The following is a 72,089-nucleotide window of genomic DNA, read 5'->3' on the forward strand; positions in this document are numbered from 1 at the left end:
GCTCCTTTACAAAATATTGGTGCCCTAAGGGCCCAATCTCATAATCCAAAGTTGGATTATATAAGGTGAGCAATACATTAGAGTTGTTCCAATGTGGGACAACTTTTCCTCCAATTTATTTCAACAAATTCAAATTTTTCAACACTTGGACAAGCGTTTCAAGCTCATTTCAAGTCATTTATTCCAACAATTCATTCAATATTTTTCCCACAATCCCCCACATGAATGAATTTCACGTATATTAGCTTTCTCACTAGAAAGTCTTTTTGAGTTAATGGTACATCAGGATAGGTAGCTTGTGGCTTTGAACCTACCTTAGTAAAATACTATCGGATTTACTCGTTGCATAGTGACGCGATGTCTTGAACTAGTCAACCGTTTTTGTAAACCAAGTCAATAGTATTTACATAACAATACTCTAACATATTTTGTTCTCACGTTGTGTCCATTTCGGCTCTGGACCATATCTTAGATTCATAAGTTTTTCAATCAAAGCGATCAATACTTTGCACTTATATAAGTGATTTCCTATAAAGAGTATCCTACGTTACTCTACCTTATAGTATAAGAATCATTAACAAAAAACTTAACCTCACCACATTTTGCAGGTCAATTTTACTTGGATGTTCTAGGAATGAGTGAGTAAAGATACAAAGTACTCAAACTAATATTTATAACTTAGTTGTCCCATTGAACCAAGGTTTTGGGATCTTCAATTCTCAAGGTTGGGTTACCGCTATAAATATTTTAATTTGTGGATTTTAAACTCATTCCTCTAAGTAGTTTGTACATTTGATCTCTATTTATACTTTTTGTAAGCGGATCCGCAAGGTTTTCCTTTGACTTCACATAGTCAACCGAAATAACCTCATTCGAGATCAATTGTCTAATGGTATTGTGTCTCCGACAAATATGTCGAGATTTACTATTGTACATACTACTTTGTGCTCTTCCTATTGCTGACTGATTGTCACAATGAATCGTAATGGAAGACACCAGTTTATTCCAACATGAAATATCTTCTAGAAAGTTTCGAAGCCACTCGGCTTCTTCACCAACTTTATCTAAAGCAATGAACTCAAACTCCATAGTCGACCGAGCTATACAAGTGTGTTTAGAAGATCTCCATGGCACCGCTTCTCCACCAATTATGAACACATATCCACTTGTAGACTTTGAGTCTTTCGTGTCAGAAATCCAATTTGCATCTTAATATCCTTCTAGGACCGCAGGATAATTTGTATATACTATTCCATAGCTTGAAGTGTATTTCAAATATCCAAGCACTCTCATTAGTACTTTCCAATGATCCTCACTTGGATTACTTGTTAATCGACTTAGCTTATTTACAGTATATGCAAGATCAGGACGGATACAGTTAGTTAAGTACATTAAACTTCCTATCACCCTTGCATATTCCATTTGTGAAACAGGTTATCCTCTATTTTTGGCTAAATGTATACCCAATTCCATAGGTGTTCTAGCCGAAGGACGATTTGTGGCATTAAATCATTCAAGAACCTTTTCTACATAATGGGTTTGTGATAAAATAATTCCAGCAGATGTTCTAGAGACTTTAATTCCTAGAATAATATCACACAATCCCAAATCCTTCATATCAAAATGTTGTCTTAACATATTTTTCGTTTTCACAATCAATTCATGTTTGCTTCCCATGATTAATATGTCATCTACATAAAGGCAAACAATTACATATGCATTTGTAGTACCTTTAATGTAGACACATTTATCACATTCATTTATTGTGAAACCATTTGACAACATTGCAGTGTCAAACTTTTGATGCCACTGCTTAGGTGCTTGTTTGAGTCCATACAACGACTTGACAAGTTTACACATATTTTCTTCTTTTTCGGGTACAATAAACCCTTTTGGTTGTTTTATATATATTTTTTCTCCAACTCTCCATTCAAAAATGCATTTTTAACATCCATTTGGTGGATCTCAAGATCATGCAATGCAGCAATAGCTATGAGAACACGAATGGATGTTATTCTAGAAACTGGAGAGTAGGTATCGAAGAAATCATATCCTTTTTTTTGTCGAAAACCTTGAACCACTAGTCGAGCTTTATATTTATCTATAGATCCATCTTCTTTGTATTTCCTTTTAAGAATCCACTTGGATCCCAAAGATTTACATCCCGGAGGGATATCAACCAACTCACATGTATGATTATGCATGATGGAATCTATTTCATTTTGTATGGCTTTCTTCCAAAAAGGAGCCTCAAGATTTGATAAAGCCTCTTGAAGAGTTTTTGGTTCATTATCTAACATGTATGTTAGAAAATCAGGACCAAACAACTTTTCAAATCTTACACGCTTGCTGCGTCGTGGTTCCTCGTTGTTTTGTGGAGTTTCAGTTGTGTTTTCATGAGTTTGCTTGTTCGAACTTATTTTTTTCCTTTCTTTACATGAAAACATATTTTCAAAGAATACAATATTCCTTGACTCCATTATTGTGCCTTCTTTTACATCATAAATCATTGGCTTATGCACTAAAAATCGATATGCACTACTATTGTATGCATAACCAATAAATATGCAATCAACCGTTTTAGGACAAATTTTTATTTGTTTTGGCTTAAGTACTTCGATTTTAGCCAAACACCCCCATACTTTGAGGTATTGGTAAGAAGGTTTACGACATTTCCACTGTTCATATGGTGTTTCATCTTTTTCTTTGATTGGAATCTTGTTTAGAATGTGAGTTGCCGAGAGAATCGCTTCACCCCACATATTTTGAGGTAAGCCAGAATTTATTAACAACACTTTCATCATTTCCTTTAATGTTCGATTCTTGCGTTCTGCAACGCCATTAGATTGAGGTGAGTATGAGGCTGTCGTTTGATGAATGATGCCCGAATTTGAGCAAAATTCTTCAAAAGAAGCCACATATTCTCCACCGCGATCACTTCGAATCATTTTAATCTTTGAACTTCGTTGATTTTCAATCTCAGTCTTATATTTCTTGAAAGCTTCGATTGCTTCATCTTTGCTTTTCAATAAATATACATAACAAAATCTGGTGCAATCATCAATGAATGTTATAAAGTACTTATTTCCACCTCGTGTTTGTACCATTTTTAAATCACATACATCAGTATGTATTAATTCAAGTGGCATAGTACTTCTCGTAACAGTATGAAATGGAGCTTTAACCATTTTCGCATCAACACAAATCTCACACTTATGTTGTGAATTTCTTTTTAAACATTGGTATTACAATTAAATTTTCAAGTCTTTGCAACGTGTTGAAGTTAATATGTCCTAATCGTTCATGTCATATATCATAACTTTCAGTCAAGTAAGCAGAACTAATAATTTTATTCTTCGCCTCAAGACGGGAAACATTCATTACATTCAATTTAAAGAGACCACTATCTTAGTACCCTTTACCAACAAAGACACCAAATTTGTTTAATACAAATTTATCAGATTCAAAAACCATTCTAAATTCTGTCTTGCTCAAAAGAGAACCCGAAACTAAGTTCTTTCGAATGTCTGGCATATGCAGCACATTATTGAGCGTTACCTCTTTGCACGAGGTCATTTTCAACATCACGTTTCCAACAACTTCAGACGTTGCGGAGTTTCCCATGAACAATTTTCGATCCCCAACGGTGGCATAGGTGGAATACATATCTTTTTCGACACAAATGTGGCTCGTAGAGCCGGTATCGATCCACCATCCTCTTGGATCATCCATGTTGGTCTCACGAATAACGACACTTAAAAAAATATCAAAAATTTCTAAAGGTACATACCTTTGTTCAACCATGTTTGATTGCTTTAGTTTCTGATTTGTGTTGTTTTTCTTTGAAATTCGGCAGTCCCTTGCCATATAATTCGGTTTGCCACAGTTGTAGAAACTTTCCTGGAATTTCTTCCTCTTGTGACTCGTACTAGATTCCACCAGATTTGCTTTGGCCTCGGTTTCCAACATCTTTTTATGTGACTTGGCCTAGGTATTCCTGTTGTCCTCCTCGATGCGAAATCTCACAATCAGATCTTCAAGTTTCAACTCCTTATGTTTGTGCTTAAGGTAGTTTTTGAAATCTTTCAACATCGGAGGCAACTTCTCAATGATAGACGCGACTTGGAATGGTTCATTGATTTTCATCCCTTTGGCCAATAAGTCATGCAAGATGATCTGTATCTCTTGCATTTAACTCATCACAATTTTTGAGTCTATCATCTTAAAACCCAGAAATTTGCCAACCACGAACTTCTTTATGCCGCCATCTTCAGTTTTGTATTTCTTTTCCAAGTAATCCCAGAGTTCCTTGGCCGTTTTGACAGAGGATTAGACACTATAGAGAGTGTTATCAAGGCCATTCAAGCTGTATTTTCTGCACAAGAAATCGATGTGATTTCATGCATCAACAGCGGTCCTCCTTTGGGTGTCAGAATCGCCTTCAACGACGACAGGGGGATCCTCCTTCCTGAATCTAGACAGATTGAGTGTTGTCAGATAAAACAGCATCTTTTGTTGCCAACGCTTGAAGTCGGCACCAGAAAACTTTGGTGGCTTTTCTCCATGTGCGGGGGCTGAAGCGAGCGGAGTGAATGAAACGGTAGACATATTCAGAATCCAAGAAATATAAAATTTCGTCTTGCGATTGTTATAAGGATGTATTCCGAATTCTGAAAACTTGTACGACAAAAGTAACAAAAGCAGCAGCAACAATGAATCAAGTCGAGGCGAGCGAATCTCTCTATCTGCAAGACGAAATTGCCCGTTAACAGTGCTTAAACGTTGGCGGCAATCGTCTCTAAGATACAATGACTTTACAATTGAGATATAGCAGCACAACAAATATCTCGATCTTCGTCGAACAAAAATATGTGTCAACTTGACTTTTGTGAGAGAGAGGGAAAAATTTGCATAGAAATCTGATGTATCACGTTATCAGATGTTACAGATTCATCTCTCTGCATTATAACAGTCATATATATATATACTATGACTCCAAAGAATACGTTTTATGGCCTAAGGATGCAACCCATGACAGAAAAAGCCCAGAAAGAGTCGTGACTTTTTGGACTGTAGGCAGCGCGCTCGAGCGGTAAAATTTTACCGCTCGGGCGGCCAACTTTATCCAACTTTCTGTCTCGCACTTTTGGTGTTGCGCCCGAGCGGTAATATTTGACCGCTCGGGCAGCCAACTTTTGGCCAACCTTACCCGAGCAGCCAACTTTTGGCCAACATTCTGTCCGCATGTAGGGTGCTGCGCTCGAGCGGCAATATTTTATCGCTCGGGCGCAATAAAATAATATTAAATATTATTTTAAACTAAATTTTATCCAAAAAAAATAATCGGATCATAAGACCTCGCCTCGCCGCGCGCGCGTGTGTGTTTATTGCATCGATTAACGTCTTGTCCCTTTATACAACATCGGTGCCCTAAGGGCCCAATCCCATAATCCAAAGTTTGATTATATAAGGTAAGCAATAAATTGGAGTTGTTCCAATGTGGGACAACTTTCCCTCCAATTTATTTCACCAAATTCAAAATTTTCAACACTTGGGACAAGCATTTCAAGCCATTTATTTCAACAATTCATTCAATATTTTTTTCAACACTTACGGTGTTTGGCAATTGTAATGCCCCAAATTTATCTTAATTGACTTTATTTGAGATAATCAGCGATGGCCGATTTTTTAGGGTCTATTTTGCAAATTTCGGATTTTTAGGGACTAAAATGCAAATATCGAGTTTATTAGATATTTAAAGGAGTTTGACTTGTTCTTTGCACTCCATCTCCTCCCCCATCTCGCCATTCCTCCATTGAAGAACCAACGTGAGCTTCCAAGCTTCCAGATTTCTTCCAGAGCTCGATTCGTCCGTTAGAATTTATTTCTGAATGCAGATTAGCGATTACGGGAGCGAGAGCTTCGTTCTATCGTAAGTTTTTCTTCGATCGAATACTTTTTATTTTTGGGATATTGTTAGAATCGATTGAGTTTCAGTTATGTTGTTCTTGACAGAGTTCTTATCATTTATTCTCAGTCGATTTTGAGATAGAGCATCATTCAGAATTGTTATAATTTTTGAAGTGATTTTCGAAAATGTGGATTTTGAGATTTGATGGGTTTGAGTTATTTTTGTTGTATTGGTATTGATTTGAGTTGGTATTGATATTATACTGCTGTCTGTGATTTCGGATTGATCAGAATATAGTCGTTATGCCGTCAATTTGAGTTAAGGGCTATAGTTTGGTTTGAGTTGATTTGAGTCGTTTTTAGTCGAGTTTGAATGTCGATTTTGATCTCGGGCCTTTATTAATTATTTTTCAGATTCGTTCGAAGGCCGTTGAGTTGCGAGGTTGCAGGAGTTGAATCGTTTTGAAGATTGAAGCTGGTATAGTAACGACTTTTTTATTATCGATATAGGATATTAGAATGAATCGTGATTGAGGAATCATTGTTGTTTCCAGGTTTAGAGCATCAACGTATTGAGAAGAGGTATAAGATGACTTAGACTTGAATGGAATGATTAACTCGAATCCGACTTGATTCGAGTGTTTTGGACAAATCACATACTTGCATGTTATTTTATTACTTGGATTATTGAATGAGTTATGCTTTGCACTTGCATTCATATTGAGCCATTTGAATTCATTCATTTTGATTTAGAAGATTTGAGAATTATAGTAGGGGGCATTGGCAGGCGAATTACTGCAATGACCGACTTAACCGTCTATAGTTACTCCAGAGTCTAGAGGATTGAATTATACACTATCCACCCCGAGTGGAGGGTCGGTGCGATTTGTGTGATAGTTCATCCTCGGGATCCCAATAAAGGAAGAGAAGAGCTGATTACCTTTTGATTATCCAGACTTGATAATCCCATATTTTAAAGTCATGCATTTCATTTTAGATTCCTTCTTAAAGTACATGACTGAGATTGTTGTATCATGCTTGAGATTATATATCATTAGTTGATATATTGAATGATATTGCATGTTTGTCTCTTTTACTGAGAATATTATTCTCATCGGATTATCCGGCTGTTGTCTTATTTTTGTATGTGTGCTTGGCAACAGGTGGGGCAGGATCGAGTCAGAGAAGACTTGGTTAGCATCGAGATCAAGGGATAGAAGTGAGACTCGGTTTAGAAGTCGAATTAGCATGTCAATCTAGTTTATGTTTTGCAAGCATGTTTAGAATTTGAACTTATTGTATTTTGTATTGTAAGTGAGAATAGATGCATGTACTACCGAATCGAATGTATTTCTTCACTAGACTCTTCATGTATTGTTATTGGCTTGTCGGATATTTTAAATGCATGTGATTAGGTTTGGTTTGGTTTTGTTTCGATGGATTGGCATTTCGGAGCGAGGGGACGGCGCAGGCGCATGGCTTCTTGCAAGGAGCAAGCGGGCGGGCGCGCTTGTTTTTAGGCGAGGCACGGACGCGGGCGCGGGAGCGCCTGGTTCAGCGCGGGCGCGCGGTCGTTTTGTTTTGTTTTTTAAAAAAAAAACCTTTTGTGGCTTCATGCCATGGCTTGTTGTTGCTTGATAGTTTAATCCTTGTTTAGATGTTTAGAATTGAGGTCTCACATTAAGTGGTATTAGAGAGATAAGTTCTTGGTTGAACTAGAATGAGCGGGGTAGTTCGAGTCCACTTGAATTGGCTCTTCGCATATGATTGAGTTATTTATTGATTATTTAAATCTCATGCGAGCATGATTTATTATTGAGAACTATTTGAATTACCTGATTATGTGATTTAATTTATAAAGCATGAATTACTTGAGATATGAATTGTTTTGTTTTTGAATTCCATTCGAGTACTTTTGAGACTGAACGAGCTCGTCGAAAGGAATGATTGGGCACCGAATTGTTTTGAATTGAGGTATTTGTGTCCTGACCCCTTTGGTATCAGATATGGCTCCTAAACGAGGTTTGAACAGAGGACGACCGGTAATTACTCCTCCGAACGAGCAAGATAGTACCGAAATTGATCAGATGGATGCCACAGCGATGCCTATGGAAACCTTGCTGAAGAAGTTTCAGTCATTTAATCCGCCTTTGTTGCTGGGTACAGAGAATCCCGTTGACTGTGAGAGCTGGTTGGACGACATTGATCAGTTGTTAGATTCCCTTGACTATTCTGATGATCGCAGAACCAAGTTGGTTATTTATCAGCTTCGAGGTGTTGCTAAGAACTGGTGGATCATGACAAAGAGGGTCATGGAAAATCGAGGTACAACTATTAATTGGAATCTTTTCAAATCGGAGTTTTATAAGAAGCTTTTCCCAGTTTCGTACCAAAGGACAAGGGAGCCGAGTTTGCCAATCTGAGGCAGGGGAATCTGAATATTGAGGATTATGTAGCTAAGTTTGATAGTTTGCTAAGATTTGCACCGCACATTGCCGACAACGAAGAAGCAAAAGCTGATCAGTTCATTAATGGTTTGAACCCGGATATCTTCACGTTGGTCAACACTGCTAGGACTGATAATTTTTCGGATGCCATGAATCATGCGAAAGGAGCTAAAGCAGGTTTGTGGAGACAGTGAGGAGCTCCAGTTGTGCCTCAGCAGCCTAGTCAGTCTCAGAACCAACCATATCATTTCCAGAATCAATCTTTTCAATTTCAGAATCAACCACCGAGTTCTGAGGGTGGTAGCAGTGGAGGTAATAGGAAGGATTACTATCATCCGAATGGGAAGCAGTTCTTCGAGCTCTAGTGGCTCGAGGAAGTTCGGATCGGGACAGAGTTCGAGTCAGTCAGGCATGTCTTGTGCCAATTGCGGAGGTCGTCACTCCAGTGACCAGTGTAGAGGTATTTTTGGAAGCTGCTATATCTGTAACCAGGCGGGGCACTTTGCTAAATTGTGTCCTCAGCGGAGCTCTGAGCAAGCACAGAGTGGAAATTCTTTGAGACAGACAGCTCAGCCTCAACGGCAAGCATCTACAGTCCACTTTTTCCAACCTCAGTAGCAGAATAGACAGGAAGGTAACTAGCATGCGAACCAAACTCCCAGACAGCAGACACGAGTCTTTGCTCTGACCGAGGATCAGACTCAGTTTTCACCCGATAATGACATATCAGGTAAACGTTCAATTTGGGTTTTTCTGCTCTTTTTGGACTGATATATACTGGTGAGTCTATTTCCTTCTTATTGAAGAATCTGTTTAATGTTTATCGTGCCTCTAACTTTTGTTGAGTCGTTCGAATTGACGAACACTCCTGTAGTGTTGTTAATTTTTCTATTAATCGGATCTTTCAGAGGTATTAGTTGAAACTAGAAATTCTTATCGATGATTTGCTTGTCTTTTTAGAATGACAATTGTACGGATCTTTCAGAGCTTGTGAGAATCGTATTTCAGATTTTGGCGCCAAGAAGTTGTATGCTATTCTTCGATGTCTAAATCCTGATTGGATCGAGTTAAAATTTCCTCTATTGTATGATCTGGCGATGGAATTTTGTTGATCAGCACTTCAGTATTCTTGAATTTGGTAAGGATGATCTTTCAGTTCTCGATTTTTTTTCTTATCAATATTTTGGATAAACTCTTATTCAGAGGAATCACGCTCTAATCTAGACTTCGAGGCAGCTGAAGAGGCTCGAGACTCAAGGTTTGATTCTGGACTTGGGCTCGCAGCGATCTTACTGATTGGAAGATTGACATCGTTTCTTTACGAAGAGATTTCCGCAATCTTTTATAATCTTAGAAGTCAAAGGATTGTTCTTATTTTATCTACTATCTCTTATGATTGACCGATTGATGAATCTGCTACCGTATTACCTACAGAATGATCCTCATACATGATCAGATGTTAGATTTGCTGTCAGAAATTTTGTCAGATTGTATGATTTGTCGAAGTCTGTCAGTTAGACAGAGATCCTCGATGCGCTCGTTCTTTCGGCATAGACTTCAAAGAGACATTTGTTGTTTGATAACAACGTATTTTATTTCAATATCCTCAGAATGACGGACAGTCAGATCAGACGAGACAAACGTTAGAGGAGGTGCCATGAGTTGTAGTGCTCGACTTAGCACTAGTTGGCAGAATCCTTGAATTCTTGTGGAGACTTCGTACTATGACACCTATTTGATAAACTATTGAGGGAACTTTTCAAGAGTTGTACGAGAAGAGGGGGAGATCCCCGTTATTAGAGATGACTTTCTGTGTCGCATGAGTTGGAACCAGAGATGATTCGATTTGTGACTGAGTATAGAAGGATTTTCTGATGAGTATGAGACGACTTTCGATAGATGGACGGAGTATTACTGAATTAACCAAGCAGAATTTCTGGACTTATTTATGAAGAGTGAATCCTTATTGACGTCTTTTGATTCTATCTCGTCTTATGTGATTGACTCTTTTTGATTTCGAGGACGAAATCTATTCTTAGAGAGAGAGAGAGGGGGGGGGGGGGAGGAATTGTAACGCCCCAAATTTATCTTAATTGACTTTATTTGAGATAATCAGAGATTATAGAAGCCGAGGGCCAATTTGTTTTTGATCAGGGTCTATTTTTCAAATTTCGGATTTTTCAGGGACTAAAATGCAAATATCGAGTTTATTAGATATTTAAAGGAGTTTGACTTGTTCTATGCACTCCATCTCCTCCCCCATCTTGCCATTCCTCCATTGAAGAACCAACGTGAGCTTCCAAGCTTCCAGATTTCTTTCCGAGCTCGATCCGTCCGTTAGAATTTATTTCTGAATGCAGATTAGCGATCCCGGCAGCGAGAGATTTGTTCTATCGTAAGTTTTTCTTTGATCGGATACTTTATATTTTTGTGATGTTGTTAGAATCGATTGAGTTTCAGTTATGTTGTTCTTGACAGAGTTCTTATCGTTTATTCTCAGTCGGTTTTGAGATAGAGCGTCATTCGGAATTGTTATAATTTTTGAAGTGATTTTCGAAAATGTGGATTTTGAGATTTGATGGGTTTGAGTTCTTTTTGCTGTATTGGTATTGATTTGAGTTGGTATCGATATCATACTGTTGTCTGTGATTTCGGATTGATCATAATATAACCGTTATGCCGCTGGTTTGAGTTAAGGGCTATAGTTTGGTTTGAGTTGATTTGAGCCGTTTTCAGTCGAGTTTGAATGTCGATTTTGATCTCGGACCTTTATTAATTATTTATCAGATTCGTTCGAAGGCCGTTGAGTTGCGAGGTTGCAGGAGTTGAATCGTTTTGAAGATTGAAGCTGGTATAGTAACGACTTTCTTATTATCGATATAGGATATTAAAATGAATCGTGATTGAGGAATCGTTGTTGTTTCCAGGTTTGGAGCATCGACGTATTGAGAAGAGGTATAAGACGACTTAGACTTGAATGAAACGATTAACTCGAATCCGACTTGATTCGAGTGTTCCGGAGAAATCACATACTTGCATGTTATTTGATTACTTGGATCATTGAATGAGTTATGCTTTGCACTTGGATTCATATTGAGCCATTTGAATTCATTCATTTTGATTTAGACAATCTGAGAATTATAGTAGGGGGCATTGGCAGGCGAATTACTACAATGAACGACTTAACCCTCTATAGTTGCTCCAGAGTCTAGAGGATTGAATTATACACTATCCACCCCGAGTGGAGGGTCGATGCGATTTGTGTGATAGTTCATCCTCGGGATCCCAATAGAGGAAGAGAAGAGCTGATTACCTTTTGATTATCCAGACTTGATAATCCCAGATTTTAAAGTCATGCATTTCATTTTAGATTCCTTCTTGAAGTACATGATTGAGATTGGTGTATCATGCTTGAGATTATATGTCATTAGTTGATATATTGAATGATATTGCATGTTTGTATCTTTTACTGGGAATATTATTCTCACCGAATTATCCGGTTGTTGTCTTATCTTTGTATGTGTGCTTGGCAATAGGTGGGGCATGATCGAGTCAGAGAAGACTTGGTTAGAATCGAGATCAAGGGATAGAATTGAGACTCGGTTTAGAAGTCGAATCAGCATGTCAATCTAGTTTATGTTTTGCGAGCATGTTTAGAATTCGAACTTATTGTATTTTGTATTGTAAGTGAGAATAGATGCACGTACTACCGAATCGAATGTATTTCTTCACTAGAATCTTCATGTATTGTTATTGGCTTGTCGAATATTTTAAATGCATGTGATTAGGTTTGGTTTGGTTTCGTTTCGGTGGATTGGCATTTTGGAGCGAGGGGACGGCGCGGGCGCACGACTGGTGGCGCTGGTGCGTGCTCTGAGCGTGCGGGCGCTCTTGTTTTTAGGCGAGGCACGGGCGCGCCTGGTTCAGCGTGGGCGCGCGGTCGTCTCGTTTAAAAAAAATCCTTTTGTGGCTTCATGACATGGCTTGTTGTTGCTTGATAGTTTAATCCTTGTTTAGATGTTTAGAACCGAGGTCTCACAACAATCTTCTTCCAAGATACAACAACTCCTACTTATGATCACAACACTGTAAATCACAAGTTTCTTAACCAAAAATATTTATGAACTCTCTTTTGTAGAAAGAAGAAGAAGAAGAAGAAAAAAAATATATGCAGAATGTTTCTGATGATTTCTGATAAGTATGTTGTGTGTTTTTTCATCAGATAGAGGACTATTATATATATACAATGTAGTGACCCGCGTCGTGATCACCTAATAATCAAAAACTTAAGCATGCATTTAACTTAAATAACAAATCATCAGAAATAACAACGCAAAAGCATAAATAAATCCCCAAATAAAATAATTATGATACAACCATATCGAATATCCAAATGAATTAACCCAAATACATTAGAAACAAAAGCATAGACAAAGCCCTGCTGGTCATCAATCGCCTAAGCTCTCCTGGAACCACCCGCCTCATCCAGCCGCAGACCTGCCCCATGAAATAGGGTGTCCAAATACAAAAAGTACGGGATGTGAGCATGATAAGCTCAGTACGAGAGTATGAGTATACGGTATTATATGTGCATGTATGCAAGTGAATTGGGTACCAAGACACGAGGTCAAGAATATCTGATCAAGAACAAACTTGGGTCCTGATATGTGCCACGCTGAGCCGTCGCTACAAGAGGTGACCAATATACTCAGAAGCCCTGATGGTAACCTAACCCAAGTACACATGTCCAACCAAATATCAGTGACCTAACACGAGATCTGTGTCCAACTGATATTGGTGACCTAACAAGTGTCTCTGTGTCCAACCATCTACTGACAGGATATCATAATACCTGATATCTCAAGGATAAAGGCTCAATATGCTCATGTATGCAACATACAGTCGTGACATGCTGTATATATAAAGGCATATAAAACAGGCAATCATATAATCCATGCAAACACATAATACATGCATACTCAATCTGGATATCTCGAATAATACTTCCGTACCTCATAAACTAGGCAAGCTAGACCAGCTCTATGTCCAAGCCTATAATCCGCACTACAATGCAAAGTACTCATGCATTATAATCTTATTCTAAAAGTCTTAACTACTCTATAGTATACTCCCTATTTACTATAAGGATCCAGAGCTATACCTGCGTCCGTCGTCAGCCCACTGATGATGATTGCCCCAGAACTTGAGCACCGCTCCGCAGCAACCCTGGAGCACCTCGCCAACCTCCGAACCAAGCCTAGGAAGGCTGGAAACCACCTAAAACACCTAGACTACACCTAAAACGAGAGGAAATAAGTGAGATTGGTGTGAAATTGTGGCCCTCGGAACCCTTATTTATAGGCCACGATCGGAAGCTCCGATCTATGCATGCAGCTACGTGTTCAACCCTCGAAGACACCTGGCACTGGACGGGGATCGGAAGCTCCGAACGGAGATCGGAAGCTCCGAACATGTTTGGAAGCTCCGATCGCACCGCTTCTTCTGAACTGTTTTGGGGTGCTTCCGAACTGGTTTTGGACCTCCGGGACCTACCCGACCATTTTCGGACGTTCCAGATCTGATTTTCCACTTATTTTCACCAAATAATGACTCCTTAAACATGTTTTGACACTTTTAAAATTATATGTCATTTTTTAACATGTTTAAAATCACTTAATCTTGTAAAATGAAAACGGGCTACTACATACAACCACAGGTTTGGGACCAAGGAATGTGTCCTTTCCGGGGGCATTATTGATTGGAAATTGAAATGATAAAGAAACGACTATTCTTGATGATTCTTTTTGTGGTAATTGCGTTGATGAGGACTAGGGATGACAATTTTCCCCGTGGGTTCGGATCCCCGTGGGGAAAACCCGAAGTGGAGTGGGGGCGGGTATGAGGATGCTATCCCCATCCCCGAACTTGCTCCGATATCCCCGAAAATAAATAAATAAATAAATAATAATAATAATAATAATAATAATAATAATAATAATAATAATAATAATAATAATAATAATAAAGACACACACTCATCATATATAATAAATTTTTCTTGAATTTACTTAGAATTTTCAGCGTATATATGTTAAAAATATTTGAATCACTAAGTTGAATTATTTGATATTTGGGACTTGAAATGTCTCAAAATTTTTATATAAATCTAGAATTTATGAATATTTATCAAAATTTTATAGTTTGAGTTTGAGCATTTTCTAAGTCAGTACACAAAAATGTAATACTAATGATTTTTGAAATGTAAAAAGATAATTGTTGGAAAATTGAATATTTTAAGCTTGATGTCTACGGGGATGGGTTTGGGGATTTCCCCACGGGTTTGGGGATCCACCCCATCACAATATCATTTTCATCTCTATAATGGGTTCGGGTTCGGGGATGCGGGTTCGGTCCCCACGGGTTCAGGGACGGGGATTCCCCGAATATGTAGAACCGGGGACGGGGACGGGGATGGGGATGGCAAACCCGTCCCCTCCCCGCCCCGTTGCCATCCCTAATGAGGACGATGATGATTATGTGTTTGTCATGTAGCAGTGGAGGAGGAGGACCATGATGATTATGACGATGAGGAGGACCATGATGATGGATGACTAGTACTATGATGTCAACGGGGGACGAGGAGGATGACGAGGAGGAGGACCATGATGATGACGGGGAGGACGACTACTACTATGATGTCAACGGGGATGAGGGCGATGCTAATTTTGAAGAATTTGATGCACAATATGAAGTCAAAAAGGATCCAGAAGTTCTACTCGACTATGGATCGATATTTGGTAATGGTTTTCCACCAAAGGAGTTGTCGGATCTATTAGAATCATTTCTTATTAGTGATGCAGTTTTGTTATGCGAAAAAGTGAACGCTCATTTTCATGGAAGCGATCCTTTGATGTTGGTACGTATGCTTTGAATTTGGTACTTAATATGATATATGTTAATATATATTTTTATGATATAAAGATGCCGGACGATTGGGATGAGATAGAAAGGAATTTGAGAATCCTAGTTTCAATCAGCAGTTTTCTGTTGGAGATAAGAGCTATATTTTGACCTATGACGGAGAAGGTGTTATCGCGACCAAAAGTCGTCATTTTGTGGAGGAGAAGCCGATTGCAGTTGAGAGAAAGCGGGCAAGGAAAGATGATGCATGACATGACTCATTTTTACGTGTTTTATTGCATTGTTTTGCATTTGTTTTGCATGATTTTGCATTGTTAAGGCCATTCATGTTAATTTATTGCATATTTGTTTCATTCGGATCACTCCACATGATTTTTGGTTGGTTTTTGGCAAAATATGAAGAAAAGGAAGAGTTTGAGCACGGAGAAGTGTCGCAATTAGGAATCACAAAGTATTAATGGCCCAAATACTCTAAAATTCATGGGAAAATGCAGATGAAACCGATTGCTGCGGAAGGCAAATAAAACACAGAGTCTTACATTAATATCATTGCCAACTGAGCTAAATTCCTTGTTCGATTTCTGGCCCAACCCAACCAATACGAACCAACCTTGTTCAAGATTTGATCCTTTGAAAGATACCAAAAATCAATTTCTATATAATTCTTGGGGGTGAAATTATTTCACCCCTCTCTCCCCTTGAGCCCCTGAAACATTCACACGCAACAAAAAAAAGGATGAGGCAACTGAAGGATCTCAAAAAACCTCAACACGAAAGAGACACGATCTAAGTGAAACCAAAAAACCATCAAATAATGTTCAAAAACCTAAACACAAAATAATGTTCAGAAATAATTAATCTAAAAAATCGGTGACCCTAAACAAGAACAAGAGGGGCCAGAGAACACCAAAAAAGTTGGAAAACAAGAAAAAAAACTGGAACAAAAACAACGAAAGAGAACAAACTCTTTCAATCTCAAGAAGAAGCGATAGCTTCGACTACTTGTTTCTTTTGACGCGTGGTTTTTACAGTCAAGAAACTGACCCATTTTGCATTATAGGCCATAATTTTTTTAAATTAGAATTGGGCTAAAGTTTATTTTAAAAATTTTTAAAAGCCCATTTTTCATTCTAAGACACAATGTTTTTAAATTAGAATCGGGCTAAAGTTTATTTAAATTTTTTTAAAAACCCATGTCCAATTCCCAAAGGTGGGATGTTCTTATTCTTCTTTATTTTACTTTTTCTGATATTAAACATCAAAGAAATGTATTGAAATTGTATTGCACATCATTTACACGAAAGAAAGTACCTGAAACAGTATTGTGTTTTCACCAACACCAGGATCACCACCCACTAACACTAGAGAACCTGATGCCAAAACACTAAAAGATTTAAAATATACCAGAAATTTTCTGAATAGAATCATAGGAGCAGAGACAAGGTTGGAACAAATACTATAAGTTAGAGATAGAATGTGAACTGAGAAAGAAGCATGACAGTGGCTTATTGTTGTGCTATAACTTTTCTGTGGGTTCTTAATTATTCCTTTGGCCTTGCAACCACCTAAGTTTAGTTTTTGCACTCAAAGAAGATTTATATGAGGCAATGCATGGGTCATATAAAATAGCAACTATATCCTTTTACATATGATGGAGAAAGAAGCACAGAATCTCTAGCTCCAAAAATGTATGAGTTTAAATGCAATATCACCAAAGCTGTTTTGGAACTGCTGAAGTTGTTTAAATGTCAAGGTCATGCTGCCACAAAAATGGTGTTGACTCCTTACAAACTAATTGTTGATTCAAGCTAACCTTGAAGAACACGTTAAAAGGAAAGAAAAAAAACAGGAATACCTTGAACACATTAAAAGGAAAGAAAAAAAACAGGGCGATGCTAATTCTAAAGAATTTGATGCACAATACGAAGTCAAAAAGGATCCAGAAGTTCTACTCGACTATGGATCGATATTTGGTAATGGTTTTCCACCAAAGGAGTTGTCGGATCTATTAGAATCGTTGCTTATTAGTGATGCAGTTTTGTTATGTGAAAAAGTGAACGCTCATTTTCATGGCAGCGATCCTTTGATTTTGGTACGTATGCTTTGAATTTGGTACTTAATATGATATATGTTTATATATATATTTATGATATAAAGATGCCGGACGATTGGGATGAGATAGAAAGGAATTTGAGAAATCCTAGTTTCAATCAGCAGTTTTCTGTTGGAGATAAGAGCTATATTTTGACCTATGACGGAGAAGGTGTTATCGCGGCCAAAAGTCGTCATTTTGTGGAGGAGAAGCCGATTGCAGTTGAGAGAAAGCGGACAAGAAAAGATGATGCATGACATGACTCATTTTTACGTGTTTTATTGCATTGTTTTGCATTTGTTTTGCATGATTTTGCATTGTTAAGGCCATTCATGTTAATTTATTGCATATTTGTTTCATTCGGATCACTCCACATGATTTTTGGTTGGTTTTTGGCAAAATATGGAGAAAAGGAAGAGTTTGAGCACGGAGAAGTGTCGCAATTAGGAATCACAAAGTATTATTGGTTCAAAATTTATTTTTGATTCTAGATTGATCTAAATCAAATCTCCACCATTCAGATTGTAGTTTAGGATGTTTTAAAGCTGCTGTCAAAATTTCAGCTCAATCCGACGGTTAAAACTCAAGTTATGAATTTTACAAAATTATTGCGCGTTGCGACAAAATAGGGACACGCCCGAGCGGCCATTTCTTACCACTCGGGCGCACCTGCAAAGAAATTTCACCCTGGGACAGAATTTCATGGCGCTTGGGCGGCCATTTTTTTCCGCCCGATCGGTCTCTCGATTTTGGAAAATTGTATTTCTCAGGTGTTTTGAAAGGAAAGAAGTCTTGGGCCACATAAATAGAAGAAAGACTGACGTTTTGAGGGTTCCACACATTAGAAACGCTTGAGAGGAGGCGTGTTAGAAAACGGTGTTCAGATCAATTAGAATTGATACCTGGTGCAGCGGAAGTTTAAAATTTATTTTTATTAATATGGAACGATTCCATATCTGGGTATCAAAACTTTTACGATTAAATTCACACAAGTAAAACAAATAATCACAATTAATGTTTTACCTTAAATCTCGAAACGAGATAATGGACTCCAACAGAATTTAATCTGCTCTTCTTGTAAATCCCGGGAACTGATGGCGTCACGATCAATCACCGGAATAAGGTCCACGAACAGAAAACAGAAACCCTCTGATTGACTGCACTAGAAATCAATCAGAAGTTTTGCGTAGAGAATAAACAGATATGATCTGTTAATTCAGAATTGTAATTTTTCACAAAAATCACAATCCGAATTTTCTCAAAAAGGAGCAAGGATTTTCGAAAAACCCTTAGAAAATAATATGCAGTGTTCGAAAATTAAGACTGAATTGCATGTAATTTTCGAACCCACTACATGTATTTATAGATAATTTCTAGACTAGGTTAAGTTATAATTATGTTAGGACTCTAACTCCTTAAAGCCCACAATCCATAACTTAAGCCCAACAAGCCAAGCCCGTTGTTCTAAAAATTAATATAAAATTCATCGTGACTCCGATTGATAAACTGATTTTACCAATGTGCACAGAAACCATTTCTGCATCTTTTAAAGTCAAGATAATTTTTCTGAATCCGAATTCAGTGATTTCCAAAAATGCACATCCCTATGTCATTTTAGGAAATCTCACTCCCTTTAGTTAAGAAGTCCAACTTCTCTTTCATTAAATTTAACTCTTTAAATTTAACTATCTCTACGGGGTTTTAGTAATCCATTACTTGTGTAACCCTCAATGGTTCAGGAATACAGCTAGCCGTGGGCTCACAACTCCTTGTGACTCGGAACAAAAATTTCCGACTTACCCATCGAATCATGGTAAGAGCGCCTAGCAACATCGCCCCATGATTCCCTAGGTATTACTGATAGTGCCTGCAAGAACCAGTAGATTTTGGTTAGCGTACAGTACGGTCCCTTCATCCATATATCCCGATCGAATCAACAACCATTGGTATATCGAGAGTTGTTCGAGATTTGACAACTATGCATTACATCTTGGAGATCAAATAGTGACATCGCATGTGTTACTAGGATAACCAATTAACCTAAAACATCTCATGTACTCTGGCCAGAGATTCGTCACACTAATATCTCCTCAGATCGCATAGGATATCCACACTCACAAGTATGTGATGAATCCTTGACAACAAAGCATCGACTCCTATATGTGTCGTAACTGTACCCAATCCCGACACCTGATGACCCCAATAGAGTCGGTAAACGAGTCAAAGTACAGTACTAGCATATAGAGTCTCAATGATGTTTCAAGTAATAAGGACTAATGGTGTACAACCAAAACCGCGGACTTTATCCACTCGATAAGTGATAACCACTTGAAAAGTTCGAATAGGATAGTTCGATCATTCATCATATGAATATCCATTTGCATGCTTTGAACATCTCTATGTTCCATACCAATGAAACGTGGTACTCGGCATCGCAAATGCTAGTCTCAATCTCGAGCGATCCTTATCCTTATTTGCGGACGGCTCAATTGACTAGGAACAGTTTAGAATATACAGTGACTATAAGATGTGTTTCATGATAGCCATCCCCATGTGCTACCACATCTTACATACACTATAGTATATTCAAGGTCTTTATCAAAACAACAATAGTATATCATAATATAACAATATGAAGAAAGATAAAGTCAATGCCATTATAAAAGTGTAAATTATATTAAACAAAAGATTATTTTACATAGAGTCATCAAAGCCCTTAGCCACAAGTTGGCTAACCGGGCACCCACTCTTTCAATCTCCCACTTACCCTAAAGCCAACTAGTCATACTACGTAATCCCATTGCTTCGCGATGTTTGTCAAACAATGGTCCTGGCAAGGGCTTAGTAAGCGGATCAGCGATATTGTCTGTAGAGGCCACTCTCTCGACACTGATGTCTCCTCTTTCCACAATCTCCCGGATGATGTGGTATTTTCTTAGTACGTGTTTGGACTTCTGATGAGACCTTGGCTCCTTTGCCTGAGCAACGGCACCCGTGTTGTCACAGTACACCGGGACTGGACCAACAGCTTCAGGAATTACACCCAACTCTTGGATGAATTTTCTTATCCAAACCGCCTCTTTAGCAGCAGCTGATGCTGCAATGTATTCTGCCTCAGTGGTGGAATCCGCTGTGGTGGCTTGCTTGGAACTCTTCCAAGAGACAGCACCGCCATTGAGCACGAATACAAATCCAGATGTTGATTTCGAGTCATCCACGTCACATTGGAAGCTAGAGTCGGTGTAGCCTTCCAACTTCAATTCTCTTCCTCCATAAACCATGAATATATTCTTAGTCCTTCGCAAGTACTTAAGAATATCCTTCACGGCTTTCCAATGCATTTGACCGGGATTGGCTTGATATCTGCTCGTGACGCTCAGAGCAAATGCTACATCCGGTCTGGTAGATGTCATCCCATACATGATACTACCTATAGCTGACGCATATGGTACATGTGTCATTTTCTCTATCTCTTCATCCGTCTTGGGACACATAGACTTGGATAGAGAAACTCCATGACACATGGGTAGATGTCCTCTCTTGGACCCATCCATTGAAAACCGTTTCAATATGGTGTCGATGTAGGTTGATTGAGTGAGTCCTATCATTCTCTTAGATCTATCTCTATAGATCTGTATCCCTAGAATATAGGATGCCTCACCCAAATCCTTCATCGAGAATCTACCTGATAACCATATCTTTGTTGACTGCAACATCCCTACATCATTCCCAATGAGTAGGATGTCATCAACATAAAGTACTAAGAATGTCACAGCATCCTTAACTACTTTCTTGTACACGCATGGTTCCTCCGGGTTCTTGATGAAACCAAAATCCTTTATTGTTTCATCAAATTTCTGGTTCCAACTTCTTGATGCTTGTTTTAGACCATAAATTGATCTCTGAAGCTTGCATACCTTATGCTCGCTTCCCATGGATGTGTATCCCTCAGGCTGCATCATATAGATCTCTTCCTTAATGTTTCCATTAAGAAAAGCAGTCTTTACATCCATTTGCCATATCTCATAGTCATACCATGCTGCTATGGCAATAAGAATTCTTATGGACTTGAACATTGCGACTGGTGAAAAGGTTTCATCATAGTCAACTCCTTGTCTTTGAGTATAACCTTTTGCCATCAATCGTGCCTTGTAGGTCAATACCTTTCCATCAGACCCAAGCTTTCTCTTGTAGATCCATTTGCACCCAATTGGAACAATTCCATCGGGAGGATCTACTAAAGACCAAACTTGGTTAGAATGCATCGAATCTATTTCCGATTGCATAGCTTCAAGCCATAAATTTGAATCCGCATCAAAAATTGCTTCCTTGAAGTTTCTTGGATCACATCCAATGTCGGGTTCACTTTGATCCCCTTCAAGAAGAAGACCATATCTAATCGGAGGCCTAGAAGTCCTCTCGGATCTCCTAGTAGTAGGCGTGTCTTGTGATGATTCTTGAGGTGTAGGATCGCTATTTTGTATCTCGGGTTCTTCTCGAATTTCTTCGAGTTCCATCATCTTGCCTTTCTTATCCAATAAGAACTCCTTCTCCAAGAAGGTGGCATTCTTTGAAACAAACACTTTTGTTTCATTAGGATGATAGAAATAATATCCGATTGAATTCTTCGGATACCCCACAAAATAACATAAGGAGGATCGACTATCCAACTTATCTCCCACTGTCTGCTTCACGTAAGCAGGACATCCCCAAATCCTCAAGTACGAATACTTAGGAGTTTTGCCATTCCATAACTCGTATGGTGTTTTATTTACTGCTTTAGTGTGGACGTTGTTTAACAACAATAGCGCCGTTTCAAGCGCGTAGCCCCAAAACGAAGGTGGGAGCTCAGTGAAGCTCATCATGGATCGAACCATGTCTAACAAAGTTCGATTGCGACGCTCCGAAACACCATTAAGCTGAGGTGTCATAGGAGGAGTCCACTGAGAGAGAATCCCATTCTCTTTTAGATAGTCCAAAAACTCGGTATTTAAGTATTCTCCACCTCGATCCGATCGAAGTGCCTTAATACTTTTACCTAGTTTGTTTTCTACTTCAGCCTTGAATTCTTTGAACCTTTCAAATGCTTCAGACTTATATTTCATTAAATATAAATACCCATACCTAGAATGATCATCAGTAAAGGTAATAAAATAGGTGTTGCCGCATTTAGTACCGATCCTAAATGGACCGCAAACATCTGTATGGATCAAATCCAACATATTTTGACTACGCTCAGGTTTCCCTTTGAAAGGAGATTTAGTCATTTTTCTATTTAGGCAGGACTCACAAGTAGGTAGAGAGTTAATATCAGACATATCAAACATGCCCTCTCCCACTAGCTTGTTCATCCTCCTTGAGGAAATATGATCTAGCCTAGCATGCCAAAGGTTTGCCGGGTTTTGACTATCGTCCTTCCTTTTAATTGTTGTTACCGGTTTATCAACATAATTAATTGGAACGTCTTTTAATTTTAAGCTATATAGATCGTTTTCAAGTTGTCCATTTCCAATCAAACATTCATTCTTGTAAATATTGCAAATCCCATTTACAAAATTGCAAGAAAAACCATCTCTATCAAGCATAGAAATAGATATAATGTTTTTGACCAAATCCGGAACATATAAAACATTTCTCAAAAATAACTTAAAATTGTTCTGCAAAACTAAATAAATGTCTCCTATAGCTTTGGCTTCGACTCTAGAACCATTGCCGAGCCTTAGCTGGGTCTCACCCATCCTTAGCTTACGACTTCTTGTCATTACCTGCAAATCATTGCAAATATGAGATCCACATCCGGTATCCAATACCCAAGAAGAAGTATTAAGCGAAACATTTATTTCAATGTAAAACATACCCTTTGCAGTTCGCAACTGTTCAAGGTATTCCTTGCAGTTACGTTTCCAATGACCGGATTTCTTGCAGTAATGACAAACGTTTTCATCTTTTATCTCAATTGAAGCCTTGGCATTTCCCTTCTTATTTGGTACAATCTTCTTGGGCGGGGCAGAACGTTTCTTACCCTTTCCACTTGGTCCTTTCTTAGAGTTAGAAGAGGAGCCAACCAAGAGTACCGGTTTATCCTTCTTTAGTGTGGCTTCATAAGTCACAAGCATATTGACCATCTCTTCAAGGGTGGCCTCTATCTTGTTCATATTGAAGTTCATCACAAAGCCGTCAAACGACGAAGGAAGTGAAAGAAGTAACAAGTCCACATTGAGTTCATGCTCTAATGTCAGTTCGAGTTTTACCAACTTTTCAATGAGCCCAATCATGTGTACCCCATGCTCACGGACCGAAGTCCCATCTCGCATGCGGAAAGTCATGAGCTCTTTGACAGTCGCAAATTTCTCGGCCCTTGACTGAGCTCCAAAAAGTTCCTTGAGTGCGCTGTGAATGTCAGCAGCATTCACCGCATCCTCAAATCGCCTCTGGAGTTCATCAGACATTGATTCTAGCATATAACTCTTTGCCTTGACATCATGGTCCCACCAATCGTCAAGCTTTTTCAACTCTTTCGGACTAGTATTAGCCGGGGCTTCCTTCGAAGGACGCTTCTCTAACACGTAGAAAGCCTTCTCCGAATTTAGAATGATTTTTAACTTACGGAACCATTCCGTATAGTTAGCGCCAGTCAACTTGTTTTGATCGAGAATTGAGAGTAGTGGATTACGCGAATTCATAGTAATGAAATACTGAAAAGGAAACAGACAATAATCAGTGATTTGTTCAATTAATTTACTAAGACATAAAATATGGCGAATTTTATTTTATGAATTACACTCCCACTATTTTGACGATTTCACTACCCTCTAGTGAAAACGAGAAACATTTTCTTTAGTGGGAACATGGAGTCCAATTGACAAACTATGGTCCCGAATAATATCAGCCAACTATAATTTTCAAAAGGTAGAGTCCAATTGCTTCCAAAGCAACCTCCATGTTTTTACCTCATGTCCAATAAGAGCCCAATAATATGACGCCGTTTATTGTGACATGTCAAGATGACCCATCAATATTAAGTTGTGATGGACGGTCGTCATGTGGATCCCCAATAATATGAGCCAATCCCATGGGAGTTCCACCCAACTCATAACATGTGTCGATCCAATGTACAGCTTTCCGACGAACGGGCCCCCCCAATAATATGAGCCGGACCATATCCGTGGGTAGCATCACATACATTGATCGTTGATGGAAGGTAGGAATATTTAAACAATATTTAAAATTCTCTTTTGTTTATCTTGATATCAATTTTAAATCATATTTAAAATGAGGGATTTTATTTTGAAAATTTGTCTCATCATGCAATTTATGTATGCTTGCGGGATTCATACAATTTATGTCTAAATATGCATACATCAATAATATCATATATTATTTAAGGATGATCGATCTCATTTATTAATCGACCCGTGGTTGCCAATCACGAGTCTAAGTCCAATCCTAGGTGATATGCAAGTATGCAATGCAATCCTATTACATTGAGCTTCCAATTTACATTTTTTCGTCTTCATTGTCTGCTGGGCCCACCATTTCTTCAAAACATTATCTCTCACTAAGTCTAATAAATTTACAATAAATTTCAATGACAAAAATGGGATACATTTTAGGGGTGGGAACGGGCCATAAACCAGGCCCACTTTTATTACATATGACAATCATGTTGGGCTATAAACCAAGCCCATTAATAAACACCAACAACAATAGGACAAATGTAAATCACCTAACATACACCTAAAATATTGGTCATGGCAATCGATCATCCTTTTATCCAATAATTAATTCAATAATTAAAATAATTGGATAAACATGCAATGACATCATAATTAAAAGATAAAATCATATTTTATCTTATCCATCCATAAGATCATATCTTATCATCAATTGTACCAAAATAATTAATTTTATAAAATTTAATTTAACGGATAAAATTTATAAATTTTCCAAAAATTCAAATTTATCCAAAAATCAATTTTAAAAATTTCGGACTCGAACAATTCGATCCGATGCCTCGTGATCTAATCAAAAACACTTTTCGATCGGATCAAACACTCGAATTTCAAAAATTCAAAATTTTTTAAAAAATTAAAATTTTAATTTTCCGGGCTGCCCGGGACAATCCCGGGCAGCCCGTGCCCCGACCGGGGCTCGGGCTGGGCAGCGACGATCGCTGCCCGTGTTTTGCCCGTCAAAAATTTAATTTTAAAAATTTGTTTTGTTTCAAAAACCGAGGCTTAAAAATTTTGTACAATCGATTAATTTAATCGTTTGATCTGAGCAATCTGGCTCTGATACCACTGTTGGAAAACGGTGTTCAGATCAATTAGAATTGATACCCGGTGCAGCGGAAGTTTAAAATTTATTTTTATTAATATGGAACGATTCCATATCTGGGTATCAAAACTTTTACGATTAAATTCACACAAGTAAAACAAATAATCACAATTAATGTTTTACCTTAAATCTCGAAACGAGATAATGGACTCCAACAGAATTTAATCTGCTCTTCTTGTAAATCCCGGGAACTGATGGCGTCACGATCAATCACCGGAATAAGGTCCACGAACAGAAAACAGAAACCCTCTGATTGACTGCACTAGAAATCAATCAGAAGTTTTGCATAGAGAATAAACAGATATGATCTGTTAATTCAGAATTGTAATTTTTCACAAAAATCACAATCCGAATTTTCTCAAAAAGGAGCAAGGATTTTCGAAAAACCCTTAGAAAATAATATGCAGTGTTCGAAAATTAAGACTGAATTGCATGTAATTTTCGAACCCACTACATGTATTTATAGATAATTTCTAGACTAGGTTAAGTTATAATTATGTTAGGACTCTAACTCCTTAAAGCCCACAATTCATAACTTAAGCCCAACAAGCCAAGCCCGTTGTTCTAAAAATTAATATAAAATTCATCGTGACTCCGATTGATAAACTGATTTTACCAATGTGCACAGAAACCATTTCTGCATCTTTTAAAGTCAAGATAATTTTTCTGAATCCGAATTCAGTGATTTCCAAAAATGCACATCCCTATGTCATTTTAGGAAATCTCACTCCCTTTAGTTAAGAAGTCCAACTTCTCTTTCATTAAATTTAACTCTTTAAATTTAACTATCTCTACGGGGTTTTAGTAATCCATTACTTGTGTAACCCTCAATGGTTCAGGAATACAGCTAGCCGTGGGCTCACAACTCCTTGTGACTCGGAACAACAATTTCCGACTTACCCATCGAATCATGGTAAGAGCACCTAGCAACATCGCCCCATGATTCCCTAGGTATTACTGATAGTGCCTGCAAGAACCAGTAGATTTTGGTTAGCGTACAGTACGGTCCCTTCATCCATATATCCCGATCGAATCAACAACCATTGGTATATCGAGAGTCGTTCGAGATTCGACAACTATGCATTACATCTTGGAGATCAAATAGTGACATCGCATGTGTTACTAGGATAACCAATTAACCTAAAACACATCATGTACTCTGGCCAGAGATTCGTCACACTAATATCTCCTCAGATTGCATAGGATATCCACACTCACAAGTATGTGGTGAATCCTTGACAACAAAGCATCGACTCCTATATGTGTCGTAACTGTACCCAATCCCGACACCTGATGACTCCAATAGAGTCGGTAAATGAGTCAAAGTACAGTACTAGCATATAGAGTCTCAATGATGTTTCAAGTAATAAGGACTAATGGTGTACAACCAAAACCGCGGACTTTATTCACTCGATAAGTGATAACCACTTGGAAAGTTCGAATAGGGTAGTTCGATCATTCATCATATGAATATCCATTTGCATGCTTTGAACATCTCTATGTTCCATACCAATGAAACGTGGTACTCGGCATCGGAAATGCTAGTCTCAATCTCGAGCGATCCTTATCCTTATTTGCGGACGGCTCAATTGACTAGGAACAGTTTAGAATATACAGTGACTATAAGATGTGTTTCATGATAGCCATCCCCATGTGCTACCACATCTTACATACACTATAGTATATTCAAGGTCTTTATCAAAACAACAATAGTATATCATAATATAACAATATGAAGAAAGATAAAGTCAATACCATTATAAAAGTGTAAATTATATTAAACAAAAGATTGTTTTACATAGAGTCATCAAAGCCCTTAGCCACAAGTTGGCTAACCGGGCACCCACTCTTTCAAGGCGGCCATCCAAGGAGAAGAAAGAAAAGAGGGAGAAAACTTGAAGAACTCAAGAACCGCACAAACTAGTTTTCTCTTTTTTTTTTATTTTATTTGTTGGGATTTAGGGGATTTTACCCCCAAAACTATGTTTTGATTTATTCTTGAAGATTGAATTTGGTTCTTAAACATTCTTGATTATATTATTGTGTTTATTATAATTTTAGAGTTTGATCAACTTCTTATTGATTTTATGTGTTATAATTGATACCGAGAGGAGATTTTATGACATTAAAATGTAATATAATCCATAGATCTACAACTTGCATAGAGATATGAGGTTGGATACATGTTGATAGTCATAGTCCACCAGGTCGAAAGCTAGAGGATTCCATTAATCGTTAATGCAATTGAAAATGTTAAATAACACAAGGATACTTGGTTATTACAATTTGTTAATTAGATTAATAAAACTCGAGAGAGTATATTGATAGATTAGGAAATTCCGTAAATAACATGACTTGAGAAATAAAATTCAATCATTAGAGAAAAAAAGAGGTAGGTGAACCGAGATCCTAACAATCGTTTATTTATTTTCTGAAGTTATTTTATTTATTCTCTTTTGTTTCATCCTTTTATTTTAGTTTATTAATTTATTCTCCATCTCTCGTTATAATTAATTAAAGAATCATACTTGATGTAATTTTGTCGTAAATCAATCTCTGTGGGATGATACTCGTACTTATGTACACTATATTATTACTTGACTTGTGCACTTGTGATTTATTCGAGCTTAATTTATAGACATATATGAGTTGATTTTCTGTGGTAGTATTTGCTCGATCAATGCACTTGGGCTTGAGGGGAAGAGTGATAAGAGCTTTGAAGTCCGGAAGCAAGTTGCAGTTGTGGCTGGGTGCACAGCTGTACAGACGAACCATGCCATCGTTTTTGACATTTTTAATTCACCTACATCCCTAAGTGATTGTTTTTATGGTATGAAGAAATTAAGAGTTCAAATGATGAATATGAGTTATTAGTTTCGATGATTTTATAATAAGTGTTGTGAGTATGGATTATTAGTTTTGATGTTTTTATAATAATATGCAGGATGATGTTATGTAATAGAAATTTTGAGTTGATTATAATTTTAATGTTAAATGCAATAATTTGTTGTGTTTCTTAGTATTATTATTTCTTAAGTATGAGTATGGATTATTAGTTTTGATGTTTTTATAATAATATGTGCTATAATTTTTAGTAGATTACAATTTTAATATTAATTTGTTTCCAAACTTATAAACTATCATTATTTTAAAAGTTGAAAAAACTTAGAGCAAATTAATTAATTAAAATATATAAATATTTTTAAAATTATGTAAATTCTTTTATTTATAATTATTATTTTTTATACTAAAATATAATTTATCACATGCCCCAAATATTGAATACTGTTAAATTAACATATTATTAAGTAATACTTTTAATATAAACACTAATATTTTTTTAAAAAAATTAAAATAATATTTTTATTATAAAAAATAACTTTTTTTTTTAATCTCTACTATTTTATAATAGTTTTTTTTTTTTTGAGAAAGAACAATTCATTAAAGAGACAAATCCAAAGTAGCTACATCCATCAACCAAGATGGGTAAGATCCTTCAACCCAAGACATAGGTGAAGAATGAAACAAAGCAAAGTTTGCTAAACTATGAGCTACCGAGTTCGCACTTCGACGAATACTACTAAATTTCTTGAATCTACCGGAACGAAGGAGCTCGGAAATGTTCAAGATGATCAACCCATCGTGAGCCAGTGATTCAAAAAAGTCATTAATTGCTTGAACCACATTCAAGGAATCCGAAAATACCCACACGTTACTAAAATCGCCTTGCAACACTAACATCAATCCAAAATGAACAACTACAAGTTCTGCCGCCACGACCGTGCCTGGATTACGAATACCCCGAGAAGCTGCAACACAGATGTTACCAAGGTGGTCTCGAATAACTGCCCCCACGCTATAGAGACCTAGCTGCTCATTAAAATCGGCATCAACATCAAGTCTGAGCTGTCTTAAAGGTGGTTTCTTCCACTTGCTCTCCAAGGACAGTTGCATTCTATCTGGATTTGGCAAGCACGAGCGCTTAGCTCTCCGATATTCCTCAAGAAAAGAATGCACCCATTGAACCTTAATTACATGTTGTTTCGGATTTGGTCCATGTCTCACCTTACATATCTCTTTCCAAATAGCCCAAGTGAACAGGACAAAAAATTCAAACAAAGATTTAGAGACATGGTCCCTTATATAAATCCCACAAGAAATAAATGGCATGTGACCACACTTTTTCAAAACATACCAGAACTTCGAGTTTTTCCATATCTCACAAATTTTAGCACAGATACTATTTTATAATAGTTAAGAGCATTAGAAAAATTGTTTTTGGTGTGGCATAGACAAACCAAAAATTCTTTCCAATTTTGCCCTTCTCTTAGTTTTTTTTGTGAAAAGTTTTTTAAATAAATTTATACAAAACTTCTCCACTAAAAAAAGACTCAACAACCGTAAGAAAATAAAAAAATACATAATTATATTATAAAATTGGATTTTTGATCCACAAATAATATATATATATATATATATATATATTATGTTACACACGCAACACGTGTGCTGCGGTGTGACTAGTATGATAGATAAGTTGGAAGTAAAAATAACATTTTTTATAAATACTAATGCTCTGTTTGGACGTGTTATTAGAAAATGTTTTTAATGTTTTATAAGTATAAAAATTTTAAAATTTGTGTTTGGATAAAATTTTTAAAACAATCTTGAAAAATATTTTTCCTTTTCTAAAAACAAAGGTGCTTTTTTTTTTTTTGTTTTAAACAAAAGAAGAACGCGGGTCAACCATAATCGCTTTCTCTCGCGTAACCCTAATTATTTCTCCATTTCCGCCGCTTCCATCTCGTCCAAATCAACCATGTGATGCAAAGCAGTAAGGAATCGTTGTTTGTCATTTTTAGATGAATTTCTTTTGTTTCATTTTCCGATTTTATTATTTGATTCCGTCTGTTCATTCTTCATTTGGGGTTGTTTAGATGAATTTCTTTTGTTTCATTTTCCGATTCTTTTATTTGATTTCGTCTGTTCATTCTTCATTTGGGGTTGTTTGTGTTTCTGAAGATAAAAAATTGGTGGGCATCAGGAAGCTACGAGATTCTATTCCAATAGTAAGGTTTTCAGAAAAATTTGATTTCTTGTTGATCTCGGTTTTAGATGAATCTGTTCATAATTTTTTTTGCCTGGTTATAAATTATTGAGTTGGGATTGTGATGAAAGACAGTCTGAAATGGCGGGCTCATGCTGTTGCTAATGCAGTCAGATAATTAATTAAGAGACTCTGGTTCATGATATGTTCCTTGTTTTCTTTTTCCCTTTTTCTAGGTTCATTTGTGAGTATGATTTTAGTTGACTTGTAAATTACGTACATATTAAGCTTGATAAACTTCTGTGTTTTTTTTAAAGGATATTGAATTTGGATCTTACGTACTGATCATATGTTGGTGTCTTTATTCATTCTTTCATTCTCTGTGATGTATTGTTGAAATTTTTTCATTAGATACAGTTTAGTTGAATTTTAAATTTCAAGTTAGGCAGTGTCCTCTTTTAAAAAATATGTAAATAATTTACAGCAAAGTAATTATAATCTCAATAGAACGTCAAACTTAACGAGGAACTTTCTTGCTATTCCTTTTTTATTTTTGCCCAATATAAGTGATACTGGTCCATGAGAACTGCAGGAATCAAGAGTCATTCACAAACGATCAATTATGCATTAGAAATGGCCAAGGGATGCCAATAATCTGATTAACCTCAGCTCCCAACACCTATATATATAAAAGCATGTTTAAAGTTTGGGATTTTGTGAATGTCTTTATGATTGATGTATGTACATATATGTTAGCATCACAAGATGATTCTTTCAATGGCGTCGATCTTTGATTCTGTTTAATGTCACAATTGCTAGCTCGTTTATGTGTTGTTGAAATAACTATTACTTTGAAAAAATGCCTTACTAAGTACTTTTTCTGGGAACCGAACTTGTAACTCTTGATAGCACAATGCCAAGGAATTTGCATGAGTTCCTGATAGCTTAGACTACTATAATTTCTTTACTGTCACTCATAGATGTTGTTAAACCCATTTGATTTGCATGTACAATTTTTCCTAGAACTAAACAGTTGATGCTATGTACTTGAATTTTCCAAATCCCGTCCACCTGTATCACTCCTTGATATGAATAATGAAGTCTCCTGAAATTAGGCTCTCAGAAATTAAACAGAAACTAGGAACTTTATGTTCATAGTGTTTAATAATCATGAAATGTACTGGCTTATGTCTCATAAAAAAAAATGTACGGGCTTATCTAAGTTTACGCAGCATTTTCCTTCAATAAGTTGATTAGCATTTGTGGTGCTAGTAACTTGCCTAGTTTTCACAACACACAAGCTCTGCTATTCAAAAACAAAACTAATTTACTGTTTTGTGTTGCAGATTATATATTTAAAAACAGAAATAATTTTATGTTGATAGAGTGTGCCAGTGTGGGGTATGCATTTATATATTTGGCTTCTAGTATGTGAAGATACAAGTGACTTTTGTAAGTAAGTTTCAAATTAACGATAATAAGAAAAAAAATTATCGATAAGGAAAAATTACCAGCAAGTACCAAATTGTTTTAGGTAAAAAAAAAAAAGAAAAAGAAGAGAGCACAAGTGTAAATTCATTTTGAACTTAATCAAATTAATTGAAAGTTATGTACTGCATGGTCAGATTTTTAATTAAGTGATGATGATGATGGTAAAATTAAGGTAAACAAAATCTATGTTAATCTTGGTTTAATTGAAATAGCTAATAGAATTGATTTAAATTGAAAATTCGGTTCGATTAAATTGGTGGTTAGTTTTTTTTCCAAGATATTGATTAGTTCGATTTAATGGGTTTCGTTTTCGGTTTTGAACTTCAGAAATCAGTTCTCTGTTTTTGTTTTTCTTGTAAGTTAAGATTGTTTGGTGGATTTAAGCTTGTATGCTTTAGTAAATTTCTTTAAGTTATGATTTTTCGATGGCTTTAAACTTCTAGTATAAGCATACATCTTCTTTAAAAAATCTTATTTAGTATGACCTTTCTAATCTTCCAAAACATGTTATTATTGTGAACACTAGGGCCTGAACAGAGCAATGATAATCCAAGGAAAGCTCAAACAAGGACGATATGTGGGAGATTCTGGAATGGAATTAGCACATAATGTCGAGGATCTGATGGTCGAAATCCATCAGAAATTCTACTACGTTTACCTTCAAAATCTCTGATGCGATTCAAATCTGTGTGCAAAAGTTGGGGTGCTCTGATAATGAACATATATTTTTGTTCACTTTGGCGGCAGGGTCCGGGGATTCTACTGATAACTTATCAACAGCAGCGCTCCTTCCCTCACTCAGCAGGCACTCCCCACAGGAGATACCTGTCGACGACTACATATTGCAATCGTGTAATGGATTTATACTTCATGTGATGTATGATACTGATTCTCCTGCCTAAAATTATTGGGTCTACAATCCAGCCACTTCAGAAGTCGTCCTTCTTCCGCCACCGAGGTTGGATGGTTGTAAGATACATCCTCGGAGTTGTAGTTGTATCATTATAGATCCTGTTATGGTTTTTAACTCCCACCCTCGCAGAAGAGTGGTTGCTCTTGCAAGACACGTAAGTTGAAGTTCGTGTGTGAACATGTATCAAGTTTGTGTGACCGAAAACCAAGGGCCATGGAGAAGTACTTCGTTCAGGTCGTGGCACCGGATGCATGTTGGGGTGCATTGGCGCAATTTTGTCGTCTGGAAAAAATGGAATAAGATATTGTTTTACGATGTAAGGGGACAGGCGTGGCGAGTCGGCGACTCACCTTGTTTTGGCGACTCACCTTGTTTTGGGGGATCCTACTTATGTCACCTTGGGGAATCCAGAGGGCATTTACATTCAATTCAGGCCCAGGGAAGCCGTCTATTCATCAAGGAAATGAAGCACGACTTATCGGAATGGTTCGTGAAACACAACGTCGAGTTGAGTGACATCAAAACATCGCTTTTCCGGTCAATAGGTTGGGGTAATGACACTGATCATAAGTTTATGATTAATCTATTTGTGGTGGAAGATAAAAAAGATTCAAAGTTGATGTTGCGATGCATTAATGATGTGGTTTTGTATAGAATCCAAGACCACAGGTCGTGGAAGCTGTGTGAATGGGAGACGCATTCCCCTCGTCCTTATTTTCATAAGTTCGTGCATGAGCATGTTGAGACTATATCTCGGTTCTATAATCAGTTTAAAAATTGTATTTAATGATTAAACTCAATTTATTAATAATGTTATTACAACATTGTGTCTGATCCTGAATTGGGAAATTTTTGTTTTTGTGTGATAAGGGGTATTTTCTGTTTTAAATAAATTATTTGGAATAGCAACTCTTTTAATACTAGTACTAGCATCAAAATATATTACACTGAAAAAGCTGTCTATATATATATATATATATATATATATATATCAACATTTCCGGTGTCAAAAGGAATTAAATGGGGTGTTTAGAAAATTTTATTAACACTAAGTAGACCTCATGGTAAATTAAACTTTAAAGTAAGGTTTTTTTATTATTTATTTTAACCGATTAACCCATCAACAATATATTTTTATTTAAAAATAAATAAAAATATATAGAAATTTATTTTAAAATAGGGCCTTGGGATAGATTTTAAATTTTTGGCAATGGGCTGTGTTGAATCCTGACTTTTGGTGATAACAAAACACTACATCGTTGTTTTAGATCGGCCGCCATTTACTTGTATACACAGGTAATCTACCGACGTCAAGACATCAGCTGACCAAGAGATATCAACTGAAATTAACAGTATCAGCTGATCAAAGCATGTCAACCGCTACTTGGCAACCGAGCAAGACATATCTACCGGCTAAGATATCTACTGAACTTCGAAGGCGTTAAGATACACGCCACATTCAAAAGTCACAAATTCTCAGTTCTCGAAAAGTTGACAAGACAACTTAAAAGCAAAGGAAGAAGCATTTAAGGAGCCGTCTGATAAAGTGAAAATGCCATAAAATGTGAAGACACATTGAATAGATAATTAAAGGCGCTCCTAGTACAAGATATTCAGAAGATATTATCACTGCCTACTTATCACAGATTGACATCTGACATCTTAGACGTCTTCCTACCGTTGAAACAGAAGAGAAAGGCGTTGAAGAAAATTGATATAAATATCAAAGTCTCTCTACAAAGAATGTGTGCCACGATTACAAAGAATTTGCATACTTGAGCTCTTGAATCTACTTTGAATACTCGACCGCTCATTCAACCCTTAGCTAAAAAGCATATCCGATCTACAAGGAGATCTTTTCAAGGGTTACTGAAATCCAGCTGTTGTTTGAAGAACACTATCTGCTACAAGGATTTGAGAGTCTAAGTCTTCAAGAAACTTAGACGTTTATCATCACCAACTGAAGAAAAGTTTTGATAAGAGCTTTAAATCTTATCACTGTGAATCTACGAGTTCCATCTTGGGCATTCGATAAGTCCTAACTTGGATCAGGTGTATTGCAGATGTTGTAATAACCAAAGTCTTCTAGTGAATCCTTTTGAGATGGAAGAAGGGGTGACATAGGAGATTGAACTCCGAAGATCTAGAAACATATCTGTGTTTATTTACGTTACTGCATTACAATATTCCATTACTATCATCTAGCATATTAAGAGCTGTTTCAGCACTATCATAAGTAGCTCTTATACTTCTAGCAAGCTAACAGAAAATAGGTTGAGTAAACTAACATTTGCTCAATCACATTGCATTAGAATTAAAGATTATCATTAGTGTAACGCCCTCAACCGATGAAGATGTTACCAAACTAACATGACCATAAAACACTGTGCGGAAAAGAAAATTTTTGAACGATGTATGCATACATCAAACCTTACTTAAAAATATTTCAAAATAGTTTACAAACCAAATCATAACAATTTGAAACAATTAAAGCGTATTTTCTTCAATCAACCTAACAACATTTAGTTCATTAACTTGACACAAACATACTCAGTACGTAACACACTCATCACATAACACACTCATGCATCGCCCGCCGGTCCGACTCCTTGCTCTTCTTCATGTCCGGCATTGAACTCGTCGACATATGCATAAATGTCTTCCTCATTACCTGCACCATTCAAGTATAGTGAATCTAAAGACTCAGCAAGAGTATGCAGTAAAAATCATGCGATTTCAATTATCAATTAAACGTAACATAACATAACATAACATAACATAACATAACATAAACTTATCATTTGGTGACGAATTATGCGAAATTGTGGCAACCGTCATAATGGGCACATTCATCTTTTCTTGTTGATCAACAATCATATGGAATTACGCCTCGTAACATTCTTTCATTTTCGGAGGCCCCTCCGGAGCTCATCCCGGAGGACCTAACCCGTACATTGAGCCATATTTGGAAAGGTCCCTCCGGAGCCCAAACCGGAGTACCAGTCCCGTATTGCCACCACAAAGACACATAAAACATCAAAATATTTTCATGCATCAACATATCATATCTTCATGCTTCATCATAAAATTATTCATTCATGCTTCATCATCTTTCATTTCATCATCATATCATTATAACATATCATTTTCTTATGAAGCATCATCATATCATCGTAATTTCTGTCATAACTTTCATTTCATTAACATTAAACTTTACTCGATAACTTCATGCACGTCATAAGTGATAAAAATCATACTTTCATATTGAACATAGGTTTCATGAATGAAACATAGACATGTACATGCGTCACATAACGTAATCAATCCACGTAAGTCGTTCTTGACTTAAAACTTGAAACTTTTTGCATAAGAATTCTTAAATATACTTTATAAGCCTTTAAAGATCATAACCATGAATTTAGGACCCCAAAATAACATAAATAAAGCTTCAAATCAGAAGGCCATGCGCGGGGGTGCTACTTTTCGGGCGCGGGCGCGCATACCCTGCTGATGGGTCTGCTTGTTCATTCTTAAACTCTATTTTGCATTCGGAATTCGGAAACGTGGTAAACAGGAAATTTTTAGCCCTTGATCTTGGATTTCTAATGCCGAAAACCTCACCTTAATTGGAATTTGAATTAAAAAGTTATGCTCATTCTCCCCAGATGTATCACTGCCGGGAAATCAAAATACTCGACACACTTTGGGATGATTTTGACAATCTTCCAAAATGATTTTGACAAAACTCAAAACATGAAAGTTGTAGATAAATAAGTTTTTTTTCAAATACAATTGGCCTCATATCATTTGGATCACTACACTAATTTTGATCTTCAAAATAGTAACAAGTGCCGCTAATCCGGAACAATCCAACATAAGTAACATTTCAAAACTTTCACTCAAACTAATTCAATAATTCAAAATATGATATTTTCTACTCCTCCAGCTATATCCTTTAAATAAAACATCCCTTGAAACTTCAAGAACACATAAAAACTTTGATGAAACATGTATCTCTTGAATCAATTCAAGAACATGACAAGAACGACTTATGCTTCATGATTTCATACCATCACATAACATGCTCTTCAAACCCTTAAAATCAAAACTTCATGATCTTGTAATTCTTGAAAATCATGCATACATATCTTAACATACATCTTTTCATATCAAAATAAATATATTTTGAATGGTGGTTTCAAAACCTTTAAAATTTGTACTTGCCTTGTTATTTGAAAAACGGAACTATCTTGGATCTTGGTAGAGATATAACCTTACACAAACGGAATCGAGACATGATAAAAAGGTAACCAAAGGAAGATGAAATCCAAGAGGTTGTTAAGCTGTTCCTAAGATTAAATAACACTTTTATAATATGGTGAGAATACACCAAGAATCAAAGACAAAATACAAGAAGAAAAGGGAATAGAAAATCTGTGCAGAAATGTCTTACAAAATGGCTTCGATCTAGGCTGAAACGACCACCAAAAATAGCGATTCATAGCTCAAATCGAAGATACGGATGTAAGGAAGATGACCCTTCAAACGGAATGAATTTTGGACACCGGATGAAGGAGTTATGAGCAATATACGACAGCTGCTCATAGGATGGCGAGTTGGAGAGTTGGAGATTGAGAAGATTCGGAACCTTGACAACGGACTAACCTTAGTACAACCGGAATTTGGAAGCTAAACTCACCTTGGATATACATGACCGAGGGAGGAGGAAGAAGCATGGAAATGAAAGGAAATTAAGAATTGTAGGAGAAACTAAAAGAAGAAGGAAGAAATGTAAAAGGGAAGAGAACCGTGTGATTGATTGAGAGAGGGGGGGGGGGGGAAACAAAGACAAGAATTATAATTAAGATGGGGTAGGAATCATAAAGTGAGAGGTGGTGGTTAGGAAGACTACATCAAATGTATTTTGTCCAAAACACATCAAACTCGACTAATAAAATTTTCTCCTCCCGATGGTTAAAATAAAATCATAGCAATATTATACTCAAAACACTCGTAGAATTATTTTCTACGATATCGTTCGTAGGCTAGACTTGTATTCTCAGTCCAGAATCAATTTTAATAAAATCATTTAATACAACAACTAAATACATATTTTAATACATGAAACATAAATTTTTAAATCATTTACATAACACATAATATTTAATTAAGAATAACGTTTAAATTATAAATAATCAAATGAAATAACTTAAAATAATTAAAATTTATTGTAATAAATCATGAATAGATTTATGGATTTTTCAGATATTACAATAAGTGTGTATTCACCCCTCTCTACGCACGTATTCGATCCCCAACAAGTGGTATTAGAGAGGGTTTTTCTATTAGCTACTGATATTCATCATGACTTCTTTAAATAAAATTTCTATGTTCTCTAAAGAAGATTATGATGACTGGAAAATTCGTATGCAGGCACATCTTTCTGCTCGAGATGATGACATGTGGTACGTCATCACTGATGGACCCATGAAGATTCTAAAAATCAACACTACTGCATCCATTTCAGGAGGCAAACCGCAGATGGTTGAAAAGCCCAGAGCAGAATGGACTAATGAAGACAAGAAGAAAACAAATCTTGATAACGTGGCCAAGGACATACTGTACAAAGCGCTGGATAAAAACATGTTTAGCAAGATCAAGACATGCTCATCTGCCAAAGAAATTTGGGAAAAACTTACTCAACTATGCGAAGGAAACGATCAAACCAAGGAAAACAAACTCACTATAGCCATTCAAATGTTTGACAATGCCAAAATGAAATCAGGAGAAACCATGACTGAGTTTGATGAAATATTTAGCAATATTATTTGTGAATTGATTGCTCTCGGAAAAATATACACTAATCGTGAAATTGCTTTGAAGGTTATGCGAGCATTACCCAGAGAATGGGATGTCAAGACCATATCCATGAGAGAATCAAAGGATCTAAACAAACTAGAGCTTCATGATTTATTTGCGGATCTTAAAGCGTACGAGTTTGAACTCGGAATCAGAACAGAGTAATAACCATCAGTCTCAAACCCCACCAAGGCATTGACGTCAACCATCTCACCTCAACCAATCGAGGAAGCATCAGCAAAGAAGACAACTGAGCAGATGAGTGGCAAAGCAATGTCTCTTTATCAAAAGGTTTGGAAAATTTATGCGTAATAATAAAACAAAGTTTAAACCTTATTATAAACAAGACCATACAGAGGATGGTCCTGCGTGTTTTAACTGTGGCAAGCAAGACCACTTCATTGCAGATTGCACTAAGCCCAAGAACGAAGAAAGAAAGAAGAATTATGAGAAAAAGAAAGGCAAAGAAGGAAGAAGAAAGTTCCGAAATAAGAAGGAACAAAGAGTGCTAGTTGCAGACAAAGGTAAAAGCAAATGGGCAGAAATAGAGTCCAACTCATCCGATACAGATAGCTCATCCGAAGAAAGTGAGGAAGAGCAAGTTCAATGTCTTATGGCTAACTCACAACATGAAGAAGACGACACTGAGGTATTTGACTTTAACTCGTCTAATTTTACACAAGAAGAACTCATTCAAGCACTTAATGAGATGGTCACCGAGTATAAGAAGATTTCTACATCATTAGAGGAAGCAAAAACAGAAAAAGCATGTCTCATGGATAAGTCAAGGGAATCTAGCTGTTTACAACAAAAAGAACTTGATGGTCTAAGGGCTAAGCTAAACCTGTTAGCAGCTGAGAATGATGATATGAAACGAGTATTCCAAGCCACTTTGTATGAAAATCAAAAGTTGCTTAAAACAATCAACTCTTGGAATAATGCTTCTACCTCACTGGATAAGATACATGAGAACAAAAAACAAGCACGAGATAGAACCGGTCTTGGATATGGCTCAAATGAATGTACTCTTCCGAAGGAAAATACTCAATCGTATTCTAGTGGGAACGATCCTAATGTAATAATATTTGTTCGATCTAGTACGATATATGAACATGCTGAACCAAAGATCTATGATGAACAGTCAAAACGCTATGCGAGCAAAAGTAAGCATAAAGGACTGGGATATGTGGAGCCTAAGATTCCAAGGAAAGGAGAGACATGGATTAAACCTAGATTGAATGAACAAAGAATGGGAAACCAATCTGAGTTCAAGCAGTCGAGGTTTGAACCAAGTCAACCCAAGTACAGGAATCATCAGGTGACACAGAACCGGCACTTTAATTGCTCTCCTATTCAAAAACGATATAGACTGGACAACAAAGATCAAAAGTTCAAACAATACACTGTAAGATCCAGACCACACACAAGTACACATCGCACACCTCAAACGACTCAATTTATAGATGCATTGGTAAAATTGTTAAAGCAATTCAGGTGTGGGTCCCGAAAGGTCTAATCCAGTTCGAACCCAAATAGATAAGGGTACCATGGTTATATATTCTTTTTGCAGGTACTATCGGTAAAATAAGTCGAGAAGAATAGTCCAATGGAAAAGACAACGTGGTATCTAGACAGCGGATGCTCTAGACACATGACTGGAAATAAAGATCTATTATCCGAAATCATACGATACAAAGGGCCTAAAATTATTTTTGGTGATAATTCAAAGGGTAAGACCGTGGGTAAGGGTAAGCTCACGGTAACATTATTATTAATGACGTATTGCTTGTTGATAACCTATGTTATAATCTGATCAACATTAGTCAACTATGTGATAATGGTTACACTGTTGAATTTCACAAGCACACATGCATGATCAAATCTAGTAATGGTGATATTATGTTAACCGGACGAAGAGAACAAAACACTTATAGGCTAAATTGGCAAAGTAAACAACCGTCAGTTCCTACTTGTTTTGTTGCTCAAAATGATAAGCAGTGGTTATGGCATAAACGGCTCAATCATTTAAATTTTAAGTCCATTGAACATCTGAGTAAACATGAATTGGTTTTTGGCCTGCCGAAAGGTGTTTTTAAAAAGAATAGAGTTTGTTCGGCTTGTCAGCAGGGCAAACAAGTGAGAGCTACTTTTAAAACCAAAGGGTGTATATCTTCTTCTAAATGCTTAGACCTGTTACACATGGATCTATTTGGTCCTATACCGATCAGGAGCTTAGGGGGAATGAGATATACCTTAGTGATTGTGGACGATTACTCTCGTTTTACCTGGGTAATTTTCTTATCGTCCAAAGATCAAACAGATACTCACCTGATAAAGATTTTTAAACGTTTTCAAAATGAGAAACGTACTAGGATAGATCGGATAGGGAGTGATAGAGGCACTGAATTGTTAAACAAAACTCTTGAATCCTATCTAGATGACCAGGGAATCAAGCATGAGTTATCTGCTGCTCGGACCCCACAACAAAATGGTGTTGCTGAAAGAAGAAATCGAACACTCAAAGAAGCAGCTAAAACTATGATTGCTGATTCTAATGTATCTCAGAAACTCTGGGCAGAGGCAATTAACACAGCGTGCTACACTCAAAACAGATCTATGATTAACAAAAAACACAACAAAACACCATATGAGATCTGGAATGGCACAAAACCTGATGTTTTTTATTTTAAAGTATTTGGTTGTACTTGTTTCATTCATGATAATGGAAAACACCGCTTAACAGCCTTTGATGCTAAAGCAGAAGAAGGAATATTTGTCGGATATTTCTCTGTCAGTAGAACTTATCGAGTGTTCAACAAAAATTCACTGACAGTAGAGGAATCCATTCATGTTATTTTTGATGAAACTACTATATGTGCAGATAAGTCCCTAACCGATATCAAAGATCTAACAAATAGGCTGGAATCAACTGTTCTAGATGATGAAAGTGATAGTGATTGTGAGACCTCGATTCTAAACATCTAATCTCGAATTAAACAATAATTAATCATGCAAGATCCAAGATTAAAAACAATAAAAGGAAATTTTTTTTAAAGGCCACCCGCTCGATCGGTTGAACTCAACCGATCGAGCGCGGCAAAAATCCGAGCTCACTGTCTCCGAAGAAACAAGGCTCCCGCTCGATCGGTTGAACTCAGCCGATCGAGCGGCAGCCAAATTCCAACACTCTGCCTTTGAATAAATGAGGCTTGCACTCTATCGGTTGAACTCACCCGATCGAGCGCGCCCCTCTGTACAAAAAAATCTAGAATTTTATCTAAGGCATGCAATCCCCCATTCAACAATCTCAACATGCATACTCAATCAAAATCGACATTCAGAATACAATACATGGCAGTTCTAGAGATTATACAATTCCTCAAAAGTAGAACATGCATCAGTTCTAGCTATTACAGATCCAAATACAACACAAGTTTGAACTACACACTCGACTTCTACAATACCAAGGCCTCACTCTATCAACTCGACCACCTAGCCATGCGATCTTTGACTCGGTCCTGCCCCACCTGTCGCCAAGCACACATACAAAACAAGACAACAGCCGGATAAACCAGTGAGAATAATATTTCCAGTGTAAGAAACAAACATGCAATATCAATCAATACATCAACTCATGATATACAAATAACAACAATGCAATTCAAGAGGAATCTAAAATGAAGTGCATGTCTTTAAAGTCTGGGATTATCAAGTTTAGATAATCAAAAAGGTACTCCGGTTATTCTCTTCCTCTAATGGGATCCCGAGGATGAAATATCACACAAATCACGCCGACTCTCCCTTCGAGGTGGATAGTGCATATTTCAATCCTCTAGACTCTGAAGCAATTATAGAGAGTTAAGTCGGTCATTGTAGTAAATCGCCTACCAATGCCCTCTACTATAATTCTCAGAACTTCTAATTCAAAATGAAATGAATCAATTGGCTCAATATTAATGCAAGTGCAAATCGTAACTCATTCAATAAATTCAAGTAATTCAATTAACATGCAAGTATGTGATTTCTCCGGAACACTCGAATCAAGTCGGATTCGAGTCACTCGTTCCATTCCAGTCTAAGTCGTCTTATACCTCTTTTGATGCTTCACAAGCTTCAAATCTGTAAAACAACAAATTACTCATTCAAAATTCATTCAAACTTCCTCAATCGATAATAAGAAATCGATACTATACCTGCTTCAATCTTCAAAATGATTCAACTCCTGCAACCTCGCAACTCAATGGCCTTCGAACGAATCTGTAAAAGAAGTAATAAAGGCTCGAGATCAATATCGACATTCAAACTCGACTGAATACGGCTCAAATCAGCGCAAACCAGCTATAGCCCTCAACTCAAACCGGTGGCATAACGACTATATTATGATCAAACCAGAAACACAGACAATAGTATTATATCGATACCAACTCAAATCAATACCAATATAACAATAAAGACTCAAACCCATCAAATCTCAAAACTCCAATTCTTGAAAATCACAAGAAAATTAATAACAAATCCGAACGACGCTCTATATCAAAACCGACTGACAATAAATGATAAGAACTAGTTCAAGAACATCATATCCAAAATTCAGTCGATTCTAACAATATCTGGAATATGAAGTATAACTGATCGGAGAAATACTTACTATAAAACGAAGCTCTCGCAGCCGGGATCACTAATCTGCATTTAGAAATAAATTCTAACGGACGGATTGACCGAAAACTAAAATCACAAAGCTTGTAGAAGCTTGGGAGGCGTATCTAATGGAGGAGGAGGCAATGGGGAGGAAGGATAATAAGCCAAAGCCTTCTTAAATATCTAAAAAATTCCAATTTTGCATTTCAGTCCCTGAAAAATCCAAAAATTGCAAAATAGACCCTGATCAAAATCAAGTCGGCTCTTGAACTCTGCAATCTCCGATTATCTCAAATAAACTCAATTAAGATAATTTTGGGGAGTTACAATTTTCCCCCTCTAAGAATAGATTTCTTCCTCGAAATCAATACGGTTTCAGTCACAAAGACGAGATAGAATCAAAAGACTACAATAATAATTCACTCCTCATAAATAAGTCAAGAAATTTTTCTCCAATTAGAACTCTATCTCTCAAATACTCCTTCAAGTCCGAAACACCATCACTGCACTTATCAAAAACTGAATTTGGTTAGGCTCGAAGCTGCTTCTAATTCTGGTCGAAACTCTGAATCATTTGTCTCAAGCAATTCGGCATCTCAACAATTAAAGAACATAAGAAACTCTGGTTGGTTAATTTAGCAATACTCCGTCCGTCTATTGAAAGTCGTCTCATTCTCGTCAGAAAATCCTTCTATGCTTAGTCAAAAATCGAATCATCTCTGGTTCCAACTCTTGTGACAAAGGAAATCATCTCTAATTAACGGGGATTTTCCTCTATTCTCGTACAACTCTTGAAAAGTGCCTTCAATAATTCATCAAATAGTTGTCGTTGTACGAAGTCTCCACAAGAATCAAGGATTCTGCCAACTAGTGCTAAGTCGAGCACTACAACTCATGGCATCTCCTCTAACATTTGTCTCGTCTGATATGGCTGTCCGTAGTTCTGAGGATATTGAAATAAATATGTTATAATCAAACAACAAATGTCTCTTCAAAGTCTATGCTGAAAGAACGAGTGCATCGAGGATCTCTGTCTAAACTGATAGACTTCGGAAAAATATGACATGTGACGACCTCCGACAAAATATCAATCCTCTAATCCTGACTGAAAGTCATTTTGTACGGAATACGGTAGCAGATTTCATCCCTCGGACAATCAAAATCAGATAGTAGATAAAATAAGAACAAATCCTTCGACTTCTAAGATTAGAAAAGATCGCGAAAATCTCTTCGTAACGAAACGATGCCAAATCTTCCAATCAATAAGATCGCTGCGAGCTCAAGTCCAGAGCCAGACCTTGAGTCTCGAGCATCTTCAGCTGCCTCGATGTCTAGAATAGAGCGTGATTCCTCTGAACAAGAGTATATCCAAATTCTCGATAAGAAGAAATATCGAGTACTGAAATATCATCCTTATCGAATTCAAGAATATTGGAGTGCTGATCAACAGAAATTCCATCAACAGATCATACAATCGAGGAAATTTTAACTCGATCCAATCAGAATTCAGACATCGAAGAATATCATACAACTGCTCGGTACCAAAATCTGAAATACGATTCTCTAAAGCTCTGAATGATCAGTACAATTCTCATTTCAAAAGACAAGAAAATCATCGATAAGAATTCCTAGCTTCAACTAATACTTCTGAAAGATCCGATTAAAAGAAAAATTAACAACACTACAGGAGTGTTCGTCAATTCGAACGACCCGACAAAAGTTTAGAGGCACGATAAACATTAAACAAATTCTTCAATAAGAAGGCAAGAGACTCATCAGTATCTATCAGTCCAAAAAAGCAGAAAAACCCAAATCAAACGTTTACCTGTTATGTCATTATCGGGTGCAGCCAGAGCCTGATCCTCAGTCAGAGCATAAACTCGTGCCTGCTATCTGGGAGGTTGCTTCGCATGCTGGTTACCTTCCTGTCTATTCTGCTGCCGAGGTTGGAAAGAGTGGACCGCAGATGCTTGCCGTTGAGGCTGAGCTGTCTGTCTCGAAGAACTTCCACTCTGTGCTTGCTTAGAGCCCCGCTAGGGACACGATCTGGAAAAGTGTCCCGCCTGGTTATAGATATATCAGCATCCAAAAATACCTCTACACTGATCCCTGGAGTGACGACCTCCGCAATTGGCACAAGACATGCCTGACTGACTCAAACTTTGTCCTGATCCGATCTGCCTCGAGCCACTAGAGCTCGAAGAACTGCTTCCGTGCTTCTTAAACTGCTTTCCCTTCGGATGATAGTAATCCTTCCTATTACCTCCACTGCTACCACCCTCAGAACTCGGTGGATGATTCTGAAATTGAAAAGATTGATTTTGGTAATGAGGTGGTTGGTTCTGAGACTGACTAGGCTGCTGAGGCACAACTTGAGCTCCTCTTTATCTCCACAAACCTGCTTCAGCTCCTTTTGCATGATTAATGACATCAGCAAAATTATCAGGCCTAGCAGTGTTTACCAACGTGAAGATATCAGGGTTCAACCCATTAATGATGTGAGATCTCGATTCTAAACAACTAATCTCGGGATTAAACAACAATAAGGCATTCAAGATTCAAGATTAAAAGCAATAAAATTATTATTATTTTTTGAAATAGTTCCTCGCTCGATCGGTAAGATCTAACCGATCGAGCGAGCAACTTAGCAAAAGTTACTGCCAGAGAAAATTCCTAGCTCCGCTCAATTGGTAAGATCTTACCGATCGAGCGGACACCAAAATTTCAAAACAGAAACTTAGCAAAAGGACCTTCACTCGATCGGTTAAATCTCGCCGATCGAGCGGTGACGACTCTGAATCAAAAACAACAAAAAACATGCTGGAAACTCAAGTCCAATACATTTAAAAATACCAACATGCATTACAATCACAAATTATCCGAATAATACATGAAGGACTAGAGTTGATCAACTACGCGTAAGGCTAGAACATGCAACCAAAAAGTTTACATAATCAATACAACATAAACCACAAAGTTTGAGATCTAAACATGTTAGAACATAAACTAGGTAGACATGCTGACACGACTTCTAAACCGAGTCCCACTACTAGCTCTCCCTCTTGTTTCTAAGCAAGTCTTCGCTGATTTGGTCCTGCCCCACCTGTTGCCAAGTACACATACAAAACAAAGAAATAGCCGGATAAACCGGTGAGAAAGATACTCCTAGTAAAAGCAACATAACAAGTAATGAAATCAGTAAACATGCTTTCCAGACAACACGTAATCAATATCAACGTAATGAAATGCATGTCTTAAAATCGGGATATCAAATCTGATACACGAGGGATTGTTGCTGTTCTTATGGGATCCTGAGGATGAGATCACGTAACGACTCACCGACTCTCCCAATCGAGGTGGTGCCACGTATCCCACTTCTCTAAACTTTGAGCAACTATAATGAGTATGCTAGCACCAGGCGAAACGACTACGACCTAGGCCACTCAATCATAGTTCCCAACCGTCTAAACAAAAAGGGCGGTTCTGCCCGCTGAAATCAAAGTTGGCTCAAGATGAATGCATAACCAAAAACATAACATAAGCCTCATAACAAAACTCAACTAATCAACAAAACGAGTTCAACATGCTAGAACAAGTATTGATGCAATATGTGATTTGAAAGGGAAACTCGAGAACCAACTGTCCTGAGTATGCTATCCCGCTAACGATGACTGCTTTTACCTTTCAATGTCGTAGCTCCAACTCTGGAAATGCTACAACCAAAAGTTTTAAATAAAAAACTAAACAATCCCAACAACAACAACAATAGTACAAGGTAATCTCATTACCGATCTTCGTTCAATTCTTGACGCTCAACAGCTGTTAACTCCGGGCTAGACAACTCCAACGAAACTGTACGGAGACAAAATATGATCAACATCATCGAACAAACTCAAAGCCCAAAGTACAACAACTCAAATGGTTCAAAATCTCAAAACTCAAACCGACGGCATAACTGCTATAAACTGAACAAACCGAAAACGCAGACAGCAGTTCAATACCGATATCAACTTGTATCAATGCTAATACTACCATAATAAGGCAAATCCAACAAATCTCAAAAACCACATTTTCGAAAATGGCTTCCAAAAATCATAACAAATCCAAACGTCGCTCTAATTCAAACCCGACGGATAATAAACGATCAGAACTCTGTCAAGAACAACATACTCGAATCTCAAGAGATTATAACAAAATCCAAAAACTAGAATTAATCCGATCGTAGAAAGACATGATAAAACGGAGCTCTCGTTGCAGTGATAACTAATCTGCCTTCAAAAATAAATTCCAACAGCCGGATCGAGTTCGGACGGAATTCAGAAAGCTTGGAGGCTCAAAGAATCGGCTTCAATGGAGGAGGCGTGCTTGGGGAATATGGAGGAGACTTTTCAACTTAATTCTAAGTGTAGATAATATATAAAACTCAATATTTGCGTTTTAGTCCCTAAAATTTCCAAAATTTGCAAAATGGACCCTGATCAAAATCAAGTCGGCTCGTGAACTCTGTAATCTCCGATTAACTCAAATAAACTCATTTAAGATAAAAAAGGGGCGTTACAATTCTCCTCCACTAAGAAAAAATTTCGTCCTCGAAATCAATAATAATCGCAACTCATAAGATAGAATAAAGAACTAAAAACAGTAAGAAGAACTCACGTCATCCGAATAACTCAGGAAAATGCTGTCTCATGTCGAAATCTGTCTCCCAAGTTGCTTCCTCGACCCCGTGACGGCTCCACTGCACTTTCACCAACGAAATCAACTTGGTTCTGAGCTGTTTCTCTTTTCGATCAAGGATCTGAATCGGTCGTTCAAAATAACTCAGAGTCTCGTCTAACTCGGCTTCATCAGGCTGAAGGATATGAGAAGGATCTGGATGATACTTTCGCAGCATAGAGACGTGAAAAACGTCGTGAATACCAGATAAAGATGGAGGAAGTGCAAGTCTGTAGGCAAGATCGCCTATCTTCTCGAGAATCTCGCACGGACCAATGAATCTCGGAGATAACTTCCCTCTCTTCCCAAATCTGATCGTACCTCTGAAAGGAGAAATCTTAAGGAATACACGGTCTCCCTGCTCAAAACTCAGAGGTCTACGTCTGACATTTGCATACTTCGCCTGTCTATCCTGAGTTGACTTCATTCTAGACTGAATGAACTTAACTTGTTCTTCCATAACTCGAAGCATATCCGGTCCCAAATCAGGTGACTCAGACAATTCATCCCAAAACAATAGAGATCGGCATTTCTTACCGTACAATGCCTCAAAAGGCGCCATACCGATACTCGCTTAGAAGCTGTTGTTGTAAGAAAACTCAACAAGAGGCAAAGAATCTTGCCAACTAGTGCCAAAGTCTAGCACTACCGCTCGAAGCATATCCTTTAATGTCTGGATAGTCCGCTCTGACTGTCCATCGGTCTGAGGATGATAAGCTGTACTCAGATGCAATCGAGTACCAAGTGCCTCCTAAAGACTGTGCCAGAAGTGCGAAGTGAATCTAGGGTCTCGGTCTGAAATGATCGACTTCGGCACCCCATGCAATCTCACAACATTGCTAACATACAACTCAGCCATCTGATCGTGACGATACGTCATCCTGTACGGAATAAAACAAGTAGACTTCGTCAATCGGTCGATCACTACCCAAATAGCATCGCATCATCGAACGGATCGTGGTAGCTTCGTGACGAAATCTATAGAAATGTGATCCCATTTCCATTCAGGAACAGATAGACTGTGCAACAGACCTCCTGGTCGCTTCCGCTCTGCTTTCACTTACTGACAGTTCAAACATCGAGATACAAACCTTGCACCATCGCTCTTCATTTTCTTCCACCAGAACTGATTCTTCAGATCGTTATACATCTTACGACCTCCAGGATGAACATTAAACCGGCTGCAATGGGCCTCTTGGAGAATACGCTGTCTCAACTCCAAAATATCAGGGACAAGAATACGGTTATTCACAAACAAAACATCATCTCTAACCTGGAATTCAGAGTGATGCCCAGAATGGACTTTCTCTACTGAAACCTGAATGCTCGGCTCAGACTTCTGTGCTTCTCTGATCGCAACAAACAACTCTGGCTCGGCTTGAATAGCAAACACTCTGATAGTCTTCCTATCTGTTTCAAACTCTAAACCAAAAGTGCAACAATCATCGATCAACTGAGAAACACCGATAGTCGAAAGAGATAGAGAACAAAGCTTTCGACTCAAGGCATCGGCAACTGCATTCAACTTTCCGGGGTAATACTTGATCTCACAGTCGAAATCCTTCAACAGATCTAACCATCTTCTCTGTCTCATATTCAACTCTGCCTGTGAAAATAAATACTTAAGGCTCTTATGGTCAGAAAAGATCTCGAAAGATTCATCATAAAGATAGTGACGCCAGATCTTCAAAGCAAAAATGATCGCAGCTAGTTCAAGATCATGAACCGAATAACGAGTCTCATGCGGATTCAGCTACCTTGATGCATATGCTATCACATGTTTATGCTGCATAAGAACACAACCCAAGACTCGGTTAGAAGAATCACAATAGACTGTGAAACCCCCAGTACCTTTCGGAATAGAAAGAATTGGAGCACTGGTCAGTCTCCTCTTCAGATCAACAAAGCTAGCCTCACAATCTGCAGTCCAGACAAAAGGCGCATTCTTCTGTGTCAGCTGGGTAATCGGCTTGGAGATAGACGAGAAACCCTCGATGAATCGGCGGTAATAACCAGCTAAACCCATGAAGCTTCGGATCTCAGGTACTGATGTCGGTCTAGGCCAATTCATAACCGCTTCAATCTTGCTGGGATCGACAGAAATCCCATCACCTGAAATGATATGACCGAGGAAGACAACCCGATCTAACCAGAATTCACATTTAGATAGCTTGGCAAACAGCTGCTCAACTCGGAAAATCTGCAAAACGGTCCTCAGATGCTCTGCATGATCAGTACGATTCTTAGAGTAGATAAGAATATCATCGATGAAGATAATGACAAACTCATCTAAATAGCGCTGGAAAATAACGTTCATCAAACCCATAAAAGCCGCTGGAGCATTAGTCAATCCGAACGGCATGACTATAAACTCAAAATGACCATACCTCATTTTGAATGCGGTCTTAGGAACATCTTCCTCTCGCACTCTTAGCTAATGATAACCTGACCTCAAATCGATCTTCGAATAGACAGAAGAACCCTGCAGCTGATCAAAAAGGTCATCTATTCGGGGTAAAGGATACCTGTTCTTGACTGTAGCCTGATTCAATTGGCGGTAGTCGATACAGAGCCGCATAGAACCATCCTTCTTCCGAACAAACAGAATAGGAGCACCCCAAGACGATACACTAGGTCTGATGTATCCCTTGGCAATCAAATCCTCAAGTTGTTCCTTCAACTCTCTCAATTCAATAGGTGCCATACGATAAGGAGCTTTGGAGATAGGTTGAGTACCTGACACTAAGTCAATACTGAATTCGATCTCTCGAATAGGCGGCAATCCAGGAACATCTTCCGGAAACACATCCGTAAAATCTCTAACCACTGGTATATCAACCAATTCAGGGCTAGATTTCAGTACATCAACTGCATAGACCAAAAATCCTTCTGCACCTCTTTGTAACAAACGAGTCATAGATAACACTGAAATCAAAGGAATTCTAGATCGAGAACCCTTATCAAAGAATTTTCAATCGTCTGCCATTTCAGGTCTGAACCTGAAAACTTTCTGAAAACAATCGACTGTTGCCCTGTACTTGGTTAAAGCATCTATACCGACAATACAATCAAAATCTGACAGTCCAAGTACAATACAATCGAACTCTAACAAATTTTCCTCAAAGCAGAGTTCACAGTTCCTGACTAATCTGACAGAAATAATTCCTCCACCCAAAGGTGAAGTAACAGCTACTACAGTAGGCAAAGCATGTAATAACACAAATTTCTCAGAGATAAAGGAATGGGAAGCACTTGTATCTTTTAAGACATGAGCAGAATAACCGAAAATCGAATAGTTACCTGCTTAACGTCATCTGGTGCTGCCTGAGCCTAATCCTCTGTCAGTGCAAAGACACGTGTCTGCTGTCTCGGAGGCTGGTTCTCACTAGAGTTACCTCCCTGTCTGTTCTGCTGCTGGGGCTGGAAAGAGTGCACTGCAGAAGACTGCCTCTCAGGCTGAGCTGTAGGTCGAGATGAACTTCCACTATGAGCTCGATCTCTGTTACGCTGAGGGCACACCTTAGAGAAGTGTCCCGGTTGCTGATAGGTGTTGCACTTCCCGAAGACTCCCACACACTGATCTGGTGAGTGTCTTCCCCCACACTTGCTACAGTACATGGATGAAGATCCAGAACTCTGTCCTGAACCAAATTGTCGGGAACCACTGGAACTAGATGAACTGTTCCCCTTCCTCTTGAACTGTTTCCCTCTTGATTTATACTGATCCTTTCTGTTTCCCCCACTGTTTCCACCTTCGTACCTCTGCTGTTGGTTCTCAAACTGAGGTGGCTGATTCTGATGCTGAGATGGTTGGTTCTGAAACTGTCTCTGCTGCTGAGACACCATCTGATTACCTCTCTGACTCCACAAGCCTGCTTCCGCTCCCTTTGCGTGATTCATGGCATCCGCAAAGTTATCTGGCCTAGCGGTGTTCACCAATGTTAAGATGTCAGGATTCAAGCCGTTGATAAACTGATCAGCTTTGGCTTCTTCACTGTCGGTAATGTGCGGGGCAAAACGCAACAAGCTGTCAAACTTGGCTATATACTCCTCAATGTTCAGATTCCCTTGCCTCAGATTGGAAAACTCGGCTCCCTTGTCCTTTCGGTACGAAACAGGAAAAAACCGCTTATAAAACTCAGTTTTGAAAAGAGACCAATCAACAACTGTACCTCTGTTCTTCATGGATCTCTTGGTCGTGATCCACCAGTTCTTGGCAACACCACGCAGCTGATGAATGACTAACCTGGTTCGGCGGTCATCTGTATAATCCAGGGAATCGAACATCTGATCAATGTCGTCCAACCAACTCTCACAGTCAACTGGATTCTCAGTACCCATCAACAAGGGCGGATTAAAAGACTGAAACCTCTTCAGCAAGGTTTCCATAGGAGTTGCTGTAGCATCCAATTGATCAACTTCAGTACTAGCTTGCTCAGTCGCAGGAATAACTGGCGGTGGATTTCTTTTTTATCACTCGACGAGGACCCATCTGATAATCAAAGGTTAGGACACGATATATCTCAATTGCTACCATCGGTGCCCTTACAACCGCTTGGAATACCGGATACCAGTAGATAACAGAAACATATATACTCAAGTAGATCATGATTTATTATTTAAATCACATAAACACGTAATTCAAATAATTCTCAAACAATAAAGCATGCTCGCATGGAATTAAGTACATAGTTAAATAATTCAAACACATGCGAGGAGCCAATACACGCAGACTCGATCTACCCCGCTCACTCTAGTTCAACCAAGAATCTTAACTCTCTGATACCACTTAATGTGAGACCTCGGTTCTAAACAACTAATCTCGGGATTAAACAACAATAAGGCATTCAAGATCCAAGATTAAAAGCAATAAAATTTTTTATTTTTTTTTGAAATAGTGCCTCGCTCGATCGGTTAGATCTAACCGATCGAGCGAGCAACTTAGCAAAAGTTACTGCCAGATAAAACTCCCAGATCCGCTCGATCGGTAAGATCTTACCGATCGAGCGGCCACCAAAATTTCAAAACAGAAACTCAGCAAAAGGACCTTCGCTCGATCGGTTAAATCTCGCCAATCGAGCGATGACGACTCTGAATCAAAAACAACAGAAAACATGCTGGAAACTCAAGTCCAATACATTTAAAAATACCAACATGCATCACAATCACAAATTATCCGAATAATACATGAAGGACTAGAGTTGATCAACTACGCGTAAGGCTAGAACATGCAACCAAAAAGTTCGCATAATCAATACAACATAAACCACGAAGTTCGAGATCTAAACATGTTCTAACATAAACTAGGTATACATGCTGACACGACTTCTAAACCGAGTCCCACTACTAGCTCTCCCTCTTGTTGCTAAGCAGGTCTTCGCTGACTTGATCCTGCCCTACCTGTTGCCAAGTACACATACACAACAAAGAAACATCCGGATAAACCGGTGAGAAAGATACTCCCAGTAAAAGCAACATAACAAGTAATGAAATCAGTAAACATGTTTTCCAGACAACACGTAATCAATATCAACGTAATGAAATGCATGTCTTTAAATCGGGATATCAAATCTGATAAACGAGGGATTGCTGCTGTGCTTATGGGATCCCGAGGATGAGATCACGTAACGACTCACCGACTCTCCCAATCGAGGTGGTGCCATGTATCCCACACCCCTAGACTTTGAGCAACTATAATGAGTAGCAACTATAATGAGTATGCTAGCACCAGGCGAAACGACTACGACCTAGGCCACTCAATCATAGTTCCCAAATGTATAAACAAAAAGGGCGGTTCTGCCCGCTGAAATCAAAGTTGGCTCAAGATGAATGCATAACCAAAAACATAACATAAGCCTCATAACGAAACTCAACTAATCAACAAAATACGAGTTCAACATGCTAGAACAAGTATTGATGCAATATGTGATTTGAAAGGGAAACTCGAGAACCAACTGTCCCGAGTATTCTATCCCGCTAGCGATGACTGCTTTTACCTTTCAATGTCGTAGCTCCAACTCTGGAAACGCTACAACCAAAAGTTTTAAATCAAAAACTAAACAATCCCAACAACAACAATAGTACAAGTTAATCTCATTACCGTTCTTCGTTCAACTCTTGACGTTCAACAGCTGTTAACTCCGAGCTAGACAACTCCAACGAAACTGTATGGAGACAAAAGATGATCAACATCATCGAACAAACTCAAAGCCCAAAGTACAACAACTCAAATGGTTCGAAATCTCAAAACTCAAACCGACGGCATAACGACTATAAACTGAACAAATCGGAAATGCAGACAGCAGTTCAATACCGATATCAACTCGTATCAATGCTAATACTACCATAATAAGGCAAATCCAACAAATCTCAAAAACCACATTTTTGAAAATGGCTTCCAAAAATCATAACAAATCCGAACGTCGCTCTAATTCAAAACCGACAGATAATAAACGATCAGAACTCCGTCAAGAACAACATACTCGAATCTCAAGCGATTCTAACAACATCCAAAAACTAGAATGAATCCGATCGTAGAAAGACTTACGATAAAATGGAGCTCTCGTTGCAGTGATCACTAATCTGCCTTCAGAAATAAATTCCAACGGCCGGATCGAGCTCGGACTGAATTCAGAAAGCTTGGAGGCTCAAAGAATTGGCTTTAATGGAGGAGGCGTGCTTGGGGAAGATGGAGGAGACTTGTCAACTTAATTCTAAGTGTAGATAATATACAAAACTCAATATTTGCGTTTTAGTCCCTGAAATTTCCAAAATTTGCAAAATGGACCCTGATCAAAATCAAGTCGGCTCGTGAACTCTGTAATCTCCGATTAACTCAAATAAACTCATTTAAGATAAAAATGGGGCGTTACAAATGAACTGATCGGCTTTAGCTTCTTCGTTGTCGTCAATGTGCGGTGAAAATCTCAGCAAACTATCAAACTTGGATACATACTCCTCGATATTCAGATTCCCCTGCCTCATATTGGCAAACTCGGCTCCCTTATCCTTTCGGTACGAAACTGGGAAAAACCGCTTATAAAACTTAGATTTGAAAAGATTCCAGTTAATAGCTGTACCTCGATTTTCCCTAGCTCTCTATGTCGTGATCCACCAGTTCTTAGCAACACCCCGAAGCTGATGAATAACTAACCTAGTTCGGGGTCGTCTGAATAATCAAGGGAATTGAACAACTGATCAATGTCGTACAACCAACTCTCACAGTCAATAGGATTCTCTGTACCCTGCAACAAAGGCGGGTTAAACGACTGAAACCTTTTCAGTAAGGTTTCCATAGGCGTCGCTGTGGCATCCATCTGATCAGTTTCAGTACTAGCTTGCTCATTCGGAGGAGTAACTGACGGAGGGTTTCTATTAATAACTCGACGAGGACCCATCTGATAATCAAAGGTTAGGACACAAGATATCTCAATCGCTACAAAGCGGTGCCCTTTTAACCTCTCAGAATTCGGATACCAGTCGATAACAAAAATAGTTATATCTCAAGTAGTCCATGCTTTATAAATCAAATAACATAATCATGTAATTAAAATAATTCTCAAACAATAAAGCATGCTCGCTTGGTATTAAATAATCAAATAAATAACTCAATCACATGCGAGGAGCCAATTCAAGCGGACTCGATCTACCCCGCTCACTTTTAGTTCAACCAAAAACTTATCGCTCTGATACCACTTAATGTGAGACCTTGATTCTAAACATCTAATCTCGGATTAAACAATAATTAAACATACAAGATCCAAGATTAAAAACAATAAAAGGAAATTTTTTTTAAAGGCCACCCGCTCGATCGGTTGAACTCAACCGATCGAGCGCGGCGAAAATCCGAGCTCACTGTCTCCGAAGGAACAAGGCTCCCGCTCGATCGGTTGAACTCAGCCAATCGAGCGGCAGCAAAATTCCAACACTCTGCCTCTGAATAAATAAGGCTTGCGCTCTATCGGTTGAACTCACCCGATCGAGCGCGCCCCTCTGTACAAAAAAATCCAGAATTTTATCTAAGGCATGCAATCCTCCATTCAACAATCTCAACATGCATACTCAATCAAAATCGACATTCAGAATACAATACATGGCAGTTCTAGAGATTATACAATTCCTCAAAAGTAGAACATGCATCAGTTCTATCTATTACAGATCCAAATACTACACAAGTTCGAACTACTCATTCGACTTCTACAATACCAAGGCCTCACTCTATCAACTCGAACACCTAGCCATGCGATCTCTGACTCAGTCCTGCCCCACCTGTCGTCAAGAACACATACAAAACAAGACAACAGCCAGATAAATCGATGAGAATAATATTCCCAGTATAAGCAAAAAACATGCAATATCAATCAATACATCAACTCATGTTATACAAATAACAACAATGCAATTCAAGAGGAATCTAAAATAAAGTGCATGTCTTTAAAGTCCGGGATTATCAAGTCTGTATAATCAAAAAGGTACTCCGGTTATTCTCTTCCTCTAATGGGATCGTGAGGATGAAATATCACACAAATCACGTCGACTCTCCCTTCAAGGTGGATAGTGCATATTTCAATCCTCTAGACTCTGAAGCAATTATAGAGAGTTAAGTCGGTCATTGTAGTAAATCGCCTACCAATGCCCTCTACTATAATTCTCAGAACGTCTAATTCAAAATGAAATGAATCAATTGGCTCAATATGAATGCAAGTGCAAATCGTAACTCATTCAATAAATTCAAGTAATTAAATTAACATGCAAGTATGTGATTTCTTCGGAACACTCGAATCAAGTCGGATTCGAGTCACTCGTTCCATTCCAGTATAAGTCGTCTTATATCTCTTTTGATGCTTCACAAGCTTCAACTCTGTAAAACAACAAATTACTCATTCAAAATTCATTCAAACTTCCTCAATCGATAATAATAAATCGATACTATACCGACTTCAATCTTCAAAACGATTCAACTCCTGCAACCTCGTAACTCAACAGCCTTCGAACGAATCTGTAAAAGAAGTAATAAAGACTCAAGATCAATATCGACATTCAAACTCGACTGAATACGACTCAAATCAACTCAAACCACTTATAGCCCTCAACTCAAACCGGAGGCATAACGACTATATTCTGATAAACCCGAAACACAGACAACAGTATTATATCGATACCAACTCAAATAAATACCAATATAACAATAAATACTCAAACCCATCAAATCGCAAAACTCCAATTCTCAAAAATCACAAGAAAATTCATAACAAATCCGAACTACGCTCTATATCAAAACCGACTGAGAATAAACGATAAGAACTAGTTCAAGAACATCATATCCAAAATTCAGTCGATTATAACAACATCCGGAATATGAAGTATAACTGATCGGAGAAATACTTACTATAAAACGAAGCTCTCGCAACCGGGATCGCTAATCTGCTTTCAGAAATACATTCTAACGGACGGATTGACCGAAAACTGAAATCGCAAAGCTTGGAGAAGCTTGGGAGGCGTCTCTAATGGAGGAGGAGGCGATGGGGAGGAAGGAGAAGAAGTCAAAGCCTTCTTAAATATCTAACAAATTCCAATTTTGCGTTTCAATCCCTGAAACATCCAAAAATTGCAAAATATACCCTGATCAAAATCAAGTTGGCTTTTGAATTCTGCAATCTCCGATTATCTCAAATAAACTCAATTAAGATAATTTTGGGGCGTTACAGTGATGAACCTCCTGTCACAAGAGATGAACCAGTAGAAGAGATTGTTCAACCCAATGAAGGAAGAATAGATCAAGTTAATGACGAACAGAGAATTGAAGAAGAAGTCATTGAACCTGATAACACAATCAGGAATGAGGACGACACTCCAACAAACACGAATCCACTTGGACCAAATCTTCGGTGGAGTAAAAATCATCCACCCGAGCTGGTCATTGGTAACCCTATTGCACCTATCCGTACACGGAATCAAATGATTAATGAACTATTGCATGCAGGATTTATTTCACAAATAAAGCCTAAACACATAGATGAAGCATTACTTGATGCTAGCTGGATTGAAGCAATGCAGGAGGAACTAAATCAATTTACCAGAAACAAAGTTTGGAATATATTTCCTCGACCGGAAAATCAAAATATCATAGGCACCAGATGGGTGTTTCGTAACAAATTAAATGAGGATGGAACGGTGATTAGAAACAAGGCCAGACTGGTTGCTCAAGGATTTAGACAAGAAGAGGGCATTGACTTTGATGAATCATTCGCTTCAGTAGCAAGGCTTGAAGCCATCAGAATATTTCTTGCCTATGCTGCTTACAAAAACTTTAAAGTCTATCAAATGGATGTCAAGTCAGCTTTCCTCAATGGGCTACTTCAGGAAGAAGTATATGTTGAGCAACCACCAGGTTTTATCAGTTCATCAACTCCTAATCATGTTTTCAAACTTGATAAAGCTCTTTATGGTTTAAAACAAGCACCATGATCTTGGTATGACACCTTATCACAATTCTTATTAGATCACAACTTTATCATAAGAACAGTCGATAAAACACTTTTTAAATTTACTAAAAGTGATCATATTTTACTTGTTCAAATCTATGTAGATGATATTATATTTGGATCAACTAATTCTCGTTTATGCGAGAAGTTCTCTAAGTTAATGCAGGAACAATTTGAGATGAGCATGATGGGAGAATTAAATTTCTTTCTCGGACTGCAAGTAATGTTGGAACACGGTCGTTCTCCGGATTGAAAAAGAAAGTGATACCCGGTGCAGCGGAAGTTTTAAAATTTTATATGGAACGATTCCATATGGGTATCAGATTCCTACGATTAAAATTGATAATATAAAATTTAAACAATATAAATTTTACCTTAAAATCTCGAAATGAGATTATGGACACCAACAGATTAAACTGCTCTTGTTGTATATCCCAGGAACTGATGAACGAACAATTCTTCAATCAGGTCCACGAACAGAAATTTAATCCCTCTGACAGACTGCACTAGAAAGTCTATCAGAAGTTTCTACGAAGAGAAATAAATGATTTGATCTGTTAAACCAGACTGCAAATTCGAAATTTACAGGCTGGAATTTTCGAACAGAGAGAGGAGAGGGGGCGGCCACACCTAGAGAGAACAACTAGGGTTTTTCGAAAATTTTGTGACCTATCTTATGTAATTTCTGTACTGCAATAACTTATTTATAATGTGGGCTGCTAACAGCTTAGGGCCCATTAGTCATAAGTTCAAGCCTGACAAGCAAAGCCCGCATGTTCAGAAATTAATATAAAATTCATTGTGACTCAGATTGATAAACCAATTTCACCAATGTGCACAGAAACCATTTCTGCATCTTTTAAAGTCAAGATAAATTTTCTGAATCCGAATTCAGTGGTTTCCAAAAATGTCCATCTCTATGTCATTTTAGGAAATCTTACTCCCTCTTCTTTTAAATAAGAAGTCCCACTTCTTTATTCACTAAATTTAACTCTTTAAATTTAATTATCTCAACGGGGATTAGAAATCCATTACTTGTGTGACCCTCAATGGTTCAGGGATACAACTAGCCGTGGGCTCACAACTCCTTGTGACTCGGAACAACAATTTCCGACTTGCCCATCGAATCATGGTAAGAGCGCCTAGCAACATCGCCCCATGATTCCCTAGGTATCACTGATAGTGCCTGCAAGAACCAATAGATTTTGGTTAGCGTACAGTACGGTCCATTCATCCATATATCCCGATCGAATCAACAACCATTGGTAAATCGAGAGTCGTTCGAGATTCGATAACTATGCAATACATCTTGAAGATCAAATAGTGACATCGCATGTGCTACTAGGAAACCAAGTAACCTAAAACACATCATGTACTCTGGCCAGAGATTCGTCACACTAATATCTCCTCAGATTGCATAGGATATCCACACTCGCAAGTATGTGGTGAATCCTTGACAACAAAGCATCGACTCCTATATGTGTCGTAACTATACCCAATCCCAACACCTGATGACCCCAATAGAGTCGGTAAATGAGTCAAAGTAAAGCACTAGCATATAGAGTCTCAATTATGTTTCAAGTAGTAAGGACTAATGGTGTACAACCAAAACCGCGGACTTTATCCACTCGATAAGTGATAACCACTTGGAAAGTCCGGATAGAGTAGTTCAATCATTCATCATATGAATATCCATTTGCATGCTTTGAACATCTCTATGTTCCATACCAATGAAACGTGGTACTCGGCATCGCAAACGCTAGTCTCAATCTCGAGCAATCCTTATCCTTATTAACGGACGACTCAATTGACTAGGAACTGTTTAGAATATACAGTGACTTTGAGATGCGTTTCATGATAGCCATCCCCATGTGCTACCACATCTTACATACACTATAGTATATTCAAGGTCTTCATCTAAACATCTTATAGTATGTCACAACATAATAATATGATAAAAGATAAAGTAAATGCCATTATAAAAGTATAAATTATATTAAACAAAATATTGTTTATACATAGAGTCATAAAAGCCCTTAGCCACAAGTTGGCTCACCGGGCACCCACTCTTTCAATCTCCCACTTGCCCTAAAGCCAACTAGTCAAACTACGTAGTCCCATTGCTTCGCGATGTTTGTCAAATAATGGTCCTGGCAAGGGCTTAGTAAGTGGATCAGTGATATTGTCTGCAGAGGCCACTCTCTTGACAGTGATGTCTCCTCTTTCCACGATCTCTCGGATGATGTGGTATTTCCTCAGTACGTGTTTGGATCTTTGATGAGACCTTGGTTCCTTTGCCTGAGCAACGACACCCGTGTTGTCACAGTACACCGGGACTGGACCAACAGCTTCAGGAATAACGCCCAACTCTTGGACGAAATTCCTCATCCAAACGGCCTCTTTAGCAGCAGTTGATGCCGCAATGTATTCTGCCTCAGTGGTGGAATCCGCTGTGGTGTCTTGCTTGGAACTCTTCCAAGAGACAACACCGCCATTGAGCATGAACACAAATCCAGAGGTTGACTTCGAGTCATCCACGTCACTTTGGAAGCTAGAGTCGGTATAGCCTTCCAATTTCAGTTCTCTTCCTCCATAAACCATGAATACATTCTTAGTTCTTCTCAAGTACTTAAGAATATCCTTCATGGATTTCCAATGCATTTGACCGGGATTGGCTTGATATCTGCTCGTGACACTCAGAGCAAATGCCACATCCGGTCTGGTGGATATCATCCCATACATGATACTCCCTATGGCTGACGCATATGGTATGTGTGTCATTTTCTCTATCTCTTCGTCAGTCTTGGGACACATAGACTTGGATAGAGAGACTCCATGACACATAGGTAGATGTCCTCTCTTGGACTCATCCATTGAAAACCTTTTCAATATTGTGTCGATGTAGGTAGCTTGAGTAAGTCCTATCATTCTCTTAGATCTATCTCTATAGATCTGTATCCCTAGAATATAGGACGCCTCACCCAAATCCTTCATCGAGAATCTACCTGATAACCATATCTTTGTTGACTGCAAGATCCCTACATCATTCCCAATGAGTAAGATGTCATCAACATAAAGTACTAAGAATGTCACAGCATCCTTAACTACTTTCTTGTACACGCACGGTTCCTACGGGTTCTTGATGAAACCAAAATCCTTTATTGTTTCATCAAATTTCTGGTTCCAATTTCTTGATGCTTGTTTGAGACCATAGATCGCTCTCTGAAGCTTGCATACCTTATGCTCGCTTCCCATGGATATGAATCCCTCGGGCTGCATCATATAGATTTCTTCCTTAATGTTTCCATTAAGAAAAGCAGTCTTCACATCCATTTGCCATATCTCATAGTCATACCATGCTGCTATAGCAATAAGAATTCTTATGGACTTGAACATTGCGACTGGTGAAAAAGTTTCATCATAGTCAACTCCTTGTCTTTGAGTATAACCTTTTGCCACCAATCGTGCCTTGTAGGTCAGTACATTTCCATCAGGCCCAAGTTTTCTCTTATAGATCCATTTACACCCTATTGGAACAATTCCATCGGGAGGATCTACTAAAGTCCAAACTTGGTTTGTATGCATCGAATCTATTTCCGACTGCATAGCTTCAAGCCATAAATTCGAATCTGCATCAGAAATTGCTTCCTTGAAGTTTTTTGGATCACATCCAATGTCGGGTTCAATTTGATCCCCTTCAAGAAGAAAACCATATCTAATAGGAGGCCTAGACGTCCTCTCGGATCTTCTAGTAATAGGCGTGTCAATCAATGGTTCCTGAGGTATAGGATCATTATTTTGTATCTCGGGTTCTTCTCAAATTTCTTCGAGTTCCATCATCTTGCCTTTCTTATCCATTAAGAACTCCTTCTCCAAGAAGGTGGCATTCATTGAAACAAACACTTTTGTTTCAGTAGGATGATAGAAATAATATCCGATTGAATTCTTCGGATACCCTACAAAATAACATAAGGTGGATCGACTATCCAACTTATCTCCCACTGTCTGCTTCACGTAAGCAGGACATCCCCAAATCCTCAAGTACGAATACTTAGGAGCTTTGCCATTCCATAACTCGTATGGTGTTTTGTTTACTGCTTTAGTGTAGACGTTGTTCAACAACAATACCGCCATTTCAAGAGCATAGCCCCAAAACGAAGGTGAGAGCTCAGTGAAGCTCATCATGGATCGAACCATGTCCAACAAAGTTCGATTGCGACGCTCCGAAACACCATTAAGCTGAGGTGTCATAGGAGGAGTCCACTGAGAGAGAATCCCATTCTCTTTTAGATAGCTCAAAAATTCGGTACTCAAGTATTCTCCACCTCGATCCGATCGAAGTGCTTTAATCCTCTTACCTAGTTTGTTTTCTACTTCAGCCTTGAATTCTTTGAACTTTTCAAATGATTCAGACTTATATTTCATCAAATATAAGTACCCATACCTAGAATAATCATCAGTAAAGGTAATGAAGTAGGTGTGACCAAATTTTGTACCAATACTAAATGGTCCGCAAACATCCGTATGGATCAAATCCAATAGATTTTGACTACGCTCAGGTTTTTTTTTGAAAGGAGATTTAGTCATTTTTCCTTTCAGGCAGGACTCACAAGTAGGTAGAGAGTTAATATCAGACATATCAAACATGCCCTCTCCCACTAGCTTGTTCATCCTCCTTGAGGAAATATGACCTAGCCTAGCATGCCAAAGGTTTGCCGGGTTTTGACTATCAATTTTCCTTTTGTTCGTTGTTACCGGTTTATCAACATAATTTATAGGAACGTCTTTTAATTTTAAGTTATATAGATCGTTTTCAAGTTGTCCATTTCCAATCAAACATTCATTCTTGTAAATATTGCAAATCCCATTCACAAAATTGCAAGAAAAACCATCTCTATCAAGCATAGAAACAGAAATAATGTTTTTAATCAAGTATGGAACAAATAAAACATCTCTCAAAAGTAACTTAAAATCATTCTGCAAAATTAAATAAACGTCTCCCACAGCTTTGGCTTCAACTCTAGAACCATTTCCGAGCCTCAGCTGGGTCTCACCCATTCTAAGCTTGCGACTTCTTGTCATCACCTGCAAATCATTGCAAATGTGAGATCCACATCCGGTATCTAATACCCAAGAAGTAGTATTAAGTGAAACATTTATTTCAATATAAAACATACCCTTCGCAGTTCGCAACTGCTCTAGATATTCCTTGCAATTACGTTTCCAATGACCGGGTTTCTTGCAGTGATGGCAAACATCCTTGGACTTTTCCATGTTTGAAGCCTTTGTCTTGTTCTTCTTCTCGGGTCCGATTTTCTTGGATGGGGCAGAACGTTTCTTATCCTTTGTACTTGGCCCCTTCTTAGCAGAAGAAGAGGAGCCCACCAAGAGAACCGGTTTATCCTTCTTTAAAGTGGCTTCATAAGTTACAAGCATATTGACCATCTCTTCAAGAGAGGCCTCTATCTTGTTCATATTGAAATTCACCACAAAATCGTCAAACGATGAAGGAAGAGAGAGAAGTAATAAGTCCACATTGAGTTCATGCTCCAATACCAATTCAAGCGTTACCAACTTCTGAATGAGCCAAATCATGCGTACCCCATGATCACGGACCGAAGTCCCTTCACGCATGCGACACGTCATTAACTCTTTTACAGTAGCGAACCTTTCAGCTCTCGATTGAGCCCCAAAAAGTTCCTTGAGTTGTACGTGAATGTCAGCAGCATTCACGGTATCCTCAAATCGCCTCTGGAGTTCATCAGACATCGAAGCTTGCATATAGCATTTGGCCTTGATATCATGGTCCCACTATTTATCAAGTTTGGCCAACTCTTCCGGACTTATATCAGTTGGTGCTTCCTTCGGAGGAGATTTTTCTAACACGTAGAACATCTTCTCCGAGGTCAAGACAATCTTCAACTTACGAAAACATTCCTTATAGTTTGCGCCAGTCAGTTTGTTTTGTTTGAGAATAGAGAATAGTGGATTGCGCGAATTCATCTTAATGAAATAATGAAAAGAAACAGACAATAATCAGTGATTGTTTAATTAATTTACTAAGACATAAAATAGGCGAAATTTATTTTATGAATCTCACTCCCACTATTTTAACGATTTCACTACCCTCTAGTGAAAACGAGAAACATTTTCTTTAGTGGGAACATGGAGTCCAATTGACAAACTATAGTCCCGAATAATATCAGCCAACCATAATTTTCAAAAGGTAGAGCCCAATTGCTTCCAAAGCAACCTCCATGTTTTTACCTCATGTCCAATAAGGGCCCAATAATATGACGCCGTTTATTGTGACATGTCAAGATGACCCATCAATATTAAGTTGTGATGGACGGTCACCATGTGGATTCCCAATAATATGAGCCAATCCCATGGGAGTTCCATCCAACTTACAACATGTGTCGATCCAATGTACAGCTTTCCGACGAACGGGCCCCCCCAATAATATGAGCCAGACCGTATCCGCGGGTAGCATCTCATACATTGATCGTTGATGGAAGGTAGGAACATTTAAACAATATTTAAATTTCCTTTATTTATCTTGATATCAATTTTAAATCATATTTAAAATGAGGGATTTTAATTTTGAAAATTTGTCTCATCATTTAAAATTTGTATGCTTGCGGGATTTATACAATTTAGTCTAAACATGCATACAACGATAATATCATATATTATATTTTAGGATGATCGATTCCATTACTAATCGACCCGTGGTTGCCAATCACGAGTCTAAGTCCAATCCTAGGTGATATGCAAGTATGCAATGCAATCCTATTACATTGTGCTTTCAATTTACATTTCTTCAGTCTTTATCATTGCTTGCTGGTCCCACCTCCATCTTCAAAAACTCCCACTATTTCTAGTGAATTTACAATAAATTACGATGACAAATAAAGGGATACATTGTAGGGGTGGGAACGGGCCATAAACCAGGCCCATTAATAAAACCCAACAATCAATAATAAAGTCAAATGTAAACAACCTAACATACACCTATAATATTGGTCATGGCAATCGATCATCCTTATCCAATAATATTTAATTCAAAAATTAATTTATTGAATATCATGCAATGGCAATAAATATAAATAGATAAAATCATATTTCATACATAAAATCTTATTTTATATATAAAATCATATTTTATCTAGTTTATCCATAAAATCATATTTTTCATATAAAATCCAATTTTATACATAAAATCATATTTTATTATCAATTGTACCAAAATTAATAATTAAAGATTTAATTTATGGGATTAAATTTATAAATTTCCAAAATTCAAAATTTATCCAAAAATTAATTTTCTTAAAAATTTTGGGCTCAAACAATTTTGACCCATTGCCTCGTGGACCAACTGAAACAATTTTCAATCGGGCCAAAAACTGGGCCCAAAATTATTTTGGGCTAGAATTCATAATTCACGAAAAAATTTAATTTTTTAATAAAAAAAATATTTCTGGGCAGCCCGGGACAATCCCGGGCTGCCCGCCCGTCGCTGGGCTGGACTCGTCCAGCCCAGCCGCTGGGCCACTCCATGCGGCCCAGCTGCGCGGGCTAGGGCAACGCTTGCCCTAGCTCGCGCAGGGCTGCTGCATGCAGCCCATCTGCGCGCAGGGCTGCACGCGGCGCTGCTCGCTGCCTTCGGGCAGCGGGCAGCCCCGAAAATATTTTTTTTTCTTTTTCGTTTTATTTTTCTGAAAAATCGAGGCTTTGTACAATCGATAAAATTTTAATCGTAAAATCCGAGAACAGCCTGGCTCTGATACCACTGTTGGAACACGGTCGTTCTCCGGATTGAAAAAGAAAGTGATACCCGGTGCAGCGGAAGTTTTACAATTTTATATGGAACGATTCCATATGGGTATCAAATTCCTACGATTAAAATTGATAATATAAAATTTAAACAATATAAATTTTACCTTAAAATCTCGAAACGAGATTATGGACACCAACAGATTAAACTGCTCTTGTTGTATATCCCAGGAACTGATGAACGAACAATTCTTCAATCAGGTCCACGAACAGAACTTTAATCCCTCTGACAGAATGCACTAGAAAGTCTATCAGAAGTTTCTACGAAGAGAAATAACAGATTTGATCTGTTAAACCAGACTGCAAATTCGAAATTCACAGGCTGGAATTTTCGAACAGAGAGAGGAGAGGGGGCGGCCACACCTAGAGAGAACAACTAGGGTTTTTCGAAAATTTTGTGACCTATCTTATGTAATTTCTGTACTGCAATAACTTATTTATAATGTGGGCTGCTAACAGCTTAGGGCCCATTAGTCATAAGTTCAAGTCTGACAAGCAAAGCCCGCATGTTCAGAAATTAATATAAAATTCATTGTGACTCAGATTGATAAACCAATTTCACCAATGTGCACAGAAACCATTTCTGCATCTTTTAAAGTCAAGATAAATTTTCTGAATCCGAATTCAGTGGTTTCCAAAAATGTCCATCTCTATTGTTGGAGAACGCGGCGATCAGATCAATTTGGATTGATACCCGGTGCAATGGAAGTTTAAAATTTTATATGGAACGATTCCATAATGGGTATCAACCTTACGATTAAATTGTATGTGTGTAAAAATTAAATAACGATTATAAATTTTTACCTCCAATCTCGAAGCGAGATTATGGACACCAACAGATTGCTCTGCTCTTGTTGTATATCCCTGGAACTGATGGACGAACTGTTCTTCAATCAGGTCCACGAACGGATAATTAATCCCTCTGATAGATTGCACTAGAAAATCTATCAGAAGTTTCTACGAAGAGAATTAACGAATTTGATCCGTTAAACCAGACTGTAATTCAAAATTCACAGACTGGATTTTACCGAGCAGAGGGGAAAAGGGGGCGGCCGCTTCAGAGGAAAAATACTAGGGTTTTTCGAAAATTTTGTGACCTGTTGTGTTTAATTTCTGTACTGCAATAACTTATTTATAATGTAGGCCGCTAACAGCTTAGGGCCCATTAGTCATAAGTTCAAGCCCGACAAGCAAAGCCCGCATGTTCAGAAATTAATATAAAATTCATCATGACTCCGATTGATAAACCGATTTCACCAATGTGCACAGAAACCATTTCTGCACCTTTTAAAGTCAAGATAAATTTTTCTGAATCCGAATTCAGTGATTTCCAAAAATGCCCATCCCTATGTCATTTTAGGAAATCTTACTCCTCTACTCTTAAATAAGAAGTCCAACTTCTTTGTTCATTAAATTTAACTCTTTAAATTTAACTATCTCAACGGGGATTAAAAATCCATTACTCTATGTGACCCTCAATGGTTCAGGGATACAGCTAGCCGTGGGCTCACAACTCCTTGTGACTCGGAACAACAATTTCCGACTTGCCCATCGAATCATGGTAAGAGCGCCTAGCAACATCGCCCCATGATTCCCTAGGTATCACTGATAGTGCCTGCAAGAACCAATAGATTTTGGTTAGCGTACAGTACGGTCCCTTCATCCATATATCCCGATCGAATCAACAACCATTGGTACATCGAGAGTCGTACGAGATTCGATAACTATGCAATACATCTTGAAGATCAAATAGTGACATCGCATGTGTTACTAAGAAACCATTTTTTAAAACACATCATGTACTCTGGCCAGAGATTCGTCACACTAATATCTCCTCAGATCGCATAGGATATCCACACTCGCAAGTATGTGGTGAATCCTTGACAACAAAGCATCGACTCCTATATGTGTTGTAACTGTACCCAATCCCAACACCTGATGACCCCAATAGAGTCGGTAAACGAGTCAAAGCACAATACTAGCATATAGAGTCTCAATGATGTTTCAAGTAGTAAGGACTAATGGTTTACAACCAAAACCGCGGACTTTATCCACTCGATAAGTGATAACCACTTGAAAAGTCCGGATAGGGTAGTTCGATCATTCATCGTATGAATATCCATTTGCATGCTTCGAACATCTCTATGTTCCTTACCAATGAAACGTGCTACTCTGCATCGCAAATGCTAGTCTCAAACTCGAGCGATCCTTATCCTTATTATCGGACGGCTCAATCGACTAGGAACAGTTTAGAATATACAGTGACTATAAGATGTATTTCATGATAGACATCCCCATGTTCTACCACATCTTACATACACTATAGTATATTCAAGGTCTTTATCAAAACAACAATAGTATATCACAATATAACAATATGAAGAAAGATAAAGTCATTGCCATTAATAAAAGTGTAAATTATATTAAACAAAAGATTGTTTATACAAAGAGTCATCAAAGCCCTTAGCCACAAGTTGGCTCACCGGGCACCTACTCTTTCAATCTCCCACTTGCCCTAAAGCCAACTAGTCATACTACGTAGACCCATTGCTTCGCGATGTTTGTCAAATAATGGTCCTGGCAAGGGCTTAGTAAGTGGATCAACGATATTGTCTGCAGAGGCCACTCTTTCGACAGTGATGTCTCCTCTTTCCACAATCTCCCGGATGATGTGGTATTTCCTCAGTACGTGTTTGGATCTTTGATGAGACCTTGGTTCCTTTGCCTGAGCAACGGCACTCGTGTTGTCACAGTACACCGGGACTGGACCAACAACTTCAGGAATGACGCCCAACTCTTGGACGAAATTCCTCATCCAAACGGCCTCTTTAGCAGTAGCTGATGCTGCAATGTATTCTGCCTCAGTGGTGGAATCCGCTGTGATGTCCTGCTTGGAACTCTTCCAAGATACAGCACCGCCATTGAGCATGAATACAAATCCAGAGGTTGACTTCGAGTCATCCACGTCACTTTGGAAGCTAGAGTTGGTATAGCCTTCAAATTTTAGTTCTCTTCCTCCATATACCATGAACATATTCTTAGTCCTTCTTAAGTACTTAAGAATGTCCTTCACGGCTTTCCAATGCATTTGACCGGGATTAGCTTGATATCTGCTCGTGACACTCAGAGCAAATGCTACATCCGGTCTGGTAGATGTCATCCCATACATGATACTACCTATAGCTGACGCATATGGTACATGTGTCATTTTCTCTATCTCTTCATCCGTCTTGGGACACATAGACTTGGATAGAGAAACTCCATGACACATGGGTAGATGTCCTCTCTTGGACCCATCCATTGAAAACCGTTTCAATATGGTGTCGATGTAGGTTGATTGAGTGAGTCCTATCATTCTCTTAGATCTATCTCTATAGATCTGTATCCCTAGAATATAGGATGCCTCACCCAAATCCTTCATCGAGAATCTACCTGATAACCATATCTTTGTTGACTGCAACATCCCTACATCATTCCCAATGAGTAGGATGTCATCAACATAAAGTACTAAGAATGTCACAGCATCCTTAACTACTTTCTTGTACACGCATGGTTCCTCCGGGTTCTTGATGAAACCAAAATCCTTTATTGTTTCATCAAATTTCTGGTTCCAACTTCTTGATGCTTGTTTTAGACCATAAATTGATCTCTGAAGCTTGCATACCTTATGCTCGCTTCCCATGGATGTGTACCCCTCAGGCTGCTTCATATAGATTTCTTCCTTAATGTCTCCATTAAGAAAAGCAGTCTTCACATCCATTTGCCATATCTCATAGTCATACCAAGCAGCTATGGCAATAAGGATTCTTATGGACTTGAACATTGCAACTGGTGAAAAGGTTTCATCATAGTCAACTCCTTGTCTTTGAGTATAACCTTTCGCCACCAATCGCGCCTTGTAGGTCAATACCTTACCATCAGGCCCAAGCTTTCTCTTGTAGATCCATTTACACCCTATTGGAACAATTCCAATGGGAGGATCTACTAAAGACCAAACTTGGTTTGTATGCATCGAATCTATTTCCGACTGCATAGCTTCAAGCCATAAATTTGAATCCGCATCAGAAATTGCTTCCTTGAAGTTTCTTGGATCACATCCAACATCGGGTTCATCTTGATCCCCTTCAAGAAGAAGACCATATCGAATAGGAGGTCTAGAAGTCCTCTCGGATCTTCTAGGTATAGGCGTGTCTATCAATGGTTCCTGAGGTGTAGGATCGTTATTTTGTATTTCGGGTTCTTCTCGAATTTCTTCGAGTTCCATCATCTCGCCTTTCTTATCCAATAAGAACTCCTTCTCCAAGAAGGTGGCATTCCTTGAAACAAACACCTTTGTTTCAGCAGGATAATAGAAATAATATCCGATTGAATTCTTCGGATACCCTACAAAATAACATAAGGTGGATCGACTATCCAACTTATCTCCCACTGTCTGCTTCACGTAAGCAGGACATCCCCAAATCCTCAAGTACGAATACTTAGGAGCTTTGCCATTCCATAACTCGTATGGAGTTTTGTCCACTGCTTTAGTGTGGACGTTGTTTAACAACAATACCGCCGTTTCAAGCGCATAGCCCCAAAACGAAGGTGGAAGCTCAGTGAAGCTCATCATGGATCGAACCATGTCCAACAAAGTTCGATTACGACGCTCCGATACACCATTCAGCTGTGGTGTCATAGGAGGAGTCCACTGAGAGAGAATCCCATTCTCTTTTAGATAGTCCAAAAACTCGGTACTTAAGTATTCTCCACCTCGATCCGATCGAAGTGCTTTAATACTTTTACCTAGCTTGTTTTCTACTTCAGCCTTGAATTCTTTGAACTTTTCAAATGCTTCAGACTTATATTTCATTAAATATAAATACCCATACCTAGAATAATCATCAGTAAAGGTAATGAAGTAGGTGTGGCCATATTGAGTGCCAACTCTAAATGGACCACAAACATCTGTATGGATCAAATCCAACAGATTTTGACTACGCTCAGGTTTCCCCTTAAAAGGAGATTTAGTCATTTTTCCTTTTTGGCAGGATTCACAAGTAGGTAGAGAGTTAATATCAGACATATCAAACATGCCCTCTCCCACTAGCTTGTTCATCCTCCTTGAGGAAATATGACCTAGCCTAGCATGCCAAAGGTTTGCCGGGTTTTGACTATCGATTTTCCTTTTGTTTGTTGTTGCCGGTTTATCAACATAATTTATTGGAACGTCTTTTAGTTTTAAGTTATATAGATCGTTTTCAAGTTGTCCATTTCCAATCAAACATTCATTCTTGTAAATATTGCAAATCCCATTCACAAAATTGCAAGAATAACCATCTCTATCTAGCATAAAAACAGAAATAATGTTTTTAATCAAATCTGGAACAAATAAAACATCTCTCAAAAGTAACTTAAA

General features: G+C 38.0%; 2 protein-coding genes and 1 long non-coding RNA gene across 3 annotated transcripts; 2 read left to right on the forward strand and 1 right to left on the reverse strand.

Moving 5' to 3' along the window:
* Positions 1-29,148: 29,148 nt before the first annotated feature.
* LOC140864281 (uncharacterized) lies at positions 29,149-29,877 on the reverse strand. The gene has a single exon (XM_073268369.1). It carries the CDS (start codon positions 29,875-29,877, stop codon positions 29,149-29,151), a length of 729 nt encoding a protein of 242 aa, XP_073124470.1.
* Positions 29,878-30,443: 566 nt separating this feature from the next.
* Positions 30,444-34,045, forward strand: LOC140891436 (uncharacterized). The gene is made up of 3 exons (XR_012152522.1): positions 30,444-30,541; positions 30,730-30,776; positions 32,772-34,045. It is a non-coding gene; the product is annotated as an uncharacterized lncRNA (long non-coding RNA).
* A 4,654-nt stretch (positions 34,046-38,699) lies between these two features.
* On the forward strand, positions 38,700-39,182 carry LOC140864287 (uncharacterized). Its single transcript, XM_073268374.1, has one exon. The coding sequence runs from the start codon at positions 38,700-38,702 to the stop codon at positions 39,180-39,182; it is 483 nt and encodes a 160-aa protein (XP_073124475.1).
* The last annotated feature ends 32,907 nt before the right edge of the window (positions 39,183-72,089 follow it).

The sequence above is a fragment of the Henckelia pumila genome, chromosome 1, assembly GCF_033568475.1.
Source record: "Henckelia pumila isolate YLH828 chromosome 1, ASM3356847v2, whole genome shotgun sequence".
Classification (NCBI taxonomy): domain Eukaryota; kingdom Viridiplantae; phylum Streptophyta; class Magnoliopsida; order Lamiales; family Gesneriaceae; genus Henckelia; species Henckelia pumila.

Coding starts and splice junctions, on each gene's coding strand:
- LOC140864287 (XM_073268374.1), top strand. CDS start 38,700: ATGGTTGAAAAGCCCAGAGCAGAATGGACTAATGAAGACAAGAAGAAA.
- LOC140864281 (XM_073268369.1), bottom strand. CDS start 29,877: ATGCCATTTATTTCTTGTGGGATTTATATAAGGGACCATGTCTCTAAA.